At 38.5% G+C, this 72,089-nt stretch overlaps 1 protein-coding gene, 1 long non-coding RNA gene and 1 pseudogene across 2 annotated transcripts; 1 reads left to right on the top strand and 2 right to left on the bottom strand.

The window, feature by feature from the left end:
• Positions 1 to 14,065: 14,065 nt before the first annotated feature.
• LOC143857023 (uncharacterized) lies at positions 14,066 to 14,622 on the top strand (annotated as a pseudogene).
• Positions 14,623 to 16,792: 2,170 nt separating this feature from the next.
• LOC143857310 (protein neprosin-like) lies at positions 16,793 to 26,131 on the bottom strand. Its single transcript, XM_077367730.1, has 7 exons — positions 25,936 to 26,131; positions 24,689 to 24,775; positions 23,768 to 23,992; positions 23,397 to 23,543; positions 22,728 to 22,781; positions 22,503 to 22,643; positions 16,793 to 17,275 (listed from the first exon to the last, which is right to left on the bottom strand). The coding sequence occupies exons 1-7, from the start codon at positions 26,122 to 26,124 to the stop codon at positions 16,925 to 16,927; spliced, it is 1,194 nt and encodes a 397-aa protein (XP_077223845.1). The 5' UTR covers positions 26,125 to 26,131; the 3' UTR covers positions 16,793 to 16,924.
• A 1,906-nt stretch (positions 26,132 to 28,037) lies between these two features.
• On the bottom strand, positions 28,038 to 45,524 carry LOC143857232 (uncharacterized). Its single transcript, XR_013238534.1, has 6 exons — positions 44,637 to 45,524; positions 32,549 to 32,782; positions 32,391 to 32,423; positions 31,822 to 31,910; positions 31,441 to 31,701; positions 28,038 to 29,847 (listed from the first exon to the last, which is right to left on the bottom strand). It is a non-coding gene; the product is annotated as an uncharacterized LOC143857232 (long non-coding RNA).
• Between the last annotated feature and the right edge of the window lie 26,565 nt (positions 45,525 to 72,089).

Genomic DNA, 72,089 nt, shown 5'->3' with positions numbered 1-72,089 from the left:
AAGAGAATATGATTTCATTGCTTGTTGTATTTTGATATCATTTTCCCAGCTTCATTGAATCAGCAGATTTCGTTCTTTTCTTTTCTTCCAATGATGCTTAGCCCTAAGCATAGCAGGGAATTAATTTGTTTCTTCTCTCTGTAATGAGTTTGCGATGAGTACTTCATGGAAATTTTGCAAAATGGATATTGGTCAAAAGCGTTGATATTGACATCCTTAGACTTTGGCATTCGCATAAAGATAATTGTTATCTTCAATTTTTCGTAATTAACCGCGCTTTAACCTTGAAGATCATAGGTGTTAAACAGATCTATTGGTTACATTATGTGATTCATTTCCTTGCCTGTGTGTATTGGTCAATTTCTCATTCCAATTTGTAGAATCTGCATACATTCCATTAATATCATGTTTCCTTGAGCAAAGGAGTGAGGTAATTTTGTATACTCGTTCAAGCGAGGCACCACTTATAGGGATGCTAGTGGTAGCAGATATAATATGAGCCTGTTGCGATAATTGCATCGAAACCTTGTTTGATTGCTTTTAAAAATTGATATTGAGATTGCCAAGTTTAATGAAATCTATGAAATGTTTCGTAATGTAATATTCAATGGGCCTGTTATGAACATTGGGATGAGAGTGTGGCCATTGTTATCACCCATACTTTTATGTTGGTGGCAGCCATCTCCCCTTTTGATAAGAGCAACCTTTCTCCAAATCATGTTGGCGTTAAAAGTGGATTTAATTAAAATTGTTTTAACTCATATGGAAGTTGGTTTGGGAAAATTAGCCCCTGTGAATTGTTTGTGTTGATGTACGATTCAGAATTTACAAATAGCTTGCAGTTGGCATTTTTCACTCTCCATTTTTCATGATTGGAAAGATTTTGAGTACTTGTTATTCAATGTCATGTTCTGTGTAAATTAGTCATCTACTGATATTCATAGCTAGTGTTTTGTATTAGTAAGCTTAACCCATCTACTTGTACATTGATATCGCATTCATGCTCTGTTGAGTAATAAAAGGGTAGGGTATTTAGTTGGAATCCTGAAGAATGATGGTGTTATCCTCTATTTCTCTTTGCAAGAATCTCTTAAGACTAGAAATGCCATTAAAATTTAGCATTATTACAGAGCAAGCTCACTTATGTTAATTAAGTAAGTTTCATTATATCCATTTTTAGTATGAGAATAACAACAGTCTTATTAGTCAATTTCGCCCTCAAATAAAATGAATTACTGTGAACGGGAGACATGTTCAGGGCAATAACCTATTGTTTTCATTTTGTCATAATTCTATAAGTTTGTTTTATTGTGTTTGGAAAAGAACATAGATAAGTTTTTTGTGAATTTAATCAGGTGCTCTCTTGTCATTTAAGTAGAAATTTAAGAATTGTGTTGAACTGTCCTTTGTATAGTTATAAGTCATGATCTGTTGTTCTTTCATATGTCATTCACTTATTTTGTTTTGTTATAGTTTGAACTACTGCATAGCTGCTGCCCTATATTTTATAGGCTTTATAATTGCGATTTGGATTAAGTTAAAGAGCATATATTTGCTGTCTATTATGATATAACTACTGTTCTTATAAGTTGTATACTCTGTAATTGCACTTTGCTTAGCATATGATTTGTTATTATGATTTAAAAGTATCACTTTGATTTTATGCTCCTTTCCGCTTTAGGGCGATGAAGGCACTAGCCCAAGCCCATTATCCTTAGGGGACTTGCACAGTCCAAAAAGGGTGCACCTCTCTTTCTTTGAGTAGACTTGCCTAGTCTTTTAGGCGCCTTTTCAGCATTAGAACCCTTCTCATTGTAAGGGCAATGATAAGGTTACTTGGAGCCCGTCTTTGTGTTTTGTGGCTCACCGTTTTTTTGCACTTGAATCTGCACAAGTTGATGCCCCCTGTTATGCACCAAAATTTATAAAAATCAGAAATATCATTGCATGCATTTGTATAATTGGTTGAAAATTTAAGATTCTTCTTTTATGTTAAGTTTTGAGTTAGGTTCTGAAGATGAATAAACTGTTTAGGTGAGACTATCTTGAAAGCTTATCATACTTATTTTTTATTTTAATAAATTGTTTAATTGAAGAAGAAAATCAGATGACTACTCTATTCGATTTTATCGACATGAGTACTGTTTGATTTCAAGGCGGTTTGTAGAAATATTATATGTGTATGAAATCAGATGATTACTTTGGCATCATCTGATTTCGTTGGAGTCCCCGTATTGGGGTTTGTGGTTGGCTTTGAAGTGTTTAATATCATTTTTTTATTTCATTAGGCTACCCAGCGGCTGGTCTGGGCTAATTAATTTTATTTTAAATAAATTGTTTAATTGAAGAAGGAAATCAGATGATTTGCACTATTCGATGTCCTTGACACGAATATCGTCTGATTTCAAGGCGGTTTGTAGAAATATTATACGTGTAGGAAATCAGATGATTACTTTGGCATCATCTGATTTCATTGGAGTCCCCGTATTGGGGTTTGTGGTTGGCTTTGAAGTGTTTGATATTGTTTTTACTTCATTAGGCTACCTAGCGGCTGGTCTGGGCTAATTAATGTTGTTTATCATGCTATGATTGCTATTATTACAGGTTGTGTACTCTTTAGTTATAAGTCTTTCTTTGCTTAGTACTTGATTTGTTTATATAAGAATTGAATGGAAATTTGAGATTGCCTAGTAGCTCTTTTCTGCTCTCTTGGTGGACTAACGCAGTCTTCTAGACTTCTTTAGATACTAGAACCTGTACTAGGAGGCATATTCTGTCTCATTCGGAAATCCTCCTTCGGAGGCAAGCCTCATTTTTAGCTTAACCTCAGGGAGGTTGCTTTGATTTTGATAAATGGTGTACCCATAGGAGGCATGCCTTGCCTCATTTAGAGAGCCTTTGAATCATTCGTTTGTGTGGTGATGTTATCGGGGGAGTCTTTGACTCATTTGATCTTTATTGATGTTATTAGGGAGTCATTTGTCTTGGCTTTGTAAGTAATTAGCCTTTAGAAGGCCTGCTTGGCCTCATTTGTAGAATCCTCTCTGAGGTTGCACCTCAATTTGTACCTCTGTTAATTAGAGACCAATTTGGTCAATTAGTTGTCTTAGCCTTGCTTACCCCTTGCGAGGGGCGATGAAGGCGCTAGCCCAAGCCCATCCTTAGGGGACTTGCTCAGTCCGAGTAGAGCTCCCCTCCTTTGTATATAGGAGACTTGCCCAGTCTCATCAGAACCCTTCTTTACGTCATTTGTCTCAGAGGCAAGCCTTGTCTCATATAGAGAGTTTCCCCTTTAGGAGGCTTACCTAGCCTCATATTGAGTTGCCTCCTCTTTTAGAGCGAGTCTTTGCTTTGGTAGTGTTATTAGAGAGTCTCCGACTCATTTGTACTCCCTCCCTGGTGTCATTAGTTAGGGGTATTTCCATTCAAGACTAACTCAGTCTTATTGGAGCCTTCCCTGCTTGGGATCTTAGATTGTTTTCTCTGTTCTTGGGGCACTATCTTTCTTGTTGTGGTCCGTCTCTTTGAGACCCTAATTGCTTGTTGTTTGTTCGGGGTTTCCCCTTTAGATTTAGGGCTTTGCCCTAGTTTGTGGTATTACTTGCGTGTTCCCTCTAAGATTGAAAACATTTAAAGGTTCAGAGCATTGGAAAAGCTTTAAAATCCAAAAACATTAGAAATTTGAAACTCAAAAACATCTGAAAAACTCTAAAAATATCAAAAACATTTGGAAAACATTAAAACCTTTAAATCATTTGGAGTGTTTAGTTTTATAGCATATTAGGAGAGTTCGATTTTCGAACTACGTTGGCTTGATCCTCTTGCGAGGTACGTAGTGCAGCTTTGGATTTATATCCCAAGTCCAGCCAAACTTTTATAGATAGCATTTTAAATCTTTTCGAATAAGCAACCTTTAAAACCTTCATTTTCAAAAGATCTTCCTCTAGAGTTAGGAGTTTCTCCTAGATAGAGAGTTTTAAAGTTAGGTTGTGTCTTTTGATAGGTTTGTTTGTTTGCTTGTTGTGTGCTTGTTTTAGAGTTAGGGGTCTGTCCTAGAGTTATAGGAGCGCCTCCGTCCGGTCAGTCGGCGATCCACATCGCCGAGTGATGACTAGAGTAGGATACGCTAGTCCACCCTTGATTTTCCTTAGAAAATGCAGCCTAGTTACACATAGGTTGTAGGAACCACCTGCATTTAGCTTAGGGCTAACTTGCATTTAGTTAGGGCATATAGGGTGTCCTAAAATCCACCATTCACTGGAATTTAAACAATCGTACAAGAAACTATAATAACTGGTCCGGTCTTTTAGATCGAGTCTAAGATAGAGGTTTAGGTGTCTTAGGCATCCTAGCTTAGAATAGGCGCGAAGAACTACGTTGCCTTGATTCTCGTGGAGGCGGGGATACGTAGGCTTCTTTGGATGAATACCAGACCATCCGAGGACTCGGGCTAATAATTTAGAGTCTTAGGATTTGTTGTGTAGTTATTATATGATTTGATATGTTTTCTTACTTTTTGTACTGATCCTATACCTTTAGTTGTAGCTTGCATGTGTTCGCACATTAGAACTTAGACACCTATTAGGTATGTCACTCATAACCTAGCTATGCTTAGGTGACACATCTTTCATTTTATTTTATATGTGTTTATTATTTTTATCCTCAGGAAATGCATGCTTAGGTAGACGACTCCTGAGGATTGTTCCCATTTCACATGATTTTTACCTAAACTTCTTTGGAGTTAATAATAAATGGCATAAGAGACCAAGTGCTTGCACTCGGACGAATCGGGGGTGCTCTCAGACCTTCCCCATTCGTAACCAGGCACGAACCCATATATATTTCTGGTTATCCATTGCACAGAGGATTTGATTTTAGGGTTCCATGGCATATCCATGGATGGCGACTCTGAGTTTATTTTAGGTATGTCTCGGTTTCGAACCTCGGTTCCGGATCAAGACATATCTCTTTCTTTTTATATCGCCACTCGTGCTATGCTATGAGGGTGGCATCCGTTTCGAGAGTTCCTTGGTAGAGCTCTCCTTCACACGTGGATGATCCAGAGAGGATGGTGTGGGGACTAGTTCCTTCACGCCGCCTACCTCGGATCGGGGTCCACATATGTCGATGGTGATTCTTAGCTTTGTTTTTCATAGTTGCGGCATATTATCTCTTGTCATTTATTTCACGAACGCAGCTGTACTTGATGGTATTGCTAAGAAACAACTTGTGAAAATAAATAGGTTGTTGTTATATGTTCCATCTATTTCAGGCCTCTCATAGGGCAGATTCCAAATATGGCAAAGGTAGACTTTGGATAGGGTTAAAGTGGTCATGGTAAGGTAATGTGATGCTTGCTTGATTTGATGAGTGTGTTTATGGGGTAGTAGGATTATGATAAAGTTCACTTTGGTTGGTAAGTATGTGGCTGGCAACGCAAGCGGGGTTTCATTGGTTGTATGCACCCCTCTATTGGTTGCTCAAAAGGGTCTCCATTTGATTCATTATGCAATAAAGCATGTTGAGGAGCTTAATGGACAAATGGCTTTATCGGGAGAAGCTTTAGATGCTCGAGTCGAGAGGGACTTTGAAGGCCTTGCCAATGCGAAGGAGCTGGAAGCTTTCAAACTTTTTTTTTCTGACCAGCTTTGAAGCAGCAACAAGGGTAGCAGCATCTGAATCCTTCTGGCATGCAACGAGGAATTGTCCCGCGTGCTCTGCACTGCAGCAGATATGGTATTATTACTTTCCATATATGAGCCCTGGGGACTTGCCCAGATGGTTGGCATGCGCCATAGAGCGGGCGGCCTTGTGGACACTATCTTTGGCCTAAGTGATCAATCAAATCTCGAGAAGGTAAGCGGTTGTGTTTTCAGAGAGGGCGATGAAGGCGCTAGCCCAAGCCCATCCTTAGGGGACTTGCTCAGTCCAAGTAGCGCTCCCCTCATTTGTATATAGGAGACTTGCCCAGTCTCATCATAATCCTTGTTTTCGTCATTTGTGTCTCAGACACAAGCCTTGTCTCATATAGAGAGTTTCCCCTTTAGGAGGCTTACTTAGCCTTATGTTAGAGTGGCCTCATCATTTAGAGCGAGTCTTTGACTTGGTAGTGTTATTAGAGAGTCTCTGACTCATTTGTACTCCCTCCCTGGTGTTATTAGTTAGGAGTTTCTCCATTAGAGACTAACTCAGTCTTATTAGAGCTTTGCTTGCTTGGGATCTTGGATCGTTTTCTCTCTTCTTGGGACGCTTGTTTGGTTTTTGTGGATCGTCTCTTTGAGACCTTTGTGGCTTGTTTGGGGTTTCCCCCTTTTGCTTTAGAGCTTTGCCCTAGTTTATGGTTATGCTTGTTTGTTCCTTGTAAGAGTGAAATCATTTTAAGATCCAAAAGCTTTTAAAATCCAAAAAACATTAGAAATTTGAAACTCAAAAACATTTGAAAACTTTAAAAATATCAAAAACATTTGAAAAACATTAAAAAACCTTAAATCAGCTAAAGTGTTGAGTTTTACAGCGTATTAGGAAAGTTTGTTTTCGAACTACGTTGGCTTGATCCTCTTCCACGAGTACGTAGTGCAGCTTGGGATACATATCCCAAGTCCAGCCAAACTGTGTAAATAAATCATTTAACCCTTTTAAAAATACCAAAAATCTTCCAAAGCATTGTTTTCGAAAAAATCTTCCTCTAGAATTAGGACTTTATCTTAGATAGAGAGTTTTAGAGTTAGGGTTTTGTCTTTGATTTGTTGTCTGTTTGGATTTGTTGTCTGTTTGTTGTGTGCTTGTTTTAGAGTTAGGGGTTTGTCCTAGAGTTATAGGAGCGCCTCCGTCCGGTCAGTTGGCGATTCACATCGCCGACTGATGACTAGGTCTAAGATGCGCTAGTGATCCCTTTGTTTTTCTTAGGAAATACAGCCTAGTTACACATAGGTTGTAGGAACCACCTGCATTTAGCTAGGGCATATAGGGTGTCCTAAAATTCACAATTCACTGGAATTTAAATAATCGTTCAAGAAGCTTTAATAACTAGTCCGGTCTTTTAGATCGAGTCTAGGATAGAGGATCTAGGTGTCTTAGGCATCATAGTTTAGAATAGGTTTGAAGAACTACGTTGCCTTGATTCTCGTGGAGGCGGGGATACGTAGGCTTCTTTGGATGAACATCAGACCATTTGAAGACTCGGGCTTAATCATTAGAGTCTTAGGATTTGTTATGTTGTGTGTTTTGTTATGTTTTCTTACTTTCTTGTACTGATCCTATGCCTTTAGCTTTAGCATGCATGTGTTTGCACATCATAACTTAGATACCATTTAGGCATGTCACTCGTAACCTAGCAATATTTAGGTGGCACCTCTTTCATTTATTTTTTGTGTGCTTATTATTTCTATTCTCAGGAAATGCATGCTTAGATAGACGACTCCTGAGGATATTTGTTCCCATTTCACATGATTTTTACCCAAACTTCTTCGAAGTTAATGAAAAATGGCATAAGAGACCAAGTGTTCGCACTCGGGCGAATTGGGGGCGCTCTTCGGACCTTCTCCATTCGTCATCAGGCACGGACCTTTTGTATCTCTGGTTATCCATTGCAAACAGAGCATTTGTTTTGGTTCCATGGCGTGTCCATGGATGGCGACTCTGAGTTTATTTTAGGTATGTCTCGGTTTCGAGCCCTGGCTCCGGATCAAGACATATCTCTTTCTTTTTATATCGCCACTCATGCTATGCTGTGAGAGTGGCACCAGTTTCGAGAGTTCCTTGGCAGAGCTCTCCATTCACGTGGATGATCCAGGAAGGTGTGAGGGACACGTTCCCTCGCCTCCATCTTGGATCGGGGTCCACACTGTCACCACGGGTATGTTTTTCTCCTAGAATTCTCTATCGGGTCCCGTCACTACGGATCCTTTTCTCCAAGAGTCGATCAGATCCTGTCGCCACGAACCCCTACGTCTCTCAAAATTCTGAATCGGATCCCTTCACCACGGATCCTTTTCTTCAAGAGTCGATCGGATCCCGTCACCACGGATCCTTTCTTCTTCCAAAATTCTGAACTGGTCTTGTCACCACGGATCCTTTTTTCTAAGTGTTGATAGGATCCCGTCACCACGGATCCTTTTTTCTAAGTGTTGATCGGATCCCGTCACCAAGGATCCGATCAAGGATCCTCTTCTGCAAGAGTCGATCGAATCCCATCACCACGGATCCTTTCTTCTCCCAAAATTCTCAATCGGATCCCGTCACCACAGATTCTTTCTTCTCCCAAAATTTTGAATTGGATTCCATCACTACGGATCCTTTTCTCAAGTACTAGATCGGATTCCGTCACTATAGATCTTTTCTCGAGATTCTTAATCGGATCCCGTCATCACGTATCCTTTTTCCCCAAAAGTCATAATCTAATCCCATCACCATGGATCATTTTCTCCAAATCCTCGATCGGATCCCATCACCACAGATCCCTCCCTCTAATAGAAACCTTGGGGCCTGTCCTAACACAGATCTCGCCTTTTAGCGAACCCTTAAGGCACTAACACTAGATGCCAGAAAGGCATTCCTTTCCTATCAAATTATATGCTGGATGCAAAAAAGGCATTCTCACTCATCAATCTTGCACCAGATTGCATAAAGGAATCCCCTACATCAAGCAAACCACAAATGTCGAAATGACTTCCCCCTATCGTACCTCTCAAGCAAAACATTATGTGGATCAAATGCTCACACAACCAGCACTTTCATGACCTGGATTAACTTCACGCAACAGCCTAGCCTCCCATTAGTCCCTCATGACGGTTAATGTGACGTCCGCCCATGATTCACTTATCAGTGGTACATTTTATAACTTAAAAACCGTCAGCGAGAGGTTTCCACTCAAGGACCTGATTGCAGGACTTCTCGGTAAAGGCCCTGCGCTTGAGGATCTAATGAAGACTTGCAAACCTATCATTAGCCTTCAAGTGATAAAATGTTGTTGTCTCTAGTGGTTTTGGCATTCACGTGCCAAACACCCTCTGCCAAAGAGGGGTGTCTTTAGACACCCTATTTTGTCAAGGTCAAGCTAGTGATAAGTTGTCGTGAAGACATATCCTATAATGAGTCCTAGAGCTTCTCTAGTTTTCAAAGTAAAAATATTTCATTAAAACTAATTTTTCTTTCAAAAAGTTATTTAAAAGCAAAGCCTGTCTTCGCACAGCACCCGCTTTTTACGGGATTACCAAAAAGCCCATTTTTACACGGTACTGAATGAAAAATAACTTTTGGAACAAAGAAGCTGGTTTTCATAAACTAATAATATGTCTCGGAAACCAAGAATCACACTCTGAAACCGAGAATCACTCTCGGGAACAAAGAATCGATTCTAGGAACTAAAAAATCAAATTTTAATAATAAAAAAAAACCTTCCCTGCGTTTACCAGAATCGTAAATTGCGATTTAGAAACCACAACTTGCGATTTTCCCAGAAAAAATTGCGGGTAATCGTAACCTGGGATTTGGTCTGCCGACCTGACATTTGTGTCAGACCAATGATTTCTTGAATTTACCTTATATATAGGGGTTTGGTTTTTAGTTTTGAACAGATCAAAATCAGTTCGGATTTATATCAAAATCAGATCAGATCATCTAGGTTTTTAGTTTTAGGCTTTTGCTTTTTCTTAGAAGATAGTTTCTTTCAAAGTGTCTAGTTCCCTTTTCAAAGAGAGAGTGATACTAGAGAAACTTTTTGGATTTACCCAGAAATTAGTTTATTACCCAATTTCACTCAAAGTTCCTTATAAACCCCGGGCGTCGGCACTCTACCGAAATTTTGAGGATTCATAGCGTCAACCCACTACTATGAGCTCGAGGACGCTGGTACTCTGTCGAAATTCCGAAGGTATTACTATTCCTTGTCTTGGTATATTTAATAGCTTTATGTGTTTCATTTACAAAACTCGGGAACGAGTAGTCATAGGGCTTTGGGATCCTCTGACCGTAAACCCTTAATATAAATCGCCTCATTTTCCTTTTCTAGAGGCTATTTCCTTAAATCCGGTTATTTGTACGCAACACACAATTTGATTAACAGTGAATCATTCTCCTTGGTATTTGTAAGCGACAATGGCGAAATTTGGGACTCGACCCCCTCCCTATGCCCGGAATCCACAGGAAATCTATTTCAATCATTTTAGCATTGTTGTTTATAAACACACTAGATTAAGGAATCCCCCCTCTATTATTAAATAAAAAACCCCTCTTTATTTTTGTAAAGACCGTTATGCAATCCTCACGCATCGTCTGCTATATCAGCTAGCTTGAAACTGCCTCCGCTTCTAGGTGCTCACTTGACTTGTTCAAAAGAGGGCTTACGCCTAAGAAGCAGCCACTTCTAGGTGCTCAATTGACTTATTCAAAGAGGGCTTATGCCTAAGAAGTAGATCTAGGGTTAGTCTCAATCTCGTGAGCATTATCGTTCATCGAAGATTGAATTAAAGGTGGGCCTTTATCTCTCTTTATGTATTCAATAAACAACCAAATGATCTAAATTCCTTATTATTTTTACCCACCTTACCGTTTGAAACCTAACTTGAGAATAAGCTTCATCGTAACAAAAGTTTAGAACTAATATCTACTAAGTTTTCCTGAAACTGCCAAGTCAAGTCAAGAGACCGGGTTTACCTGTGCATGAGGGGTGCCTAATATCTTCCTCAAAATTAACCATATACCTTACCCAGATTTCTGTCAAAACCATGCCTAAAAAGAGTTAATTATGTGTTATAGGCCCTGATGGTAGCTTTGGCCACTGCTCTTCTTAAGCAATTCAGATCTTTATCCCTAGTTCATCAGAAATGCAGACACGGGTCTTAGGCCCTATCCTAGTTGGAACTCTAAGAAACTCTTTTCTGCGGAATTCGGATCTTTATCCCAAGTTCAGAGGAAACACATACATTCACAACCCCCCCCCTCCCCCCTCCCCCCTCCCCACCAAGGGACAACCAAAACAACATAGACACCTCAACGACACACACGACCAAGTGAGACAAGCGAAGGCAACGCGGCGATGCGCCAGGCCCACGCAGTCGTCCGGGATCCACAACTGGCTCACAATATTGCGCAATTGGAAAGCGGTATGTTAGAAATCTAATGGTTTCAGAAATTGTTCAAGGCTATGCTTCATTGCTGGAAAGTGTTATATATGAAGACTTCTTTATACAACATTGCTGAACGTGTGCCATTAGAGGCCATCCAAGCACGGTGACATGGAGATTCCCTATACTTTTGGGTCGGTATGAACAAGGATCCAAGAAATTCACTTCAACAAGACTCTTGTCTTTCTGTGATACTATTAATGCTGGAAGTTGCAGGTTTGCTCTTTCTGAAGCTCTTTGAAGGATGTTAGGCATTCAACATGATTAGGGTTCTATGCCATTAATGCCCACGGATGAGGGCTTGTGGTCTGTCATCCATAGGTGGGCTCTGCCGACTTGTTCTTCCCTTGAGCTTGTCATGTTCTCAAGAATGTTTGTAGATTCATTAGATGGACAGATATGTGACGAGCACTGTTAATGCGGGCATGAATACTTGACTTTATCCAAAGACGGGCATTATTACTCTCATGTACTTTGAGCTTCTTTTGAAGGTGTGGGCGTACCACATTACAAGGTGAATGGTCTATGTGGACACTAAGGTGAGGTGATCCAAGAACAACACCAACTGAAGAGTCAAATAGGTCAGATGTGGGTCAGGTGGTTCTCCTTCACCCCACTCAAGAGCATTGATGAGGAATTGTTAGAGGAATTGGATTCCGACCACCTTGACAGGCAGAGGTTGTGGCCACCGGATGATGAATTCTTTTGGCAATGCATATTCGAGAAGGGTAGAGTAAATGCCACCAACAGAAGGTAAAGAGGAAGCAATGGAGCAACGATAAAATCTATAGGATATGGAAGCGGCAAAGCAAGAAAACAATAGGGAAATTTGTGAAGCCACCTCTGAAGGAGATTGCAAGTTCAAACATGATGGTGCCCATGGAAAGTTTGATGAGAACTCGCGGGCGAGTTCTTTCTCACCCTGAGATGATGATGCAATGCCAACATGGCAGCCATGTCATGCCTAGGTGGCTTTGGTAGATCTCCAAGGTGCATTCCCACAATAATGGTGGAGCCCGTTTTTTAACCTGATTTTTGGACTTCTAAATGGAAACAATTTGGAAAATGATAAACTACAAAGTTGTAGGTCTTTTTGAGATGTTTCCAACAAGTATTTGTTCTCAAAAATTGGATAAGTGGTTAGAGAGATATGACAGTTTTAGTGGACTGTATCTATGGGTTCTCAGGCGAGTCAAAGTTAGTGAGTTCCAACGCACATTTGTTTTAGAGTTTTAGAGTCTGTGGTTTATTTCTTATCATTATCTCTTGTATAGGGGAATACTAGTATATTTTCTTCCTTTGTCTTGAGTGTTTATTCTCTTTAGATACATCTCTTGTGCAGTTTTACTAGTCCATTCACATGCTTAGCTGTAGCATTTACATGTCTATCTTATCTTATTTACTTGCATGTTCACATGCTTAGCTGTAGCATATTTACCTCTTTACTGTCATGCTCATTTATTCATTGACATGCTTAGATGTAGCATTATTTTGCTTATCCTATCATGATTATATGCTTAGTTGTAGCCCTTTACTGCTTACCTTATCATATCTGCTTATCTCATTATATCTGCCATTATCTGCTTAGTTGTAGCTGTGCATGTGGTTGTTTGCCGCTTTCTTAGATGTGATGAGTTATGATTAGATGTGATGTGTGGAGACAGGTAGTAGGGTTATCTGGTATTGGATTAGCACTAGTTTTCTCTGCCTCCTCATGAGTGATGTGAGGATATTCTGATGTACGTACTCAGCATTGTATATATTTCATTTTGAGAGGAGGAGACGGCAGATTCTAGTATTTATTCCAATGTCAGATGATACTGATATCAACCTTCTATAGGACACAGATGCTTTTTCCCTTTGTTTTGTATGATATTGCCCATCCCCGGGTCATGCATGCTTAGATAGGTCGTCTTGGTCTAGGGGATGCCCGTTCCTATTCACATGACTTTTGCCCAAAGTTCTTTGAAATTAATAAAAATGGCATATGAGACCGAGTTCCCTCGGGCGAGTGGGGTGCCTAACACCTTCCCCACTCGTAACCAGGCACGAACCTTTTCTTCTCTTAGTTATCTGTTGCAACATAGTATTTTATGGGTTCTAGGGCCTTAATCCCTAGATGACGACTCTTCTTTAAATGAAGGTACTTCTTGGTTCCGAGTTCTATTCTGAATCAAGAGGTATCACACACACCATGACTCATGCTGTGAGGGCACTACTTTGAGAGAGCCGTAGCGGAGCTCTCCAACTTATGTGAAAGATCGAGAGGCCCCTCTGGCAGCCTCGAGATCGCGGGGTCCACAGGTTAAGTTTTCTTGAAACTGCCAAGTCAAGTCAAGAGACCGGGTTTACCCGTGCATGAGGGGTGCCTAATATCTTTCTCAAATGTAACCATATATCTTACCCAGATTTCTGTCCAAACCATGCCTAAAAAGAGTTAATTATGGGTTCTAGGCCCTGATGGTAGCTTTTGCCACTGCTCTTCTTATGAAATTCGGATCTTTATCCCTAGTTCATCAGAAATACAGAAATGTATCTTAGGCCCTATCCTAGTTGGAACTCTAAGAAACTTTTTTTTGTGGAATTCGGATCTTTATCCCAAGTTCACATTCACACATACATTCACACCCCCCCCCCCCCACCAAGGGACAACCAAAACAAGATAGGCACCTCAACAACACACACGCCCGAGTGAGACAAGAGAAGGCGATGCGGCGATGCGCCAGGCCCAAGCAGCCGTCCGGGATCCACAGTTGGCTCACAATATTGCAACAATTATAAAGGGGTATGTTAGAAATCTAATGGTTTCAGAAACTATTCAAGGCTATGCTTCATTGCTAGAAAATGGTATAAAGGCTTCCTTATACAACATTGCTGAACCTGTGCCATTAGAGGCCATCCAAGCACGGTGACATGGAGATACCTTGTACTTTTGGGTCCATATGAACAAGGATCCAAGAAATTCACTTCAACAAGACTCTTGTCTTTCTGTGATACTATTAAAGCTGGAAATTCCAAGTTTGCGCTTTCTGAAGCTCTTTGAAGGATGTCAGGTATTCAACAACATGATTGGGGTTCTGTGCCATTAATGCCCACAGATGGGGGCTTGTGGTCTGTCATCCATAGGTGGGCTCTGCCGACTCGTTCTTCCCATGAGTTTGTCATGTTCTCAAGAATGTTCGTAGATTCATTAGATGCACAGATATGTGCCAAGCACTGTTAATGCGGGCACTAATACTTGAGTTTATCCAAAGACAGGCATTATTACTCTCATGTACTTTGAGCTTCTTTTGAAGGTGTGGGTGTACCACATTACAAGGCAAATGGTCTATGTGGACACTAAGGCGAGGCAATGCAAGAACAACATCAACTGAAGAGTCGAAGAGGTCGGATGTTCAGATGGTTCTCCTTCACCGCACTCAAGAGCATGGATGAGGAATTGGGAGAGGAGTTGGATTCCGACCACCTTGACAGGCAGAGGTTGTGGCCACCGGATTGATGAATTCTTTTGGCAATGCATATTCGAGAAGGGGCAGAGTAAATGCAACTGACAGAAGGAAAGGAGGAGGCAATGGAGCAACGATAAAATCTATAGGATATGGAAGCGGCAACACAAGAAAGAAATAGGGAAATTTGTGAAGCCATCTCCGAAGGAGATTGCAAGTTTAAACACGATGGTGCCCATGGAAAGTTTGATGAGAACTCTTGGGTGAGTTCTTTCTCACCCGGAGATGATGATGCAGTGCCAACATGGCAGCCATGTCATGACTAAGATGCTTTGGTGGAGTTCCAAGGTGCATTCCCGTAGTAATGATGCAGCCTATTTTTTAACCTGATTTTTGGACTTCTAAATGGAAAAAATTTGGAAAATGATAGACTACAAAGTTGTAGGTCTTTTTGAGATGTTTCCAACAACAAGTATTTGTTCTCCAAAATTGGATAAGTGGTTAGTGAGATATGACAATTTTAGTTGATTGTATCTGTGGGTTCCCAAGCGAGTCAAAGTTATTGAGTTCTAACGCAATTAATGTTATGTTAGTCCCTAAGTTAGTTTGTGGAGGAAGTTGGAGGGATTTTCTTTGGTTTTCTTTTAATTAAAGGGTTAGAAATCATCTTTATACGGGATTCTGGATTTAGATTAAGTTATGTAATTGATGGAATATCATTTGGGTTGAGCATTGCTCCCATTTTCTTCTTCTTCTCTTACTTGTGTTCTTGCGTTCTCTTCATCCTTCTTAAGCACCCGCACCAATCCATTATCCAGGGCTCAAGTTGGGTTAGTATTGAGGCAATGCCATCTCTGGCATGACTAGGAACCTCATGCAACTCGACCGAATTGCACCCCTACTTTCTGGTACTTCATAGCAGAAGGACATGAAGACGTGTGGATGTAAAGCTTGTGAGAAATTGGGAGATTGCTTTACAAATAACTTTCACTTTGGCAACAAGCAATGTTGGTCTCATGGCGTAACCAAACATGGGTCTTATGGGACGAATTGGGTTTTACTATCTGGACCATTGGCTCATGATTGGGTGCGATCTAATTGTCAGATTTGAACCCGCACTAAACAGCCTTGATCAGTGGGTGAAAAGCCATCAATAAGTCTATAGAAAGACTGGAAATCTGTAATTACAAACACAGAAACATAGAATATAAATAGACTGCAACATCCAATACAAAAACTGTGATTTATGGAGCTTCCAGGGGCTTTTTTACTCTGTTCGTTTTGCATTGACTTTCTCGTCCATTCTAGTTTTTTATTTACAGCGGAAACAGATACCAACCTTCTCGTCATGCTTGGCAAATTCAATGGGAATCCGTTAGTTCTACAAAGCACATATTTACCCCAAATTAAATTGTCCAATAAGACGGGTCTAAGTTGTTACATCATTGCTTTAGCATAAAACATGAGCCATTATACTTAACAAAATTCTGTTAATTAATTGCAGGAGTTGTAGGGCATCACTTCTAATAGTGATATAGATAAAGATATAATGCATTTGATTGCTTAGGGGAAATCTACATGTACAAGGTTTGAGATCTACCTAAAGTTTTTTGTTATGAGATGTTACATTCTTTTCATGTATTCTACCGTTTCAAGGTCACTAATTAGGGCATCACTTACGGTTCCCCTCAGTTAGAATATATGACATCTCACCGTCAGATTGGGTTGAAATACCACCGTTGAAAATTTTCACCAATCTTAGATGAATTACAAAGAGAATCTACATGTAGATTTCCCCTCAGTTAGAATATTTTGTCCTAACCAAGTTACTAATTTAATCTAGGTGCCTAATCTAGCAAGGTTACCACCTTTAACCAACTTACCTAATCTACCGCCATGATCATCCAACGGTGCTATTTCAACCCAATCTTACGGTGAGATCTCACATATTCTAACACCCACAAATGAGGAAAAGCCCTAGGTACATTTTCATACCAAAATCAAGCATATCTGATGGTCGGACGCCGACGCCACCCAGGCCAGACTGGTTATCTCTGACCTAAGAATACAGTGATGTGGTATAGTCTGTCTAGCGATCAGTGGCCCTCCAAAATCTATGTTAATTAAATTTTGGATTTGTTTTCCCACTACCAGTGGACCGCCATTTGCTGGACGGAATTTCCTCCTATAACCATATTCCCAGGCGAAGAGATTGAGAGAAAATTTCATCATTTACAGCATGGTATTTATTTCTATCTAGAACGGAGCTGAGCCTCATTCTGAAAGTATTTTTCTTACACATAAGTACACTTATCCATGATACTTAAACTATTTTATTGATATACCCTTACTTATCTAGCAAGTAGGGCCCCCAATATAGAACTCATATTCAGGGCTAGTAGAAAGGACAGACAAAGCATAGCATTTGTCACCGTAGCCATCAGTCTCATTAGGGTCAGGTGTGTGGTAATCTTTGGAATTCAAGAGCTTAACATTGCGAATGTAACATGCCTTTCCATAGCCTTCGTTGCCTGAATGGCCATTTCCCATCATAGGTTGGGGGCTACCTGGTGGACTAAAAGCCTGTCCACCCCATCCAATAAACGTAGAGTTCTCAGCTAAGCTCTGGAAGAGTTGTTGTGGCCAATATCCCACATCTTCGTGCTTCGGTCCCCACATTAGCCACCAACCTCCCCTGGCTAAATCCTATCAGAAAAAAACATTACAATTCAAAAAAGAAACCAGGTGCGTAGGTAAAACAATAATCATAAGAGTAAGGGCGTATATTAATAATCAAAATATGATTAGGGTTAAGGGATCCTCTTCCGATTGGATCCACCTATGTCTTGATCACAAGCAGGGCAGATCCATTTCGGAGTCCATTTTTTATCTTGATATCCGGGTCACACGATCCATTTCGAAGAGTGTGTCCTAGGTCTTGGTTAAGTTGGACATGATAACGGCGTAGGATTTGGGGACAGGAGAGGGGAAAAAACTTGTGAGATAAGAATAGTCATTGAAACGAAATGCGAGAAAATGAAACAGTTGAATGTCGGTTTGAGTAGGTTTTTTAGGGCATGTCTGGTAGCTAGGAATTTTTTTTCATGATAAATCGGTGTATCCAAGTGGTGAGAGTGTCTCCAATCGGTGTCTCTAGGATCTTATTTTTGCCATTCTTTATGTTATATGTGGGATGTTCATTCAGGGCAAGACAAGGAACATGTACATTGACCTATTATGTTTACAAGATCAACTGTTTTGATCTGACAAACAAGTCCTCATATGCACGCTTGTAGGGTAAAAATATTATTTTTAAGCATTAATCATAAAGGTAACCTTCTACGTTATTAGCCCTAGGTTTCAACAGTATAGCCTGAATCCCAGTTTTGATGATTAAAAACCTAAATTGATCAATATGTTAAAGTACTAAAGGCTTTGATATTGTTTAGCTATTGAAGTTGCTCAGATGAGTTATAGAGAGTAAATCCATCTAAAAGGTAGACCATCACACTTGAAAGCACTAAATCAAAGCCAAATTTAAGTTAGAAGCAAGAGCTCACGGAGCTCAAGAGAACTGGAGGAGACCAAATACAAAGCCCAAGGATAAATCTGCAGTCAGCGCAATCAATTGGAAGATCATGATTCATCATTATTTTAGATTGTATTTGAAAGGTTCCCTTAGTATGCATTTCAAGGCGTAACTCAAAACGATTTCAAACCGCCGTAAAGAGAAACTAAAATCATTTCTAAAAATTCCAAAACATTTCACATAAGTTCAAATACATGGTTTTCTTCAATCTTAAAATCATGTTTGAAATGGAAAACAAATTCAGCGAGCTCAACATACGTCTATCTAGTAGCCACAGACGTCTATGGGTCCAGGACAGACGTCTGGTCCTGGTATTTTTTAGAAAATCTCGACAAAGGCTAGTTTTTTAATCAATCTCTTCGCTTCAAAGTCTACCATTTTTGTATCCCCAACAATAATAGTTTGTATTCTTATATAAAGATCAATCTAGGAGAAGGATTTATAGAACTTTGAATACAGTCTCATACTTGCAAAATCGCTTTTTATTTAATACTCTTTCACTTGGTGCCTTGAACCTGCGAAGGGTTCTTCTTAGGCCTTCATTATACTTAGTTACTAAAGAAGAAAGAGGATCTGAAGCAGTGTATCTGCCTTTGAAGAAGGCATATCAATATTTCTCTTCTAAAAGATACGTGAACGGGGGCCGAGGTGAGGGCGGTTTATCATGGCATAAAAAGGCTTGAGAGAGATCGCATGGATATCACTATTGTGGAGGGAGATTCTTTGAATGTGATTAAATGGTTGAAGGGGTTGGTGTCGCCTCCTTGGAGATTTTCTTCTATTTTTGATGAAATAGATGATTTAATTGCGGGCTCATCTATTGTTTTCAATCATGTTCGGCGATCTGCTAATGGGGAGGCGGACTCCTTGGCTAGAAGTGGGGTTAGGGGGTTGGAGTTGGAGTGGTTTGACTTCCTTCCTCCCTGAGTTTTGTCTTTCTTGTTATTGTTGTTTTATTTTCTTCTAATTTTGGTTGAGGCCCACCTCAGTCCCCTTCCTTTTTAATGAATTCATCTTGCCATTTCAAAAAAAAAAAAAAAGATACATGAACGGGACACCAATTGAACCTGTGGTTGTAAAAGATCATGGTCAGAGCTTAGGAAAGACTTGTACGTGCTATACAGGGGGAGTATTTACCATTAACAAAGGCAAATAGTGGAAACGATAGTGGATTTGCTCATGAGTAGGCCTAGTGTGGTATAGGCTGAACCACTATAAACTGGTGCACTCTCCTTTTCCTCCCTATATCTTTGCATCTTCATGTTCTGTTATGTGTCTTTATTTCTTACAGGTTGCTAAAATTTCAGTGCTATCTGATCTTTTCCTTTCAGTTTATTAATTCCTCTATTCATCGTAAATCAAAGTTTTCATAAGGAAATTTAGAAAGCCTTAGGGAAAAGATTTCAAAGAGAACCAATTCACCCCCACCCCCTCTTGGTTGCCTACCTGGGCATTAATTGGTATCAGATCTTTGGGCTCTCGAAATAGAACTTAACCGTTTGAGAGTTAAAAGATAACTCTAAATGGCATCCATCTCTGGAAATATAAAAGATAAATCAATCTTTAGGGTGTACTTTAATGAATGAACTATGGGTACTGGAAAGCGTGTATGAAAAGCTACATGAAATCCTTAGACATTTGAATCTGGAAAATCATTGAAGTGGGTTACACTAAACCCTTTTCATGGAATTCAGATCATTATCCTAAATTCACGGAAAAGAGAGGAAAAACAATCACAGTAATCGAAAATGAGCAAACGCTGACAAACCAACCAGCTAAGCCTACACCTCTAGGTGCGGACGGGGACCCAACCGGAACCCGGATCCCAAGCTTCACAATGAGTTGTTGAGTAATAGAAAATCTTACATTAACTACTTTAGAGTATTTCAGTGTAAATGGTACATCTTAAACACTAAAGACAACTTACACAAATTCAATGATTTAAGGAATTTTCCGAGGGTACTCAACTCATAGTAAAGCCTATAGAATGTTTAACAAAAGGAATTTGGTCGTAGAAGAGTCAGTGGATGTAACCTTTGATAAGTCTGATCAATTAAGTAAGAAAGAGTTACATGAAGATGAAAATGAAGGGAATATGCAAGAAATTTCAAACGAACCAGCTGAAGATCAAATGGAAGATATTGAGCTTGAGGAAGTTGTAGAGAAAGAGGAACCACGTAAGAAAAAGAGGCTACTACATTATCATTCTCAAATAATCATCTTAGGTGAATCATCACAAGGGGTAAAGATCGGATCATATTTTAGGAACATTAGTGCAAACCTGTCTTTTTGTCTGAATTAGAGCAAAAATCCACCCTTAAGGCTGAAAAAATGACTTTTGGAGGACAGCTATGCAAGAAGAGTTAAACCCGTTTGAGAGAAACAATGTCTTCAAGTTAGTTCATAAACCTAGTGATCATCCAGTTAAAGAAACAAAATGGGTTTATATAAATAAACTAAATGAAAATTGCATAATTATGTTAGTTGGCCAAGGGCTCAATCAGGAAGATGGTAATGACTATTATGAGATCTTTGCAGCTGTAACCCGATTGGAAGCTATCATAATGCTTTTGGCATATGCTTGTCATAAAGGATTTAATTTATATTAAATGGATTTCAAAAGTGAATTCCTGAAGGGCTATATAATGAACTGTATGTTGAGCCGCTTCATGGCTTTGAAGACTACACATTTTCAAATTATGTTTTCAAGTTTGACAAGTCACTATATGGTTTAAAGTAAGCTCCTAGAGCTTGGTACAGAAGGCTCAGTACATTTCTAATTGAGAAAGCTTTTGATATAGACCAAAGTAGATAAAAAATTGTTCATTGAGTGGAAAAACGAAGACATCTTGATTGTACAAGTCTATGTAGATGGCACTATTTTTGGATCTACTGATGAAAACTTATGTAATGAATTTTCTCAATTAATGCAAGGTTTAAAATTTCGATTTTGGACCCTGAAATTTCCATCGAAATCCAGTACAACAAAGAAAATAATATTTTATTCAATATTAAATTTCGGTGGAATATTAAATTAATTTAAAAAAACAAGTTTTTTGGGTGAAATTTCGGAAAAATCAAAATTTCTCGTTTTTTGGTGATTTCAGTGTCGGTCTCCACCGAAATCATAAATTTCGGTCGAAATTTAAAATCATGGTTATAAGTCAGAAAAATTACACAAAAAGCGTAATCAAGAAGTGTGGATTAGATATATAGTAGATAATGATGAGGTTGGTATTGCAGTAGATGATAAGAAATATAGGAGAATGATAGGTAGTCTCACCGGATAGCATGTAGGCTAGACATTATGTTTAGTAGCCCCATAGGCCAGCCATAGGTACTCTCACCCATATAACTTGATGCTACTCTCTAGAAGCTTGATGGTGGCCCCATAACAGCAAAATATAGTATTGAATAAAGATAATTTATAAAAAAATTATTTTGGTTGGTTACAAACTAGGCTACATTACAGATATAGAAGCACCCTATTATGATATTGCTTGATATCTTTCTTACTTTCTCAAAACACTACACAACTCCCTAAATTATATCAGTTTCAACCACTTAGAGAACTCTAGACTTCAAAGTAACTCAATGATATTTGATATTCTATCACTATTCTCCTAGTTTTTAGGAACTTCTACAAAAGACAACTGCCTTCCCATACCTTCTAGGAGTTTCTTTAGATTTATAGTTTCCTTTGCTATTTTGTTGATATTTACATAAAAATTTCTAATTATCTCGTCATATCTACCAACGTAGGTGTTTGAGGATATCTGGAATAAGATGCTGGAGTTTCACATCTAATTCATATTCTGCCCAATTCTAGCATTTGGTTCAAAAAAAAAAAAAAAATAGAAGCAAGAGTGGAATTGACATCGGGTTAGCCTTAAAGGGGGTAAATGCCAGAACCTATTTCGCTCCCCAAGAGGTGGTATTCTGATTCTGCCATAGTCGAAATAAAAATTTTATTGAAATTTTTTCAATTAAAATTTTATTTTAATTCTTTCTCAATTCCATTTCTGTAGAAATTACAATCAGAATCGGAAAAGGATGCCGATTCTGATTCCTGATTGTGGTAATCCAGACATACATGTTCAAATTATTATTCTAAGGGATAGGATTACACATGAGATAGAATTTGAGATATAAATACAAGATTAGAATGCTACACTCCCCACTTAGCATCATTTTAGACAATTCCTTTTAATAAAACTAAGAAGGGATAAAGATAATTCCTACTATTTACTCATGTTGGAAGATAACTTTGCTTCTATAGAATGGAACTTTAACTAGTACTTAACATTCTTCAAAAAATGAAATACAGCAATTTTAATTTTTTACCTTTTCCACGGCAATTTCGATTTCGGTCTGTGTTTCATTGTAGACAGAAACTGGCAGAACCATGCCAGGAGCTATCCTTTCGCTAACTTGTACAAAACCTGGGCAGAAAGTGTTGTAGCAACCTGTTTTGTAATTATCATTCTGTTGAACACAACAAAAAAATATTTAAGTTATTTGATTATCTAGGTTAAAAGATGAGCCTAGTTGCAGTCTTTTGAAGCTTACAGTCCATAATGTAAACAATCGCGTTTTGCTGTCGCCGAATAGCCGTGGTTGTGCCTGAGTGATCCATGAACAACTCAATTATATAGAATTCTAAGTTTTAAAAGTGAGTCTAGGCATTTGAAGACTAGATAAAAAATCTAAAATTTAGTATTGTATTACAAATTAAGGCCTCTTTGGATACCACAACAATCAGTCTTTATTTGTAAAGAAAAGAGATTATTTTAAGTTAGTTTTACAAAAAAATGAAACATCATTGCCACCTTAGAAGCCATTAAATATGATAGAAATAATTATAACCATTGTTTGCAATTAAGATCATTTGAAAATGACACTATATGCAAATAAGATTATGTACCAATAATTTTTACGGGTACCAAATGAGACTCTAATATATTCATTTGGACTTAATGGTTGTGTTTTTGGTTGCAAATAGAACACAATCAACTGAGCCCTTCTTTTGGTAATGCATACCCTTGCCTCATAAACACCTTCTCTTACATATAGAAGTCAATTTGATTATAACAAACCTTGAAAAGAAGGATTCTAATATAAAATGGTGTAATTAAATGTTACATATTTGAATGTTTTGGATTGTTTCATTCAACTTAGATACCACACACAATGTTTAAGTAGCTTTAGATCTGGAGGTAAGAGAGAGATACGACTTACCATCCATCCTGCTTGAATATTGTCTTGTTGGTTCGCAACCCAAGTACCAACCAAGCTAGTTTGCTCTGGCGAGACATTTACGCTCCATGTATTGATCAATAAGGTGGTTCCATAATATGTGTCTCCAGTTGCTTTTAAGAATGTATTCTTGAAAACAAATAGATTCCATTACTAAGTTAGTACAAGTTTATGGCCTAAGGCATTCGAGTACAAAGAGAATTAAGAGATGACGAAAGTGAAAAGAGCAGAGGAAGGGTGTGAGAGAGAAGGATAATTCTCAATAAATTTCTAACATTCATTATTTAAGGATCAAATCAAAGTAATGCATCAATCAAAGCTTGATAAGAATCGATTAATGAAACACGACTTACTTGAACTCCACTGGGGGAGTCAGCTGATTCGAGTGGATGGATTTTAGAAGAATAGTTCTGAATATTTGATGGAGATTTTGTCCTAATGAGGTCCTTCTTCCGAATTCTCCGGATGGGAACTGTTCCTGTTGGGCACCCCCCATCCTTGAGCCCAATTTGCAACGATTTCTGTACTGATGAGCCTCCATCCCTGTTCATCTCTTTCCGAACGGACCTGGGTCTCATCTGCGCGCATATAAGAAAACCTTTACATACCTAATTGTTGAAATAGAATGGAAAAGTATCTTAAATTAAGTTTCTCTCCTTGCATATACAGCTAATCTTTACAGAATTATCATCCCCTTTCTATTTGGGTCTAATCTATATATAAGGAAATTTTACACAACTAAATGCTGAAATAGAATGGCAAAGGAGTGATGCAAATATAAGCTTGACCACTTAAGCACTTGACCCTCGACCACTTGACTCTTGGATTTTCCTTTGTCTTGGAACTTGTTACTTGCATGGAGCTTGCCATGTAAACATTGATATTCCTACATTGGAACTCTACTACAATGGGAGCTTGCAAACTTGACTTTGCTATGTTGGAAATCACTCTTTGTGGCATCTAAAAAATCAGGATAAAATCTCACCAAAGAGATCTTTTTAGATTCTTATTATTGTATCTTATATTATTTCTTTTTTCTTTTGGATTCCTCTCCAGCACCAATCAAGTGGAGAGAAATCCTTTATATTCATCATTTACTTGAAATTGATAAATGTAGACCAACTCACAGATGTAAAGCATCAAGTGAGATTTCGCCTAACTCTACTTTGCAATAATTTATAGAGTCCATGGCATTTGGATGAAATATAATTTCCAGACATACACATAACATGAAATAAAAAAAGGTTCACCAAAAAATAAATTAATTATCATACCTGAACTTTGTGATTCTTAAGCAATGGATGATCGAAAGCAGGTTGCTTGTTGATATCAACACAATCAAAAATATCTCCATGTTCTGTCTGCAAAAAATATATATTCTTAAGTCACTTTGACATATGGGGAAATTGCATCTCTAGCTCCGTCTGGTTGCCGGGTTTTTTTTTTTTTTCCTGGGATTTATGTGGGTAAAGGTAGGAGACAAAGGAGGGGACAAGCATTAAATAGAGAAAGATATTATGATGAGTGGAGAGAGAAGGTAGAGAGAGAAAGAGAGACCACCATTTTCAAGACAAGATTTTGCTAATGTCAGCAAGAAAAAGCTGATGTGACCACTAAATATTCTCCCACAAACAGGGGCATGCTACTTCCTCACTATTGTTGACGATTTTACTCTCACTACTCTGGTTTATGTTATGACTCACAAGTCCAAAACTCGTTCTGTCTTGTCAATCCTTCATGAAATGAATAGAAAATTCATTTGATCGAAGGGTAAAACAGATTCGGACTGCTAATGGGAGAGAAATTGATAAACATTATAAAACACAATTAAAAAAAATAAATGAATTCACCTTCTTCAAAGATTCAAACCATTCATTTGTGGGTCCCGATGTAAATAAGCCTTGCCATAGAATCTTCTCCTTAGGATGATCCTAACCCTCAGATCTAATGATGGAGGGCACCGTATAACAAATTGAAGAGTTAGGATCATCATCCTATGGAGATGATTTTGGGGAGTAAAACCGATTAACATCAGGGCAAACAAATGAATGGTCTGGAATTTTTGAACAAGTTGGGCCCCTATGAATTTTTGGATAAATATTGGGCATTGATAAATTCACCCACTGTCAGTCGGCATCCCTCACCATGGAGATGATTTTATGGGCTAAGGCCTATTTACATTGGGGCACAACAAATGAAGGATTTGAATCTTTGAATAAGGTGGGCCAAGTGTTTTTTTTAATAGGTGTTCAAAGACCTAAAAGGCTAAAACATCCACTTGTTTCCCCACAAGGAGTTGTGTTGAGAGATAAAGTGCTGACGGTGCGTACAGTTTATGAGAGAGGAAGTCGTGAGGGCGTGAGGCGTGTTAGTCAGTGGGCAAAAGGTGAAAAGGGGTGAATTTATCCTAGAAGGGGGTGAATTTATAACCACACAGAAAATTATGAATTTCAATAACATCTATAATCTACATTAGTGCCATAAGTAATTAATAAGTCTGTATTTGAAACAACTGATATACCTGAATGCTCTTTATTGCTGGTTTATTGAGAATCTTGAGTTGTTTCTCTATCTCAAATTCATCTTCTTCAGAAAGAATTCTTCCTCCTTCCACATTGTAGCTGCTTAAAACAAAAGCAAATGAAACAGCAACCAGTAATATCATGTAGTTGAAACCCTTACCATGACCTAAACTCTCTCCAAAACCCATGTTTACAACTAACCTTTCTCCTTCGCTTCAATCCATCACACAACCATTCATATATATAAGCCAGGCTCTGTCTAAAGATGGTAATATTGACTCTCTTCAGCCCCGTTTAGGAATCCATGAGTTGTCAGATATGGATGGACTAATTTTTGGGAAACTACCAAAACCACCATATAAGAACGTATCCTCCGTAATCCCCGCAAAAGTTTCCAAAAATAACCAATAGTACATTAATTGCTTTTAATTTGTTTTCTTTTGTCCATTCTACCCTTAGTTAATGTAGATAACTTGGAAATCCCTAAATTCTCTCACTTTATCAGTAACTGGAATACTAAATCGTCTCAAAATCTCTTACAAAGGCAACATCTCTTATGAGATTTTATACTGTGTAAGCCTGTGTAGTCCATTATTTTTTCAAAAATTAGGATGATCCAAACCGTCAATTTGATGGGCAAACTATAGATGATCCATTTGATAGGCACACCGTAGGATGATCCAAACTGTCGATTTGATGAGCCACAATGTAAATAGGCTGTTGACAAAAAATCGCTTCCATAGGATAATCCCAACCCTCTTATCTATAGAGGAACCGCACTTCTATAGATCAGAATGTCGGGATCATTCTATGGAAATGGTTTTTGGGCCACAATCTATTTACATTGTGGCCCATCAAATGGACGGTTAGGATCATCCTATGGTGTGGCCTGTATTTATTACTCTTATGTTGTACCCCATCAAATGAACGGTTTGGATCATCTTAAGGTGTGGCCCGTATAGGTACTTTTGAAAAATAATGGACTAAACGAGCTTGCACCATATAAAGTTTCCAAAGATTTAACGTTGCCTTTAGGGGAGAGATTTTAGGGGTTTCTAAGGGTAATAAAATGAAAGGAAAAATAGGTAAAGGATAAAATTAACAGCAATTTAAGGGACAAAATGGTAACATTGGTAATTATGAAAATTTTGGAGGGTTTCTTCTAGATATATTTGGATTGGGGAGGTTTCTGGTTGTTTTCCCTTTTTTCTCTTCTATTAGGAAGGTGAAAGGCTAATTTTAGTAGGTAATTGATATTCCCACAACCTGGATTCAATAATGGCACTACAACCTTAACTCTACACTTCTATAATTAGTTTTTAAGGGCATATACATATCTATTTAGTATTCTGGGCCCATGCTATGCGTGGATGTAAATTGATGTCCCCAAGCCATCAAAACATGAGGTGTAAAATGATGGGCCCACCCTAATGCATAGGTTTTTATAGAGATGATTGACCCCACAACATTAATAACATAAGGGGTAAAATGGTGGGCTTTACCATATGGTTTGGATAGAGATGGCGGCCCCCACCCTATGCATGAGTTTAGGGGGAGATGGTCGGCCCTCCACATCCAAACATGAGGTGTAAAATGGTGGGCCCCATCCATGCCGGGCGTGACTATAAAATATTGTGCCTCACCTCATCATCTGAGGTGGAAAATAGTGGGCCCATCAGATCAAAGTTTAAAATGGTGGCCCCACCCATGCTATGCTTTGGTAATAAAGTGTGAGGCCCCACTTTATCAAAACAAAACGTAACATGAGCCATGAGGCATAAAGAAAAGGTGTTTTCAGAACAAAACATAACATGAGGCATAAAGAAAAGTTTTTCCAGTAAAATATTTTCATTGGAAAGAGTTGGACTGACCATGGAAAGAAACATGCTTAGTATATACTAGTAAAAGTGCACGTGCATTAAGGCATTTACAACACAATTAGGTATTCATCATTTGTTTTTTAAGAAAACATGCAAACTACCTCAAAAGAAAACCTAGAAAAGATGAATGAAGAAAAGATGAATGAAAAGGCATGCTGTCATTAAAACATCATCGAAATCAAATTCCAACAAACCAAGACTGATGAAATAAAGCTGTGTGGTAGAAGAAAAAAAACACCATCTTATTCAATTTCTTTCTTCGGCTTACATGAAAAAATTCCTAATAGAACCTGCCTGGCACCCAATGCTCTTCGCGGGCTCTCTTTCTCAAGCATATGATGCTTGAGTTACCTACTTACCTCAGAGGCTCGGACAACGGCCCATAATAGTTGAGGGAAGCTCATACAATAAGAGATTTTACAGCACACTTGCACTTCATGTCTCTGATTGGAATGGTTTGGATCATATGATGTGTAGTTTATGTGCTATTTCATCTTCATGGCAGAGCCCACAATTTTAACCACTCCAATCATGCTGATATCATGCAATTAACCCAAACATCGTGTCTCACAAGTCTCTTAGAAAAAACACTCTGATAATGATTCTGCAAAACCCTTTATTTGCACACAATCTACAAAGAAATATATAAGGAATGCAATTCCATTAAAGTAAAACTATGAAATAGATCTAGACATGTTTCGGGTTTTCACCAAAATATATACTTTTCATGTCCAAGTTCACCTTTTGTTCATATTCCCTGCCCATAGATCTAGAGACTTTATAGCCCAAAATCAGTAACTTTAGTAAAAAAAAAGGGAACTCTAACCTGTAAATGCTTCCCAAAGTTCATCGAAAAATAACCTAAAAAAATTGAGAGAGTTGGCTTATTTCCATAAAGACCATTAGATAATCTTTGAAGATGTTTGTTTCATGTGATGGACTCAAATTTACGTTTAGGCGTTGAATTACAGACAGGGCATTAAATTTTTTCATAGTAATCAAAATCACCTCAAAACACGAGTAAATGAGACAAAAGAAGATAGAGTCATGGACTTAAGAACAGTAGAGCAAACAAAAGAAGGTGTGAAAGCTCATGTGTGTAATGTTGTGTGGCTTTCTCTTTAATTGTAGCTGTCATGCCAGAGACAGTCCTTCAACCTACAGAAAATGTTGAAACCAAGAGAAAAGCTACCTACTTCCTTTTCAATGATGGCAAAGTGAAGCTATAATTTCTAATGCAAATGTGTTTGTCTTCTATCCCTACATACCACATTAAATGATAATGAAATATAATGAAGGCCTAATCACATATGAATTCATAGTTACCAACAGTACACACAACTTGCAGATTAATATTTTTCCTGCAAAAAAAAAAACACCTAAAAACTGCGATAAATGAGAACATAAGGTATTAAAGTCCATAAAATAAAGGCACAACTGATTCAATTTAAATGTTGAAGAAGATACAATGAAACAAAATCCAAATGGTAGTAGTTATCTAATAGGATTAAAAAATGAGAACATTCTTGAAGCATTTTCTGCCTTTTCGACATGAGAAATTGAAGAACAAAGACAAAAAAGAAATGTATAAATTATTTAGAAATTTACTCTTTTTGGATTCAATAATCAAAATATAAAACATAAACTAAATGAGAAGGCACATTCTGCTGAAAATGAAGTGCATATCCAGATCTACTTACACCTATTTTATACATGAATTTCACATATTTACAGAAGCAAATAACAACAGTCCTCTATTATGTTGCATAGATCACACACGATATGTGTTGCTGCATGCAAATTGGCAACTCCTCTTCAACCTAGGACGTAGGATCCATGGAATGTCATAAAAGAAAGCAGGAAAAGAAGGAGCATACATCTAGCTATTGCCCCTATCCTTATTTTTGGTCTGACAAACCCATCATCAGTGGCCACCAAGTAAAAGCAAAAGTGACAACCTGCCTAGCATCCACTGCATTGTCAAACAATTGATTGGGAAGTGCAAGATTATGCACAGACTCATCAACTTCCCTGTCAGATTCATAAAAAAACATTGCAAAACTTAGTTACAATGATTGTAACATAGATCCGAAAATCATAAAAAATAAAAAATAAAAAAAAAATCAGCCAGTTTTAAGGCCTGTTGATCAATGTAGAGTCCTCCATATATTGGGATGACTATTTGCAGCCTTGCATACCTCTAATGTGCAGCATATGAGAGTTTATCTAGCAAAAAGAACTTGTAAAGGCTTCCCAAAATCTATCGAAATAGAACCTAAACAAATTTGAGCCAGTAGTCCTAAAAAATCACTTGATTTAGTGTTGTAGATAAGGAATAGAAAAGATCATATGCAATGCATCATATATCATTTTAAAATAAGGTGAAGTTTGACACAAAGATACAAAAATACAACATGATTACATTGATTGGTTTCTGAACAATTAGTAAAAGTGCCAACCAGTTAAATCACATAAAGGGTCTTTACACAAGTAAACATAACATACATAAGAAAACCATAAAGAGCCATTCAGGAATAAACCATTCAGGCTTAACAAAAGAAGATCTCACAGGAAGGCCATAAATTATGATTAGGGAAGGCTACAGTCCGGAAGGAACGAATTGATCTATTTAATGATGTAAAAAACTCTTTTTGGAAATATTGTTGAAGGAAAGTATTGGTCCATTTAATGTGCAGAAACCCTTTACCACTTGAGTGTTTAACATGAACAATTTGTCTCCCAATTTCATCTATGAATTATGTTCATAAAAATCCAGCTATCCTGTTGAAGGGAAGAGAAGTGGACTTGGTTGTCAATGTGTTGTCTAAAATAAGTGGATTCTCCATTTGCATGTCTCAAACTCTCTGTCATTTGTGGAAGCCCACTGTTGTCTCAAGCAGCATGTTTACTGGTTGACATTCACATAAGCCCCTTTGGATAACGAAAAAGGCTCGTGATCTGACAAGTCTCAGTGTCCACTTGGGAAAGCCCAAGGCACAATCAGATGCAAATTTTACCTTACTGTTGGATTCTCAATTTATACACTGACTCAATGAAGATTGCTTGAGGAAACTGTATTCTAGTATTTCTTCTCCTCTCTTATATCTTAATAATTGAATAATTTAGTTTGGATATGTTTTGAAGTGAAAAAACTCTTCTTTCGTTCTAGTGTTGCATTTGGTATTAATGTGTAGCTGTATTTTCTTTTGGGTACATTATTTTGAAAGCCAGACTCAAATCCCAATGAAGTTGTGTCTGGTGTTATGAAACTAACAAAACTCCACATGAGTACCAGTTAACTCAGTTACCAAATAACCAACACCTCAAAGAAACCATAGGCACCCAGTCAGAGATAATTGAAGATAAAAACCAAATTTAGCCCAAGCTACTCTTGCGATCCCACTAACCATGAAAAATACACAAGACCACAAAAATTTAAAAACCCACTTTCCAAAAAAGGAATCATATAAACACAAAACCAACATAGTTTTTCTTCAAGAATTTTGAATTAGTCGAAATATTTTGCAACGAGAGAGATGAGAAGCAAGGAAATTACAAGCAGAGCTTTGCCATGAATAGAATTCATAAACAGTAAAAAACCAATGGATCAACAAGCTTAAGTACCTAAAATCATCAATCTGTGTAACGCTCCCTTTCCCTTGTGGTGCATTGCTTGCCAGGAAGATCATGCAGGTCTACAGACTCACTGCTAGAGAAAGAAGCAGTTCTATTCTGAATAGATGCCCCAGTACGTGTGTGATTCGTGTCGAAGGGCTTCCTCCTAGTAACTTGTGACTCCATGACGGAGTACCAGCAAAGAAGACCACATTTGAAATCCCCATATGCATGGACAATGAACCAAAAGCAGAATCATCTGAATGTAGACTACAAAAGAAGTTTATAAAAAAAAATGAGAAGGCATAAAATAAAAATCAAACAAGTAAAACGGATTTTATGATATTCATAAATACAAAATGACTAAGGAAATCCAAAAATAGTACTTACCGATCGAATGTTTCTCTAATCCACTATAGAAATAGGAGATTACCTTCAGGCAAGTTCGTGAGATTCTCTCCAAGGAAAGTCATGCCTAACTGAAAGAGATAGAGACTGAGAAGTTAAAAACGTAGAGTGTGTTTGTGTATTACCATACTAAAATTCCACCCACAAGAAATGCATATTTTCAGTTAGTAGATTCAACTGAAGATGCAATAAGTGAAATAAGCGGGTCTCGTCTCTCAGATCCATGAAAAAAACAAAATGTTGCCACAAAGAAGTTCTAATATGAAAAACCAGCAAAATCAAACCTCCAATAATATAAAAAATAAAATACACAAATGATAAAAAAAGAACAAAATAAAAACATTCAATCTGTATATCAAAAACCCTATAGGAAAACAGAATTGGAGAAAACAAAAGAGAACACAATGACATGAAGAAAATTTTGGAAAAAAAAGAATACAAAACATTCAATCTATGTATCAAAAAACCTACAGGAAACCAGACATGCAGGAAAAATAAGAGAACACAATGACAAAGAAAATAAATTAAATTAAATAAGGAGAAATCCTAACTTGGATCGCACTGCTGGTAAAATTCTTCAACATCTGCATCAACCATAAACATTCAAAAACCCTAAAAAAAAAACTAAAAGGAAAATGAAAATGAAAAAACCTTAAAATATAAAAAGTAGAAAAACAGCCAGTGGTGAGAGCTTTAATCAAGAAATTACCAAGATTCTTGGTACGATGGTGTTGGCGATGGAGATGAAACCGAGCTCGAGAAGAAGAAATCCAGGCAGAGAGAAGAGGGGGAAGGTTTTGCTAAAAGCCGCATGTAACACGTATTCTATTAGCGGACAAACCAACCGAGACGACAAGCGCAGATGAAAACGCGTGGCATGGTGAAGATTATAGGTGGCAGGATATTTACCGATATCTTTAAGATGCGAAATGGCGAATATACCCTGCCAAAATTGGATAGAGTGGGAAAATTTAAGAAAACAAGGGTATGGAATTTTCTTAAAAGATGGTTGACGAAATTTCGGTGGTTTAGGCTTTTAGAATAGAAAGAATTAATAGATAGATAGATAGATTGTACTACCGAGCCTTGCCGTTAAAAAAAAATTATTTTCCAAAATGGTTGTCCTTATCGAAAACAATCTATAATATATTTTTTTAGGGGCTTGTATGAGGCATTGAGGCGCCATTATACAGACTGAGTTTGGGTTTTATTTAGAAAACTTGGAAAGGGTGTTGTTATTAAAATGGATCCAAAGGTTATTAGCCTAAATTGGATAATATTCCCTTGAAATCCAACCAATGGAACAAGACTATTGATTAGGTGGATTTAAGCCTAGGGGAAATTCCTCCAATTAGCATGTCTTAAAAAAGAATTGTTCGTCAGAGGGAGGAATCTTAGAAGATCTTCATGTATTCATTTCCTCCCTAAAAATTTTTGTTATTAATGGATTTTCCATTGGATGATAGGATAAGTAATTAAGGTGAGATATCGTTTGGGAAATCCTGCCAACTAATTGGGAAGATTGAAAAAGATTTCAGGAGAAGAATAAGAAATGGATTTTGAAATAAGTTACCTCAGTATTTGCTCTTCCTTTTATTGGCTAAGCAAATATAAGATTAGACACGAAGCTTTTTTTTAGGAAGCCAATCAACTCGTTTAACATAAGAGATTTTAGAAATTTTTGGGGGAAAGATTACACGCCAAGCTACCATATAAGAACGAGTGAATCTCATTTCTAATAGGCCATGAGAATTGGGAGATCATATGAGATCTTCTTCAGTTTGCAAGATAAGGTATTTGTGAATTGGGAGGCCTGATTAGAAAGGGGGATTAAGGGTTGAGATTAAGATCACAAGGATATGATTGGCTATGGGTTGGTGACTCATTGTCACCCATAAAGGAAACGTCCATAGTCAGATTTCTATTATGGGTGCTAGTGAATTCATTGGAGTTGAACGTCCACTGTTGGCCTAAGAAGTTCCTACGTTATCTTTTAGTTACTGCCGAGCATAGGTATGAAGAAGGCGTTATTATATAGAATAGAATGACCCAAGTTTAATTAAATTCGTGAGTTCCTTGTGAAAGGAAAATTTTGGGGCCATGTAGTGTTGGTCGTGTTAGAATAGTGCCATAAAAGCTAGTACATTTCGTATATCATTTCACATTGATACTAATAAAGGAATAATTTCTTGACATGTAATAAGTAATATATGATTGAATATGTGTGATGTGCTTGTTATTCGTCACAGATTCGTCCTTAGGTAGCAAAGTAGGAATACCATGCTCAAGGATTCACAGATCCTAAGGAGCAAGGAGATATTATATACGAGTTCTTTGCAGACCTTAACGGTTCCTAGTTGGGGTCGACATTGGGCATCTCCTCCTGTACGGGCTGGGGTCGAGATTGGACATCTCCTCCTGTACACAAACAGCACCAGCCAGCACCAGTCTTGCCAACATGCACGTATCGTAGAGTGGCTTATTTCAGTCACTTGGGTAGTGAACCCTAAGCAAGAAGAGTGAGTGCGACAATAGGGATTGCGCACTGAACACGATCACACTAGAATAGCATGTGGACAGGAGTTTGTAAGGCTATTCTACAGGATATCACCCTTTACATGTCCTTAGACCAGAGGGGTCATATTGGTCTATGGGCCAAGTATAGATTCTTGGTCTATCTAACCATGGTTCACCTATTGGTCATCAGAGGGTAGTACTAGAGTCTTGGACAAACCCACGAGGGCGAGGCTAATAGTGATACCCGACATGGAATTCTCCACCCCAACTACGGGGTTATCAACTACAGTTTCGATCAGAGCAATAGGCCTATAAAATAGCTTGGCCAAGCAGATTTGATAAATGGTTTATCAAATGTTTTATTAAAATATGTATTTGAAATAATTTTGCAAATGCATTTGTGGGCCCTAACTGATTGACTGGAAGGTATACCACGAGTGGGCCCGGAGGGTAGTAGTTGTCCACCCCCATTAGGACTTAACTCAGTAGATGTCGAATGGGAAAAGGACTTGCACATATTAGATGTGATCAGCGGTATGATGATTTCACGGTCATCTTCAAGGTTACGTCTTGATGGATGTAAGCCCAAGGGTACAACTCACCAATGTTTTGATGATCAACAAACTCAAATTGATGGTAGTTTGCTTGGCTTCTCTAGTGTTGTGATTTAGACAGAATATATCAAAGTCAACACTTGAAATAAGAAGAACAAGGGCACAACTTGGAGAAAGTCAAGCCTTGGTGGTTCTCCTACAACTCTTAAAGTTCGTTGAAGAATCAAGGAAATCACAAGCACAAAAGCAAAGATAGAAGACTATCCCAAGTCAAGGAACAACTCATGCGATCGCACAAGAAGATTAGAGATCAAGAAGACTCAAAGTTCCTTATTTCTTAGAATGCATTAGAGTCTTCTTGACATTAAGTAATTGCATGAATTCATGTTTTTAAAATCTTTTCAAAACCATTTCAACAAACTCAAAAAGGTATTTGAAAACATTAGTCAAAAGCCCAAAGACCATGGCCCAAAGCCCTAAAGATTCAAAGTCAAAACCAAGTTTTCAAAACAGGGCCAGTCGACAGGGGTCTCTCGGGCGACCGCGGGATGGATGCTGGAAGCCTAGCATCTACCCAACAAAAGCGGGCCGGTCGACCGAGGCTACCCCGATCAACCGCAAATAGGCTTCTGAAAATCCAGAAATCATCTAGAAAGGTCTTGACTATCGACCGCCCTAGAATCGGCCGACTGCGGATAGGTTTTGAATAAAATATTAAAATGTCCAAAAGGCCCTCGAGGGCAACCGTGACAACCCCAGTCGACCGCGAAGGTTCAAGATTTCAAAATAAAAAAGATCGCCCGATAAGGGCGAGCGACAGTGACACCCCGGTCGACCGCCCCCGTCTGGCAAAATAGTTGTTGGGGCTTGCACGAGTTATTTTTTTTGGCCCGTTTATTACGGCTTTGCCCCCAAACGGTAATATTATTGCTAGGGCTATTAATATTCTATCATAGACCTTCAAAACACCCTTTTGAAATATTTTTTATGAAACCCTAGAGCTTTTAATCTTCAAATCAAAAGGACTCTTCTTCAACCTCTTGAACATTAAATTTGTGCATTTACTTCTTGTCAAGAAGCACTCCATAGAGCATTTAGTTGTAATCATTGGGAGTAATTGTAAGCATTGAGAGTTGTGTATTTGACTTTAAGAGGCTTGAGAGTTTTTCTTCTTTCTTTTATTATATATACCCGAATTGTCCCCTTTCAAAAATTTGTTCCCCTCTAAAAATGAACGGCATTTTTGTCCGTGAGAATTAGACAAAAATTAGGGCTTCTTTAAGAAAGCCTATAAATACACATCTTAGAAGAATTTTACAGCCATTAAGAAACCCTAAACGGTTTTCTACAGCACTAAGAGAGGATTTTCGTGAGAAAGAAAGAGAAGAACAAGTTTTTGAACAAGAAAGTGAAGAATGAGGTAAGAATTATGTTCTTCTTTGGGTTATGTTTTTAGAAACCCTAAAACAAAGATTAGGTGATCTCGAAAAGATAAAAGTGGAGGTTTTGATTTTTGTTTAAGATATGATCAAGGATTGATCTTCGATTCCTTAGGGTTTGCTTTGTTCCAGAATCCGTAATGAATCTAGGATCGGATTGTTTTGACTTTTGGAAGTTTTGCCTCCGAGGGTTAAAGTACAAGTTTAGATAATTTTTTGATAATTATGTGTATCGATTCAGAGCGTGAAATTGGGTTTAATGGATTCTTCTCGTCGATACGAGTCCAACGGATCCAACCACGCACGAATCGGAGTTAAATGAGAAAGATATGGCCTTTTGAAGTTTTCGGGACGAATCTGGAATTCTGCTGGGAAAAACCCAGTCCACGATATTAAGACTTCCGAAGGGGGACCAGTAGAATTTTTTAAATCCAGTCCGCTACCTTAGGACTTCAGAAGCATATCTTAGGACTTCCGAAGGGACGTCCGAACGCTGAAATGTAGTGAAAACTTCGAAAAACCATAACTTCTTCGTTTCTCATCCGTTTTCGACCCTCATGTATTCTACGGACATGCCGGAAACTTGTTCTTTCTGTTAAAAATAGTTTCAAAAAGTTTTGAAGACCCTATAATGATGATAATTCTAGAATACTAAAAAGAACCATAAGATGGGTTACCGTGCCTTTTCCTATTGGACACTAAAGGGTGTCTTGTGTTAGTGAAAGGACATACATGCCTAATAGGACTGAAACTGATGATGAAACTCATGAAAAATGTTCATACTATTGATTGTAGATGATTAAGGTGAATTTGAAAAGGAAAATATATGTCATTGTAGGTACGTAATTTCGTACTACTTTAGTAATATGATTCTCCATTGAATGATATGCCTTTTTGATTTGTAACTCTCTAGTCTCTTTGAATATGTGAACCATGTGATAACCTTAGCCTTTAATTTGGGTTTTGCATGCTTATCCTTTATTGAATACAATCTATTGAAGTTTGTACTCATCGATAGCCTACGGTTTTCGCATTGAATATGCGACCCTTTTGATACAAGAAACTTTTGATCATTGTATACCCAACTATTCTGAAAATCTTATGGAACCAATGTGAACCACAATATTTGAAACTTTGTACATACCTTTCGACTTTGTGTATATGTGGACACCTTTTGTGAGGCTTAGGTATATATGTGAACTATAAGAGCCGCACCAATGGGGGTTTTACGTTGGCTTTTGGGTCCCGTCAGTGGGTGCTAGACGCTGACCCAGTCGACAGGTATATGAACTCAGAAACTAGTTTCGAACCGCGGGCAGTCGAATAACATAACTTTCTTTTTGAGCTAAGCTGATGACCTTTGGGTGATTTCATACCTTTTGATCGCTTTCAGTGATCTCTTAAGACTTTGGAATATGACTTTGTAAGTTTGTTTCTCAGGTATGACTTTTGAATATGACCTTTGGGTGGCTTTGTATCACGCCCCAAACCCCACCCTGGGCATAGGACATGACAGTGCCGTATACTTGCAAAGCAAGCTCTACAAGTATACAAGAATAGCAGAAAATATCAGATCCAAGCATAAAAATAAGCTAAACTTAAATAAATTTAGCAATATCTCTTACAAGTTTCACATAACACTCACTGTCTATATCACAGGAAGAATTCCAGAAACTTCTAATTATATCTAGAATAACGTAGAAGATTCTGGAATGTTCAACAATGTTCTAAGCATCTCTAGAATTATGTAGAGTGCTCTAGAATCTTCTAGACCCTCTAGAATTATGTAGGTTATTCTAGAACCTTCTAGAACTTAGTAGAAGGCTCTAGAAGTGGGAATGTATGAATATTCTAGAAGAGGGTTAGACATTTTGTAAAAGAATATACTTGAAATATTCCTAGAATAATCTAGAGAAAGAAGTATGTAGAAAGGGATCTAGAATGATCCCTTATGGCCTATAAAAGGGGAAGAACCCCTCATTTGTGAACAATCTCAGAAAGTTGTAAGCATTCTTCAACTAATAGAAGCTCTCTTTCTATACTCTTAAGTGTTCTTCTAGCATTCCCCTAGTTGGGTAGAAGGCTGACTTGTGCTAAGCATTGGAGTGCTAAGTGCAAGTGCCGCACGGTTTTAGCTAACGAAATTACTAAGCCCGTGACAAGTGGTATCAAAGCCAAGTTCACGTGGGGACATGATGGAAAGCAAGATGGAAGCCATGGCGAGCCACAAGATTGTTGAAGTGCCGGTTGAGGGGCAACCTAATGTTGCTGCCCTGACCAAGTCCAAGAAGGGTGGTGGTCGGTCGAAGGAGGTGTCGAAGGACCCTATGGCATCGGTGGAGGCACGATTGGCTAAGGTAGAGCTTACCGTGGCTGATGGGAAAGATCAGCTCGAGGATTTGGACCGACGCTTTGAGGAGCTCGAGGAGGGGAACAAAGAGCTTCGGTACCTTGAACTCCATCTCTGACATGCTGAGGGAAGAGATCCAAGGCTTCCAAGACCGAGTTCTCAGTGAGCTTGAGACCATGCGTGGGGAAATAGAGGATGTGAAGGCGGATTGGGCGCTATGCAAAAGAGCAGTGACTAGTGGTGTGGTCACTACCCACTCAACCCCCAAGATTGATGTACCCAAGCCTAAGGGCTACCATGGGTCAAGGAATGCAAGGGAGATTGATAACTTTCTTTGGAGCCTGGAGCAATATTTCGAAGCCATGACCATTGATGACCAAGGTAAAGACAGCTCCGCTTTACCTCCACGATACAGCGGCTTTGTGGTGGCAACGACGACATGCCGATATCGAGAGAGGTACGTGCTCTATCGAATGTTGGGATGATTTCAAGAAGGAAATTAAGAAGCAATTTCACCCCGAGAATGTTGAGTATGAGGCCCGTGGTAAACTTAGACGTCTACCCCATAAGGGGACTATCCGGGACTATGTGAAGGAGTTTTCGGAGCTCTTGCTTGAGATCCCGAATATGTCTGAAAAGGATTCCCTCTTTACCTTCATGGATGGACTCCAACCATGGGCCAAGCAAGAGTTACAACGTCGTGGTGTGTAAGACCTTGCATCGGCTATGGCGATGGCAGAATCCTTAATTGAATTTTCTAGGAGGGGGGATTCCTCTAAACCTAAGGGACCGACCCACAAGGGCAAAGGTAGGGGAGGAGACAAGGGCAACTACGACCATAAAGAAGGTCAGTCAAGGCCACCAAAGAGCAAGGGAAAGTACCACCAGGACAGCAAGGGTGGTGGTGACAAGCATAAGGCCCCATTGGCATGCTTCTTGTGTAGTGGGCCACATCGGGCAATGGATTGTCCAAAGAGGGGGAGACTCACTGCGATCATCCAGGTGGAGGAGGAGAAGCCAACCTAGGAGGAGACGCGCATGGGTTCTCTCCAAATCCTCACTGCAATCAAGGGCAAGGTGGAAGTCCTAAAGACTATTTCTAAGGGACTTATGTATGTAGAAGCTCACGTGGGAGAAAAGTCCAGCCATGCTTTGGTGGACACTAGGGCAAGCCATAACTTTGTTGCTAAGGGTGAAGCAGAGAGATTAGGTCTCAAGGTCTCAAAGGAAAATGGTTGGATCAAGGCAGTTAACTCGGAGGCCAAGCCTATGTCTGGTGTAGCACGCGGAGTGAAGCTGCGCATCGGAGAGTGGCAAGGTGATGTTAACTTCTCTGTGGTTCCTATGGATGATCACTCTATGGTGCTGGGCATGGAGTTCATGGAGAGTGTCAAGGCATTCTCTATCCCCTTCGCTAATTCTATGTGCATCATGGAGGAGGGAACAACATGCATGATTCCTGCAACCAAGGGGTCTAGCAAAGGCCCTAAGATTCTATCAGCAATACAATTCTCCAAAGGTGTAAGGAAGAAAGAAGCCAGTTACCTTGCTACTTTGCGAGAGGTGACAACCCAGGCACTACCTTGCATGGAAGGTATACCAAGGGAGATACAAGCTGCCCTTGAGAAAAACAAGGACATGATGCCCAAGGAGCTTCCTAAGAGACTACCACCTAGGCGGGAGGTAGATCACAAGATAGAGTTGGAACCGGGTGCCAAACCCACTGCCATGGTACCTTACCGCATGGCACCCCGGAGCTAGAGGAGCTTCGGAAACAATTGAGGGAGTTACTTGATGCACGATACATCCAACCCTCCAAGGCTCCTTATGGGGCATCGGTGTTGTTCCAAAAGAAGCATGATGGGTCGCTGCGGTTATGCATAGACTACCGAGCGCTCAACAAGGTGACGGTGAAGAACAAGTACCCCATCCCTCTCATTGCCGATTTGTTCAATTAGCATGGCGGAGCACGGTATTTCACTAAGCTAGACTTGAGATCGGGGTACTACCAAGTGAGGATAGCCGAAGGAGATGAGCCTAAGACCACATGCGTAACAAGGTATGGCTCTTACGAGTTCCTGGTTATGCCTTTTGGCCTCACGAATGCACCAGCCACATTCTGCACTCTCATGAACAATGTCTTCCATCCTTTCCTAGATCGATTCGTTGTTGTCTACTTAGATGACATAGTGGTGTATAGCACCACATTAGATGAGCATGTTGAGCATTTGAAACAAGTCTTCCAAGTATTACGAGAAAACCAACTCTATGTGAAAAAGGAGAAATGCTCATTTGCCCAAGAGGAGGTGACTTTCTTGGGGCACAAGATTGGCGGTGGTAAGCTAAGAATGGATGAAGGCAAAGTGCACGCCATACAAGAGTGGATGCCTCCCACTAAGGTCGCAGAGTTATGCTCACTCCTTGGCTTGGTTAACTACTATAAGCGCTTCATCAAGAGCTACTCGGCAAAGGCAGCTCCATTGACAGATCTCTTGAAGAAAAACCGCCCTTGGGAGTGGACGGCCGCATGCCAACGAGCCGTTGAAACAATGAAAAAGGCTGTCATGGAGGAACCTGTCCTGGCTCTTCCTGACCACACCAAGCCTTATGAAGTACACGCAGATGCGTCAGACTTTGCAATAGGAGGAGTTCTAATGCAAGATGGCCATCCCATTGCGTATGAGAGCCGAAACCTCAACGACGCAAAACGACGGTACACAGTGCAAGAGAAAGAGATGACCGCTGTTGTACATTGCTTGAGAGCATGGCGACATTACTTATTGGGCTCCAAGTTCGCGGTGAAGACGGACAATGTTGCCACAAGTTACTTTCAGTCCCAGAAAAAGCTAAGTCCCAAGCAAGCACGGTGGCAGGACTTCTTAGCAGAATTTGACTACACCCTGGAATACAAGCCAGGGAAAGTGAACTTAGTAGCAGATGCTCTGAGTCGTAAGGCCGAGCTTACTGCATTGAGTCATCCCAATTGCCAACTACTAGATCGGGTAAGGAAGGGTTGCAGCATGACCCGACGGCCAAGACTATCATCGATTATGCGAAAGAAGGGAAGACGCGACGGTTTTGGCTAAAGGGTGATTTGCTCTACACGAAGGGGGACAGGCTCTATGTTCCTAAATGGGGGAATCTCAGGCGAGACATTCTCAAAGAATGTCATGATACCAAGTGGGCTGGACATCCCGGATTGCACCGGACTCTAGCCCTTGTAGATGACATATGCTATTGGCCTCGAATGCGTGATGATGTGGAGGCCTATGTGAAGACTTGTCATGTGTGCCAACAAGACAAAGTGGAGCACCACTCTCCAGCAGGCTTACTTGAACCACTACTAGAGCATCCATGGGCAAGCATCTCTATGGACTTCATCACTAAACTGCCAAAGTCAGAGGGTTGTAGTAGCATCATGGTAGTAGTTGACAGATTCTCCAAGTATGGTGTGTTCATACCAGCTCCAACAGAATGCACAGCAGAAAAAGCGGCTAGGTTATTCCTAAAGAACGTGGTGAAGTATTGGGGAGTTCCTAAATCCATCATCAGCGACCGAGACTCACGCTTCATAGGCCGATTCTGGACAGAACTCTTCAAACTCATGGGAACGGATCTTAAATTCTCTACTAGCTACCACCCCCAAACAGATGGGCAAACCGAGCGGGTGAATGCATTGTTGGAGATGTATTTAAGGCACTATGTGAGAGAAAACCAACGAGATTGGGCCAAGTTGCTGGATGTTGCCCAATTCTCCTATAACTTGCAACAAAGGGAATCAACAAGCCATAGTCCGTTCGAGCTTGCCACAGGACAACAACCTCTAACGCCACAAGCAGTTGCTACGGGTTACGCGGGAAGTAGCCCAACTGCTTATAAAATGGCCAAGGGGTGGCATGAATAAGCAGACATCGCACAGTCCTACTTAGAGAAGGCATCTAAGAAAATGAAGAAGTGGGCTGACAAGAAAAGGCGTGCGGTGGAATACCAAGTGGGTGGCCATGTCTTAGTAAAGGTTTTAGCACACCAAAGGTCACAACAGAACCTGCACAAGGGGTTGGCAAGGAGATATGAAGGTCCTTATAAGATAATTAAGCGCATAGGCAAAGCCGCTTACCAACTCCAATTGCCGCCTGAGCTAAAGATTCAAGGAAGAACATACGACGAGGGCGTCGCCAGATTAAGTGGGGGAGAATTGTCACAGGAAGAATTCCAAAAACTTCTAATTATATCTAGAATAACGTAGAAGATTCTGGAATGTCCTAGAATGTTCTAAGCATCTCTAAAATTATGTAGAGTGCTCTAGAATCTTCTAGACCCTCTAGAATTATGTAGGTTATTCTAGAACCTTCTAGAACTTAGTAGAAGGGTAGAAGGCTCTAGAAGTTGGAATGTATGAATATTCTAGAAGAGGATTAGACATTTTGTAAAAGAATATACTTGAAATATTCCTAGAATAATCTAGAGAAAGAAGTATGTAGAAACGGATATAGAATGATCCCTTATGGCCTATAAAAGGGGAAGAGCCCCTCATTTGTGAACAATCTCAGAAAGTTGTAAGCATTCTTCAACTAATAGAAGCTCTCTTTCTATACTCTTAAGTGTTGTTCTAGCATTCCCCTAGTTGGGTAGAAGGCTGACTTGTGGTAAGCATTGGAGTGCTAAGTGCAAGTGCCTACGGTTTTAGCTAACGAAATTGCTAAGCCCGTGACAGTCTAACTGATCAGCTGAAACTAAAAGATCTCCAAAGTTAAGCCTCGATTTCCTCGTTCGCCTCAAGAGGATCAAACTCTGAAAATGTTATAAACCATAGTCAACTGAAAAGCTCAGTACATAATAAAGCACTACTCTAAGTGTAGGTCTAAGCATGCCAAGGCTCAATAAGGGTCAAACAGAAAGGTCAGAGCTGAATATTGTAAGTCTCAAACAGAAAGAGTGGGTATAACGATAATCGAAAGAGCATATCAAAACAGAATACTGAATGGAGGTGTAGTCAAAACTAAATAGTATCAAACAGTAATCAAAGCTAGTATCAAAATAGAAGTCAAACCAAGAATCAAAACAGAAACCAAAGCCAAAAAGGGTGTCCAGAATATCAGAACAATAGTCAATGCCAAAGGGTGTTCGGAATTCAAAGTTCAGAATGCAAACTCCACTTCGAGATCATCGGCTTAGTCCAAAACGCAAGTTATTTTCACCCTGACTGCCCATGAGTCCAAAAAGCGTTTTATTGCTTACACCGACCGCCCATGGTGTTGGAACTAGTTCCTCAAACTTCAGATACAAGTCAATAGAGCCAGCGTTTTATCCCACTGACAGGCCAAAAGTTCCAGTCTACTATCCCCACGGTGGGTCCAGAAATTGCCAATTGTATTACCCCATATGGCAGGGTCCAGAAATAACCCAAGCCTCTACCAAAGTGTCCACAAACAGAAGGTGAATCCAAAGTCCATAGTAGATAGTTCCAAAGGTCTAGATAACAGATCCAAAGTCCAGAGTCCAAAATAGATATTTTCCAAAGGTTCAGGTGTCGTATCAAAGGTTCGTAACAAACTGGAATAACCAAAGCAATGGTGGTAACAAAAGCAATATGAGTCCAAACAGATGGCATCGAAGAGTTCATAAGGATGAGTGTCAAAGCTCAGCAAAAGGGTTCCATAAGGGTTTCAGAAGTTCACTTTACAGGTAAACTCAACAATATCGTGGCAAAGACAAAAATCAAAGTAATCCATATCGGTACAAAGCCAATGTGTCCATATCAAAACAATATCATAACAAAACTGAAATCAAATGGTATATAGGATAATAAGAATAGCATGCTAGACCCAAGTGATAACTGAAATCGTATAGGTACAAATCGGAAGTACACAAATAATAACATATGTAATCAAAGAGAATGGATTAACTGTTTACCCAAAGTAGTACGTTATTACGTACCTCGATGAAGGGTGTCTTCCTCTAATTCACCATAAGGATTTATTTCCTCGAACCGATGACTCCGGCGCCCACTATGGATGCCGACAATCAGATCACCCTCTGATTCCACTCTTTTCTCTTCTGCTTTCTTTCTTACATAATTTCTTGACTTGAATACTACTGTTGGTATACGGGTTTCTCTTCCAGCTCCATATGGTTTCAAACTAATCAAGAGAGAGAACATACTAGAACTTGAGTTTCCGCAGCTCCAAAAAGGGCACCTACGGCTTCCTCTTCCAATAGAGATTCATAGCCCAATAATTTAACAATTTACATACCATTTGAAGAACATGGCAAAAGTGACGATGATCTACACAAATTAATGCTTTGAAGACACTGATTCATATTGACCTAGCTCACTAAAAAGATCAATGGCAATGCGGGGGGTGCGCATATCAATTCCTATCAAAGATGAATTAACGAATGGATGTGAAAAAGATAGCAAGGCAAGATGGTCAAAACGAGGTATCCCTTTTTCCCAAAAGCCTCTGCAAAACTTTCCTTTATCCGATTGTATACAAGCCCTGGCAATCCAATTTCTTCTAATACTTCATCTAGACTCTAGGAAGGATATGAGGGATTTGCAAGAGCTGACTCTCGACTCTATTTCTAGGCAAGTCAAAAGAAGCACACGTTTCCATCACCCTTTGAGCACATCTCAAAGAGTCCAAGGAGGAAGGGATACATGTCCCTCTCCCTAAAATTAATAAATTTCAAACCATCCTTTCATATTCCCTACGAGTTACACTAACCGCATCGCCGCTTGTTTTGATAATAGAATCTCCTACGAGTTACACTAACCTACTTTGAGAAAAATTAGGAGAATTTCAATGGACGGATACACATCTTGGCCAACACTCCAAGATACCTTCCCTTCTATGCCTCTTCACTTATTGCATAGATTTCAAGGTAGAAAACTTCCCAAAATATATTCTTACTCTTTCTAAACGTTTTAAGGCCATTAATTTAGGCGCTTAGTAGTAATACTAATAATACCTCCACTCTCATTCGTACTGGAAACCCCATTTTGTGTGTTAACGACTTTTAACTCATTGTGATATCAACACCCCTACCAGTGAACTGTAGCCAATGAATGAGTAACCTAGTATTAATGTGTAGACATTAAAGTAGCATATGAATTAGTCTGATTAAAATTAGATGGTGATTAGAAGAGGGGCCCACCTGCTCAAGAAAATGACCAGCTTGGTGGAATCATCCCATTTCCACCGTATTGTGATGGACTCTTGGGGATGTTCATAACTGGAATAGTAAAACACGAATAAGTTATTCTTGGGATTGCTTATCCTACTTTTACAATTTTATCAAGAAATCAATCTTGTCCTTTGTTCTCTACTTTTGTTATTATAATATTTTATCCAAGGACAAAATAAACAACAACCAACACCCCTTAAAAGTTTACTAATGAGATTTAAGTTCAGTTTTGATAATGACACCCATAAGGAAATTTTTTGGTAATAACAACAATAATAATTATGATGATAATAATAGAGATCCCTAATGGTGGGACGGGATATTACACTTTGTACCTTTGATTGCTGTTGGTAATCTTTTGAAACTTTGTGACTTCTCTCTATTGGGATCCTCTTTGATGTGACTCTTTGAAATATGATTTTGAGGACTTTGTTTCTCAGTTATTGTATTTGTACCAAGCACCTCATCTGTAGCTTTTGCTATCTTCGTTTACCTAATGATTATCTTCAGTGATCCTCCGTATATTATGACCCTTTTGTTGTGACACTTTGACCTATGCCTTTATGGACCTTACTCTTTAATATTGAATTTGTGTTATCTATCTCACTTGTGGCTTATATCATTTTATTCTGTCACGAACCTCTCTTTGTAGCATGCTTTTGACCCCACTTTTTTGGTGCGTCATTATGTACTGAGCTTTTCAGCTGACTGTGGTTTAACAATTTTTCAGCTTTTGAATCCTCATGGGAATCTCAGGGAAGTGCAATTGCATCATCAGCTATTGGAGTTTATTAAATCTAGCATTGTGAGTATTTGTGATAGTAAGATTTTGTTCTAAATTTATGTAAGAGAGTATTGTTTAGTTTATGTTAAGAGTGGTTCTGATATTGTTTTGCTAGCCTTGTATGCTTGTAGAGATTGCTTTGCAGGTGTATGGCGCTGCCACGTCCTACGCCCAGGGTGAGGTTTGGGGCATGACATTTATTTTCTTGTATTTGCAAAGAGGAGTTATACCTTCCAAGACGATATGCGAAGAAGGTTAACGTCCTTGGAGGCGGATTGTGCAAAGAGGGTTTGTTCCCTTTAGAGGTGGCATTCATTGTAAAGCTCGGAGAATTGGCGTGTGGAATCTCACAATAGTGGAGGAAAATACCAAGGAAAGACAAAGTACTTGGGTAGTAGAGTAAGTCCTTTGGTGACCGAACCACTATACATTGTTGTGTAGTCTCCTCACTCCTCATCTCTCTCTCTTTGTGGTGTTTGGTAATCTCTTTCATTTACTTGCAATATTATTTGAACAAGGGTTAGAATAACCTAGGTTAATTTCAGACTCCCTTGTGGTTTAAGAAAAATTTTAAATTACCCAATTCACCCCCCTCTTGTTTTGCCCTTTGGGATTTCAATGGAGGCCACTGATCCAATGCGATTGTAGATGTTAACAACAGAGCAAGATCGTAGTGGGGTCCATCATTGGGTTCTACAGGATCGACCGTCGAATCCTTGCAATGATCCCACTCATAACTCGAATGACCCATTTATATCCTTTGGATAAGGGTTCCGCATTTACTAGATTGCACGGACGGACTAGATTCGTTGCATTTTATGCGAAGAAAAAGATTTACGTAATTCCTTTGGTGTATACACATTGTAGGACGCATTTGGAATACCCAAAGAGTTAACTGTTAACTTAGGGATATTTTGGGATCTAGAAAATATTATGGATTGAACTTTTATCCTACTGGATGGGAGGAAATAAGTTTATTTAATTAGAAAAATTAAGTAACAAGTGCTATAAACTCATTTTACTAAAACAATCATACATTTCTAACCTTTTGGCCAAAATGAGTGTGTAAGTACTCATTTCGAAGAAATTTGAAAGATTTACAGCTTCATATTATATGATTTTTTCTAATTCGGCTATTTAATAGTCTAAAACTAGTTTCGAAAATTGTCCAGGAGCTTTGCAGTGGGAAAGTTGAAAATGGGAGATTGTAGGAGATTTTTTAGGGATTGATTTTGATCAAATAAAGCATCCCACGTGCAAAAACGCCCAACTTAGATATGGGGCAACTTTTCTACTTTATATTTTAAATATTTAGTCAAATCTTGTTTCCTATTTGTTGGGATAGAAAATAGGGAAAGAGAAGAGAGAGAGAATAATGGAAAGAAACATGGAGATTTCAATGGAGATTTTTTGGGAGAAAAATTAGCAACACAATATACATAAAGCAATATGTGTTTTTCAAAAAGGTAAAAAGCCCATCTTGGGCAAGTGTAAACGTCCATAAATTTTTGAAAATTCCCACATAATTTGGTTTTCTATTTGGAAAATTAAAGAGAGCTAATTTACTAGTTTTGAGGAGAAAATTTAGGAAACAAATAGAGCACTTTATAAGAATAAAAAGGAAGACATTTTCTGTTGTTCCTAAGGATTGAAAATCACGCCCAAAGTCTTTTGGAAATGCCAAAAAAGTTTTTTCTCTCTTCTTGTTCCAGTCTCTCTCTTCTAGTTCAAGTTTTTGGGTGAAAAACTGTGAAAGCTCCATAAAGAAATTCATATTTCCCATCCAAAGGTGTTGATATGATCAGCATTCTCAATTGAAGAAAAGTGATTCAATTTCCCCTTATGCAATTTTAAGGAATCCATCGGTTTAACTTGCGGGTCCGCAACGATCGGATCGTTAATGGTCGTTCGAGGAGTAGATCAAACAAAGGCTAATATTATGGTCATCCACAAAGGTATTTTTATATCTTATATTTTTATTTGAATCACCATCATATCATCTAGACACTAGGATCCTGGGTTTAAGGGCGAAATTGACGGGAAATTTTTTTTTCTACTCGATTTGTAGTTCCGTTGCGCGTAGCGATTTCACCTGGGGGTTACAACCCTTCCAACTGGTTGTTCCTTTGGGGATGTATACACTCCCTTTTGAATTGGATGGACGGTTCAAATCTAATGGGTTTTTCCAAGAAAGTTTCTGTTCTTATCCCAACTCCTAAAAGGTAATCCTAGTATGAGAAGGTCAAGTCTTTATCTTTCCTTTCTTCTCATCCAATAATAGTTATTTGTAGTGCTCCTCTATTTGTATCCTCCGGAATACAAAGCAAAGAAGAAAAATGGCGGATGGCCTTTGGTTGGATCCCTTTTCCGGTTCTGCTCATTCTTTTCCCCACTTCTAATCAAAGAGAGAGACCACTTCTAATGGGGATTTGTTAAAAATCAAGATATCCTTGTGGTGTTGTTGCGAGGCATAATGGAAACACTTTGTTCGGGTAGGTTGGTGAAGGAGAATTCCAAATTTTGCTGGGCTCAGCCATGGAGACAAGGATTCGGCTCCCAAACAATTGTGGGGTTTGTGGAAATCTTGAAAGACAAATCTCAGGCAATAGGATGTCGAGGAAAGGGACAAGTAGATGGATTGGCGATAAGTTTGGAATGAAAGAAGATCCCTCTTATTTGTGGGTTTTGAACTTGATTATCCAAATTGGAATTTTCAAAAATAAGAAAGAGAGAAGAGAGGAGAAAAGAGCAAAGAAGAGGGAGATTCGATTGTCGGTATCCGTGGTGGGCGGTAGATTTATCAGTTTGATCTGATTGATCCTCAAACCCAAATGTGCGAGGATAGAATTGTTTATTTGATATTCGATAACGCATACCCACTTAAGATTACTTGTGACCTATTTGATTTGAATTCATATCTTCTTAATCATGCCTTCGTTCTATGATCTTACTTGTGAACTTTAGAGTATGGCTCTTTTGAATTTGGTTACCTAAGATTCTAATAAAATTAGTTTTTTGCATGTTCTCTTCTTGAGCTAACGATAGAAATTTGGATACAAATAACACTTGTTAGGGTACAGTTAAACATTGTTTATTTCAATAGTTCGTGTGAAACCTATGAAATTATGAACAACCTTTGATCTTGTGCTATTCGATGGTTATTCAGTAAATCCATGTTACAACCTTTGATTACAACCTTTGATTTTGTATGTTAACCTCATGACTACGAACACTTCATGTGAGGCTTAGATTTAGAACTTTGAATAACCCTTGCCAGTGAGGTTACAAGGTTTTGGCTTATGTGAACATAAGAACTTAGATCCCACCAATGGGGGACATACGTTGGCCCTGTTGACAAGTATATGTAGACACCCCATTTTTACCGAGCCCTAATTGGCTTTGTGTAAATAGATAACCTATCAAACCATTGATTTAGGACTCTAAATTACACCCTAGGCTAGCTTAGGGTCTCATCTAGGTTCCTATGAAATTTCGTCCGAATCCGAGCAAATTTACCTAATAAGACAAAGCAAGTAAGAGGCGTAGTGTAGCGCAATGAGGGGGTGACCTAATTATATCTAAGCTTCACCCCAAAATCCATGTACTTGAGGGGAAATCCAGGTCAACCTAAGGCTCTAGGTGCCCATAACCACATTTTTTGAAACCTTAGAATCTCAGGAATCTCCATGCAAAATCGCAGAAAATTCCGCCAAGAAATTACATTAAAAGACAGAGCAAGTTGGTGCAGTTATCAAGCAGTAGGGGGTGAATTAGCCTGTCAAAATTGCGCATTTGTGCAGATATTAAATAGTTGTGCCGATATCACCACCCCAGTTTTGCCAATAAATAGCACCCTAACCCTTTGTTTTAAATTAATTAGAAAATTTTCCCAAAAATCTAGAGAGAGAAATGAGAGATTTTTGCCTTTTTCTTCCTTCTGATCATCTTCCTCGGCAAGTTCATCGGAGTTCTGGTCAGAATCCCGGCCGATCTCCTTTCTTCTTCTTTAAGTTTCACTGTCTCTATCCTCCCTCTTGTTTTCTTTACATAAAACCTCAAGTTTAGATCTAAAGACCCTAACCCTAACCTGCGATCTCCATTTTCTGATCAAAAATCATCTTCTCCGGCCAGACTTTTACCGGATTCTGGTCATTTTTGCAAGATTCCTTCATCTTTTTCTCTGATTCATTGATAGCTTTAGATCTATCTTCCTTCAAACCCTAGATCTAATCATAGAAATCATAGATCTAACCCTCTCCGGCAATTTTCTCCGGCGGACTCGAACGGAGCTCCAGCCTATTATTCCTTTCAGGTTATCATCATCTTTGCAGGACGCAAGTGATCTTCTCTATTAATTACTATTTTTGGCATCCATCTTAACAAAAGGAGGTTAGATCAGTATCAAATATTCATGCATCATTTTTTATTCTCCTCTTATTTTAGTTAATTCTTGTGTAGATGTTCTTACTATGATCTCTTTTGAATTTTTGCATTTTTTTGTTTCCTCTGAATTGCTTACAATTGTGTTGTTTTGATGAACATTCGTTAGATTTGAGGTGTTAGGTTGTAGATCCATTATCATAATTTTAGGCTTTAAAAGAAATTATATGTTTTTAATCTGTGTTTAAAGGAATTACATTACCTGAGTTTTTTTCATTTATTTTGAAAGAATTCATAAGCCATCATGATAAGCTTACACTATTGTTCTTGTGAATCACTGAGAATTTATCTTGATTAGCCTAGCATTATATATAATTGCCTTATCATTTTCAGTTTATCAGTTTGTTGTTATGGTAAAAATGAGTATTTGGACTTGCATTAAGAGTTTGGAAATGGTTGAAGCATGATCAGCTTAAAGAAACTGGCCTAAGCTACCCTTTCAGAAGCAATGCTAACCCAACCTGGTTTTGATAATCAACAAATCCTAGCATAACTTCTTCATATTATCATGTCTGTTAATCACGTTTGGTCAAATCATTCATGCTTTTATAAGACCTTAAATAGGTCTTATCCCATTTACAGTTTTAGATGTATATGTTTAAGTCATAATCATGTAGAATACAGGGTTTACCTTTTTGGCTTCCTGTACATTATGGTTTTTTATTTTAGATGCATGTATTTGAGCACCATGGAGTCATGACTTGGTATCTTTGTTATAATCTTTCCTAGGGCTTATGGTTCTTCAAATGAGCGATGAAGGCATTTGACCCATCTTTTAGCATTCCTAGCCCATGCCCATCCTTAGGGGACTTACCTAGTCTTGATAGCATTCCCCTCTTTCTTTTAGAAGACTTTCTAAGTCTTTTAAACATGTATATTAGATATTTTGATCTTATCTTTCATAGCATGGGCAATGAGAAAGTCATCTGGAGCCCTTTTAGGAGACAAGCTATGTCTCATGGAGAAAAAGTCAAAACATTTTGGAGACAGGCTTTGTCTCATTATTGAGTTATATATAGGAAACTTACCTAGTCTCATGTCAAAACACCTCTCACTAATTAGAGGCTAGCTTAGCCTTTTAGATAAACACCAAATTTAGGTTAGCTTAGCCTTTTAGATAAGTATCCTTGGAGGTGGGCTCCAAGGATACTTGGAGCCCACCTCTGTGTCTAGGAGACTTGCCCAGTCTCACTAGCACCCTTCTTTATCTCATCTTCTTTTAGGAGACATACCTTGTCTCATTAGCACCCCTCTTAGAGTCACCAGTCTAGGAGTCAGTCCATTAGCATAGGAGTCTGTCCTTAATTAGAGAGTCAGTCTCAGGAGTCAGTCTTATCATCATAGGAAACTAGAATTCTGTCCACCCCTTTCATAAAGTCATAGGGTTCTGTCCAAACCCCTGTAATGTATAAAATGCTATCCAACCCTTTTAGAGTTACGATTTTGTCCTACCTCTCACCAAATCATGGAATTTTGTCCAGCCCCTGCAAAGTATAAAATTCAGTCCAACCTTTGCATCATATAGGAGTTTGTCCTACCCTTATGATGATAGCACTATGTCCTCTTAAGTAAAAAAACACTTGAAAAATCAGAAAATCTTCAAAACATTCTAAATGTCAAGAGTTACTGTGAGAGTAGTTAGGATTTTCTGTTCCGAACTACGTTTATTTGATCCTCTGCCACGAGGTACGTAGGCAGCTTGGGATTATTATCCCAAGTTCAGTCAAACCTTTCAAAATAAACATCTCAAACCTTCCAAAATTACAAAAATTCTTCACAACTTTTTCGAAAAAATCTTCCCCTAGGGTTAGGAGTCTGTCCTAAATATTTAGGGTGTCTTAGGGTTAGGAGTCTGTCCTGGTTATGTTGATGCTTTGTGTGTCTTGTCGTGTGAGTGTCCCTAGAGTTAGGAGGCCTCGAGTCGTGGTCGGTTAGACACTTAGTCGAGCCAATGGCTAGACTAGGAAACACTTAGTTAACCCATGGTTTTGCTTAGGACACACAGCCTAATTACACATAGGATATAGGAACCACCTGCATTAGCTTAAGGCTAACTAACTTGCATTAGTTAGGGCATATAGGGAGTCCTAAAAAGGTACAATTCACTTGAACTTAAGCAATCGTACAAAAAACTTTAAAAACTAGTCAGGTCTAGTTAATCGAGTCTATGATAGCAGTCTTAAATGGTTAGGCATTGTAGTTTAGAATAGGTCACCGAACTACGTTGACTCTGATTCTTCCCGAGGCTGGGATACGTAGAGCAGCCGGGATGGATGGCCATCTTGGTCCGAGTCAAGTATCACATTAGAGCCTAGGGTTTGTCGTGTGTGGAGTCAAGTTGTGATGTGTGTTTTGTTGTGTTTTCTTACTTTCATGTACAGACCTTATACCTTTAGCTGTAGCATGCATGTATTTGTTCATCAGAACTTAGACACCAATTAGGTGTGACACTCATAACCTAGCTATGTTTAAGTGACACTTCTTTCATTTATTTTATGTGTGCTTATTATTCATCTCCGAGACATGCATGATTAGGTAGACGTCTTCTCGGAGATATATGTTCCAATTTCACATGATTTTCTCCCAAAACTCTTCAAAATCAATAAATAAATGGCATAAGAGACCAAGTGCTTGCACTTGGGCGGACGAGGTGCTCTTCGGACTTTCCAAATTCGTCATCAGGCACGAACCTTTTGTATCTTTAGTTATCCGTTGCGACAGAGCATAGCATGGGATCTAGGGCCGACTTCCCTGGATGGCGACTCTTCTTTGTTTAAGGTACGTCTCGAATCCGGGCTAGTCCCCGAATCGAGAGGTATCTCACTTTACATCGCCACTCATGCTGTGAGGGGTACTCTTTCGAGAGTTCCTTGGTAGAACTCTCCATCACGTGGATGATCCAGAGACCTTCTGGGGGCTTGTCCTCTGCCTCTCTCCGGATCGGGGTCCACAGTATATAAATAAGCATCAGGAAAGAGTTTTGACATCGCGGACAATCGGTGCAAAATAACATGTCTTAGAAGCACGATATAACGTGGTGTGTATTATTATTATTAGATGATTAAGCCGATAACCCGGAAGTGAATAAGAACTCTGAACCTTTGACCCATTTGTATAAGAACTTTGAACCTTTGACACCCTTTGTAGAAGAACTTTGAACCGTTGACCCCCTTAGTATAAGAACTTTTTCCTTCGATCCTTTGTATGTCTTCTCTTCTAAACGTCGACCTATGAAAACCTCAGTATGTACACTTTTGACTACCCTTCCATTTAGACATGATTCCTTATAATTTTGTCCTCTATTAAACTATTTAAAATGTATGCAAAACTTCAGAACTTCAACCTGCTTTACTTTCATTTATGTTATCCTTCTTTGAACTCATTTTTGCATGCTTGACCTAACCGAATTGATTCATTGTTATGTACTGGGCTCCAGCTGACTGTATATTTAACATTTTTAGATTTCGATTCTCGCAGCGTTGACAGGGGGAGCAGAAGCGTAGTTTCTATCAGTCATTTACTAATTTCTTTGATTAGTTTTTTATAGCGAGTATGCAACAAGACTTGTTAAAGAACTCTTTTAATTATGTTATGTTTGTTGAAAGTAATTTGTAACTCTAAAGTCTAGAATGTTTTTGAAATGAAGAAAATATCTCAAATGTGTGGTGGAGAGAAATATCATGTATCGGTGGAGAGAAATATCTAGTTTTTAGACTTCTCTGTGTCGATGAATGTCAGTAGACGATGCATATAAATATATTGTTGTATTGAAAATCCAAGGGTGGTCCCGAGTTGGCAACTATGAGGAGTGAAAATTATTAGGTTGCTAGCAAGTTTTAACCTTTTGAAAACTCAAACCTAATTTGGAAGATTAAGTGATCAACAATGAAATTCAAGCTCACAAGTTAAATCTAAAGGTGCAATGCAAATAAAGAGCTAGAGTTCAAGAGAGAGTGCACCCGAGATTTAAAGTGGTTCGGTCCTCAAAACGCGAGGCCTACTCCACTCCACCAACCAAACCCGTTGATCGCTTCACTATGTGATCTTCTTAACTTCGGCGAAGATCAATGCCGATTACAATTCCGACCACCTTTAACCTTGGTGGCAATCTTCACCACGGAGAGTGGGCGACGCTTCTCCGAACACTCGCCCGATACAAAGTTCTTGAATAAGAAAGAAAGAACTAAAAATCCCTCACAAGGGTTTACAACTTTGAATAAGATGTACAACTTTGAGCCTAATGATCCAAATCCTAATCTTAGATGATGAGAGGCATAAACAAGCTTTAATCACTCTTTGGATGTTCAAGTAGAGTTTAAGAGTGTTAGGATTGATGATTGTGAAGTTTAGAATGCCCATATTTATAGAAAAATCCAAATATGACCGTTCAATGGCATAGTGGTAATTCCTGGAAAATTCCCAACGGCTATAATTCTGACCGTTGTAGTGTTCTCGGAGTTCCGAGAAAAAATCTCGGAGTTCCGGGAATACAAACAGAAGTTGGAAAATTTCTACTGGACCATTTCTCGGAGCTCCAACGAATGTCTCGGAGTTCTGAGAAGCCTATCAGCAGCAGATTTTCAACTCTTGTTTCTGGGCTTCCAATATTACACCAACTTGGGATTGCTATGAGGGTTCCAAGGTATTGGAACACCACAAAGACAATCTCTTATATATTTAGGGTGTGTGAGATTAAACTTAATTATGCCTCTTAAAATCTAAAATAAGATTGGATCTTATACATTCTAACATGACTTCGATCTTCAATGCGATTCTTCAAGTCTTCATTCGTCTTGGATCTTCGATGTCTTTGGCCTTCATAATGTGGTCTAATGAGTGCTTCTAGGCCTCAATCCAAGCAATCTTGTCTTAGCACCAATGTGATCTACTACTTAGACAATCAAACACATTAGTGATCATAAATCACTTGTGTATTGGAATCATCAAAATAAGATGGGAATTGCCAAGGTGGGAACCACTGGGCTTACAATCTCCCCCTTTTTTATGATGACAAGCACAAGAGATTTTCCAATTAAAAGCACATATAAAATTCCTTAAACTAGATTTCTCTAGATTTCTCTCCCCCTTTGGCATCTATCAAAAAGATGGGGTAAAAGAAAAATTAAAGGGATAAAATTTACAATTTTAAGCTCTCCCTTTTTCAAGGAAAAAGACAAACATAGAACTCCCCATATTTGGAATTTTTATTCAACATAAGAGGGGATATTTAACTACCCATAAAAAGATATTCAAATTTAAGCATAAGCCCCTAATTTAAGTACATATGAAGAGAATCATATGGGGGCTTTGGGAACCCAAGATTTCTTGGTTCCACCATAATCCCTAATTTTAGATGCGCATTGGAATTGGTAATGTCCATTTATTCCACAATAATGGCATCTAACATGAGGGTTAGATAAACTAGTCCTATCATAAAATGCATGAGTAAGTCTTTGACTAGTCTTCTTCAAGATTATGTCAATAATTTTATCACCATTTAAGAACCCATGGAGACATAATCTTAACCTTTCATTTTCATTATGAAGATGTGTTATTTGATTTAAGGAATCATTAAATTCATCTTCATAAGATTTGGAAGAGCTTGACACATCTTGAAATTGTGCTAATTGGCAATTTTTCTCATCCAAACAACTCTTAAGGGTTTTAATCTCAAGTTTAAAATTTTCAATTTGTGCTTTAGATTTTGATATGGAAGAAGATGATTCATTTTTCAAAATATCAAGTTCATTTTCTACTTTTGAAATAGATTTTTTAAGAACTTTATTTTTTGAAATTTGACAATGCTATCACTACTTGATGAATTATAAGAAGGGTTTGAATTTACCTCATCTTCATGGGTGAGTGCCATGAAGCAAAGATCATCTTTTTTATTTTCTTCCCCTTCGCTTGAACTTTTGCCCGACGTGCTTAACGCATCCCAACCGGCGGCAAGAGCCTTATGCTTCTTCCAATCCTTCTTTCCCTTGTATTTTGAGGAAGATGACTTGAGAAGTGGACACTCTGGTCTTTTGTGCCCCGTCTTCTTGCAATTGTAGCATCTTATAACTCCCTCAACATCGCTTTCTTCTTTCTTCTTCTTTTTATCCTTTTTATGTTTCTTTCTCCATAAGCTTTTAAATTTTCTTAAAGCTTCTTCTTCATCACTATCCGCCTCACTTGAGGATGATGAGTCTGCTTTTACCTTGGAGACCTTTAGAGCTAGAGATCAGCTTTCTTTTTCTTTCTCTTTTAGCTTCTTCTCCTCTTGTCGGCTAGTGAAGAGCATCTCATGGGTGATGAGAGATCCTACAAGCTCTTCCACGGTTAGCGTCTTGAGATCCTTTGATTCTTGTATTGCGGTGACCTTTGGATCCCAATGTGGAGGAAGTGACCTAAGCAACTTACTCACAAGCTCATCAGTAGGATAAGATTTACCAAGATTTGCTAATTTATTGGAAATTTTAGAAAATCGGGTATACATTTCGGAAATAGTTTCATTTTGACCCATTCTAAACATTTCATATTTGCTCTTTAACAAGTTTATTTTGGAATCCTTGACTTGTGATGTTCCCTCATGGGCAACGGCAAGTGTATCCCAAATAACCTTGGCGAAATCAAATAGAGCTACTCGATTAAACTCCTCCGTAGATAGGGCGCAAAACAAAGAATTTATAGCTTTGTAATTTAAATTTGCATGCCTTTTCTCTACGACATTCCATTCTTCAAATGGTTTGGAAGGCAACATGTATCCAATTTCAACAATCTGCCAAAGCTCCACATCTATCGAAAGAAGATAGATGCGCATCCTTGTCTTCCAATGTCCATAGTTGGACCCATCAAAGAAGGGATGTCTAGTTGTGGAATGGCCCTCCGGAAGTCCGGTTCCATTTGAATTTGCCATTTCACAAAATAGAAAGTTGCCAAAGATCTTATGATCTTTCCCTTGTTAAAATTTTTAAAGAAAAATTTACCAAAGATTTTAAGAAAAGAAAATCTTTTTAAGATCTAAGGCTCTGATACCAAGTGAAAATCCAAGGGTGGTCCCGAGTTGGCAACTATGAGGAGTGAAAATTATTAGGTTGCTAGCAAGTTTTAACCTTTTGAAAACTCAAACCTAATTTGGAAGATTAAGTGATCAACAATGAAATTCAAGCTCACAAGTTAAATCTAAAGGTGCAATGCAAATAAAGAGCTAGAGTTCAAGAGAGAGTGCACCCGAGATTTAAAGTGGTTCGGTCCTCAAAACGCGAGGCCTACTCCACTCCACCAACCAAACCCGTTGATCGCTTCACTATGTGATCTTCTTAACTTCGGCGAAGATCAATGCCGATTACAATTCCGACCACCTTTAACCTTGGTGGCAATTTTCACCACGGAGAGTGGGCGACGCTTCTCCGAACACTCGCCCGATACAAAGTTCTTGAATAAGAAAGAAAGAACTAAAAATCCCTCACAAGGGTTTACAACTTTGAATAAGATGTACAACTTTGAGCCTAATGATCCAAATCCTAATCTTAGAGGATGAGAGGCATAAACAAGCTTTAATCACTCTTTGGATGTTCAAGTAGAGTTTAAGAGTGTTAGGATTGATGATTGTGAAGTTTAGAATGCCCATATTTATAGAAAAATCCAAATATGACCGTTCAATGGCATAGTGGTAATTCCTGGAAAATTCCCAACGGCTATAATTCTGACCGTTGTAGTGTTCTCGGAGTTCCGAGAAAAAATCTCGGAGTTCCGGGAATACAAACAGAAGTTGGAAAATTTCTACTGGACCATTTCTCGGAGCTCCGAGGAATGTCTCGGAGTTCCGAGAAGCCTATCAGCAGCAGATTTTCGACTCTTGTTTCTGGGCTTCCAATATTACACCAACTTGGGATTGCTATGAGGGTTCCAAGGTGTTGGAACACCCCAAAGACAATCTCTTATATATTTAGGGTATGTGAGATTAAACTTAATTATGTCTCTTAAAATCTAAAATAAGATTGGATCTTATACATTCTAACATGACTTCGATCTTCAATGCGATTCTTCAAGTCTTCATTCGTCTTGGATCTTCGATGTCTTTGGCCTTCATAATGTGGTCCAATGAGTGCTTCTAGGCCTCAATCCAAGCAATCTTGTCTTAGCACCAATGTGATCTACAACTTAGACAATCAAACACATTAGTGATCATAAATCACTTGTGTATTGGAATCATCAAAATAAGATGGGAATTGCCAAGGTGGGAACCATTGGGCTTACATGTATTCTCCATTTTAATCATTAAGAAATGAAATCAAACTAAAAGCTCCTTGAAAAATACTCCTCTTCTTCCATCTCCAACAGATTCTTGGTATCAGAGCCGAAGTATTTCCCGTTCCGGTGAAGCAACGTTGAAGTAACATCCTTCTTCGTTGATCATAGTAACCAAAGGGGCAAGAAAAGAAGTCCAGTGAAGGCAACTTGCAAAGCACGTTATTCCGTTGAGAAGAAGCAAAATCTCATGGGATTTATTATTGCCATCTTCCTAGCATCATTTATAGCTCCATACCTTTTCTCATTAAATTCTATTTGGTTAGCCTCTCCCAAGTCCAATCAGACTATACCTTTGCTTGGGTGTATGTTCCTTTTATGCTTTGAGCCAAGCTACCATTAAATGCAAACTTTCCCAACGTCAGAAGCTCCTATCCCTTTCCAAGAGAGAAGTAATTTATTTATTGAAGTCTCAGTTATTGCAAGCAGTGCACCCTATATTTTATAAATAAATACCATTTCAGAAGACTTTATTTATTTAAAAAATCAATCTTGTCAGCACTCCATTAGCTATTACAGACTTACTCCCAAAGAAGAACCTTTAACGGCTTGCACTACTTGTCGTTAGGGGTGTAAATGGATATTCGAAAATTTGATTACTGTCGGTATCCGAATCCGTTTAAAGCGAATATTATTCGAATCCGTTTCAAGCCGATATTATCCGAATCCGTTTATGAGATATCCGGCTCTTAGCGGATGCGAATCTGGTAAATGGGTGTAGACACCCCATTTTGACCGTGCCCTAAACCTTCCAATTTTGTGTGAAACCCCATCAAATGAATGAATTAGGGTCCCAAAATTCACCCTAATCTAGGGTAGGATCCCACCATGGTCCCTGTTAAATTTCGTCCCGATCGGAGTGCGTTTGCCTAGCCAACGAACCGAAGAAGTGTCGTAGTGCAAATGCAGAAAGGGGGGTGGATTATCCTGGAGAAGGCCGACCCAGAGCCGAATAGGACACGATCCGAAGGTGCGCCCATCATTTTTTCGCGCAATCGTGCGCTTATCAAAACTAGTTGTGTCGATATCCCTACCCAGATAAACTTATAAATATCAGCTACCCCCTTTATTAAAAGAAAAAAGAGAAAAATTCATTTTCTAGAGAGAAGCTCTCGGTTTTCTAGTAAGAGAAAACAGATCTCACCATTCTTCATCTTCTCCGATCATCTCCGGCCGTTCTCCGGCCAACCTGCGGTCAAAATTCCGGTCATTCCTTCACTAGGATTACTTTATCTTATCCTTTTTCTTTCATTCCTTGCAGCTTTACCTTGAGATTTCAAATCCAAACCCTTGCCCTTTTCTTCTCTTCTCCGGTCAAATTTCAATTAACTTCCAGCCGATCTTTGCTTTCTCCGGCCAATAATCTTTCACCTTGTTCGATTGTTTGGTTACTCTTCTTCCTTTACCTATTTTTCAACTATAAACCCTAGATTTTCTAAGAAATCAATGATTTCAGCTGTAAAGTTTTTTTGGTCCACATCTCCAAGCTTTGAATTCATCGCTTTCACTTTCAATTTAACTCATCTCTAATAGATCTGCTATTGTGAACTTTATCACGTTTCTTCTATCCTCGTCTGCTCCTGTTGTGTCCTCGGAATCTGAAATTGCAGAGCAGCTGGAGATAAAGGTAAAAGGGGAAAAACAAGATATCTGTTTCATCAGAGAGAGAGAGAAAGAGAGAGCCGATCGAAACCCTAGCTTTCCCTATCTCTTCCGGTCATCTTCTACTTCTAGTTCTCAGATCTGCAAAAGGAAAAGCCCTAAGTAACGATAATTTTTCATTGAGGTATTTTTTTCATTTATTTATTTTTTATTATTTATTTTTGAAGAAAAATCTAATTATCTCTAATTTTGCTATATATGTAAATAACTTGATGATTCGAGTGAGTTATTCTATTCTGTGATTTGTGTGTGTATATGTCATGCAAGGTTAAAATCATCATTTTGTCTTGGTGAAATGTAGAATGTTGTATATTTTTTCATAGATCCTGTTCAATATTTTGGCATAGTGATGGTTACATGATTATCTCTGTGTATTTTGATATCTGGAAAATATATTAGTAATTTTGAGGTAGAATAAATTTCTTATAAATAATGCTTTTGTTTGTCATGATGTTTAATGTGGAATTCTTCTCCTTCATATGCAAGTAGCTGAGATGATTCAATGTTTATAATTAGTAATGACAGTGGTTTTTGTGTGATCCAAATATTGGGGTATGGTTCATTTTAAATTGTTGAAATCAGCTCATAACTTTATGGATACCCTAGATCACTCAGAAACTGTATCATACTCTGTATACCGGAAAAAAATGTGATACTAGGGGAATTTATTCTCTGATAGGCTCTGTCAGCTCAAAATCCAAACCCTAAATTTTTCCCTCTCTCGCCCTCTCTCTCTCTCTAGTAAATTAGGGTTTCGCATTCTCAGATTTCAGGAACAACTTTGTGCCTTTAAATTGGTGGAATCTATAGTCCCCAGCATGGTAGTTGGTTTTTTTTTTGAGATTCTTAGATTGATGCTTGCTTCAGAAGGACTCTTGAAAACTATTTTTAATGTGAGTCTTGTGAGGCAGTTCAGATGATGTTCTTGATATGCAAGATCACCTCGTTGGAGCAAGTTAGCTCATAATAAGTACTGAAAGTGAGATATTTTCCTGTCCTTACCAATACAAACCAAGAAGAAGCTTCTGTCAAGAAATCTGGCTCAAGAGCATGCCAGTCCCAAGTTATGTAGACAACAGAAAAAGGTGTCTGACCATGGGCATGTTGTTGAAAAGAAAGTTACAGAGCTGATCACATCTTCTACTAGAAAGCAGAGATTTGTGCAAGTTTCAGCTGGGGTTCTACCAAAGAAATGTAGAGACAGAGAAACCACAAAGAATTTGAATAATAGCTATATCTTGGCGGGAGATGAGTCTCAGAATCTCTACTTGGAATATGATTCAGTTGATGCTGTTCCTATTGGCCACAAGGGATGTAGTGAAAGAACAACTCAATGCGTATTGGAGACAATATTTTCCCCTGCATTTCACATTTCCAAAGATGTTGGAGGCGGCATTCCCAATAGATCTACAGACGTCACTGAGATCTTCAGGAGTGAAGACCAAATAGACTCTCTAGAATGTGGAATGAGAGAATCAGAAGTTGATTCTCTTGTTACTGTAGAAATTTCTGACCCATGTGGAAATGGAAAACAGAAGATATCTAGCAAGAGCATGATAGGGGAATTACCTTCAATATGTGCTAATGATATGAATGTAGATTCAATTGCTATATCTACTGAAGAGTCTGCACTCCCAAATTTTGATGGAGAGGATATAGTTGGGGCAAACAGTTCTTCTGAGGTTTCAGCTATATATCTGGCAATGCAGCATTCAAAGTTGGAGTGTGTTGATGAGCCAAGTGACGATTAAATGTCTACCAATGTATCTGTGGAGGGTGATGAAGGCGCTAGCCGAAGCCCATCCTTAGGGGGACTCACCATATCATAGTAGTTCCACCTTTCTTCTTCTTCTTCCCTCTTCAGGTAGAGAATTGCTTAGACATTTAAACACCAGTAGCCCTTTCATTTGCAAGGGTGATGAAAGCGCTAGCCCAAGCCCATCCTTAGGGGACTTGCACAGTCTGAATAGCACTCCCCTCTTTTTGTTTTAAAACTTGCTCAATCTTTTGGATACCTTTGAAACATTAGGGTCCTTTTCATTGCAAGGGCGATGAAAGAGTCATCTAGAGCCCAACCATTTTAAAGAGACAAGCTATGTCTCGTGCAGAAAAATCAAACCCTATAGGAGACAAGCTTTGTCTCATTGGTCATCAGTTGTCATCTCTCTTTTAGGAGACTAGCCTAGTCTCATTAGCCTCTTTCTCTCATTTTATAGAGCTTTTAATTTTGAGTCTACTCCATTAGCTAGAGAGTCTATCTTTCAGAAAGTCTTTTCCATTAGCATAGGAGTCTGTCCTTAGCTAGAGAGTCAGTCTTTCTTTTAGGAGTCAGTCCTATCATCTTAGGGGTTAGGATTCTATCCAGTCTCTCATCAAATCATGTGTTTTTTTATCCGCTCCTGCAAGGTATAGGATGCTGTCCAACCCTTGCAGAGTTGTTATTCTGTCATTTTCTCCCGCAAAGCATAGGATGTTGTCCAACCTTTGTGGGATATTCAGGAGTTTGTCCTACTCTTATGATGATAGGATTATGTCATCTTGTGTCAAAAACATCAAAAACATCTGAAAAACCAAAAATCTCAAAAATCTCGAGTCATGAAGATAGTAGTTAGGAATTCTATTCCGAACTACGTTGGCTTGATCCCTTCCCGAGGCCGGGATACGTAGTGCAGCTTGGGATCCACATCCCAGGTCCAACCAAACTTTTCAAAATAAACATTTCAAACCTTCAAAAAAAAATACAAAACTTCTTCAAAACCTTTTCAAAAAGATCTTCCCCTAGAGTTAGGATTCTATCATAGCTGTTTAGGGGTGTTTTAGAGTTAGGAGTCTGTCTTGTTTGTGTTGATATGGAGTGTCCTGTCGTGTGAGTGTCCCTAGAGTTAGGAGGCCTCAACTTGATCGGTTAGACATTTAGTCGAACTGATGACTAGACTAGGAAGCATATAGTCAGCCCATGGTTTTCTTTAGGATGCACAGCCTAGTTACACATAGGATGTAGGGCCCACCTGCATTAGCTTAAGACTAACCAACTTGCATTAGTTAGAGCATATAGAGAGTCCTAAAAATTACAATTCACTTAAATTTTAGCAATCGGACAAAAAGCTTTAAAAATCAGTCGAGTCTAGTGGATCGAGTCTAGGATAGCAGTTCTAGACGGTTAGGTATCGTAGTTTAGAATAGGTCATCGAACTACGTTGACTCCGATTCTTCCCGAGGCCGGAATACGTAGAGCAGCTGGGATAGACGGCCATCTTGGTCCGAGTCAAGTTCTGCATTAGAGTTTTAGGATTTGTCTTATCTAGTCATGAATAGAATTGAATTGTGTTGTGTGTTTTGCTGTGTTTTCTTATTTTCATATACAGATCCTATACCTTTAGCTGTAGCATGCATGTGTTTGCACACCAGAACTCAGACACCAATTAGGTATGACACTCATAACCTAGATATTTTTAGGCGACACTTCTTTCATTTATTTTGTGTGTGTTTATTATTCATCTCTGAGACATGCATGATTAGGTAGACGTCTTCTCGGAGATATATGTTCCCATTTCATATGACTTTCGCTCAAAACTCTTCAAAATCAATAACAAATGGCATAAGAGACCAGGTGCTTGCACTTGGGCGGACGAGGTGCTCTTCGGACCTTCCAAATTCGTAACCAGGCACGAACCCTTCTTTTTATATCTCTGGTTATCCGTTGCAACAGAGCATAGTATGGGATCCTTGGCCCACTTCCTTGGATGGCGACTCTTCTTTGTTTAAGGTACACCTCGAATCTGGGCTAGTCCCCGAATCGAGAGGTATCTCACCTTATATCGCCACTCATGCTGTGAGAGGCACTTTCTTTCGAGAGTTCCTTGGTAGAGCTCTCCATTCACGTGGATGATCCTGAGACTGCTCGAGGGGGCGCGTCCCCCGCCTCTCTCGGATCGGGGTCCACAATGGGATATCCGATCCGTTTAACATCCGAATCCGAGAAGTAAATCCTTTTTATTTATTATTAATAATATCATTAGTATTTATTTTTAGTAATGACACACTATCTTTTGTTTCTAAAAGAAAAATGAATTTTCTTTCTAGAAAAAAACAAAAACAAAAAGTGTTTTGGTTAGGAAATGAAGTAATCTCTTATTTTAAGGGCATTCTTGGAGTTTGACACTGCTTCTTTATGAAGCAACAAATGTGGGCGAATGAAAGAGACAAATAGATGATGGTGATTGAAAGAAGATGGCATAGCTTCTAGAGAATTCTAAAGCAAAAAGGCCATCTAGGTCATTGATGGTAAATGGACGGTTCATATCAATTTTTCAACTTAGGGTTATATAAAAACCCAAATTGCAATTAAAAGAGGGGACTTTTAAGGTTTGCAAAGAGAAGCAAGAGAGAGGAGAAAGGAGGAGGCTGAGACACTATCTTCGGCATTCCTTAGTGCCTCCGACCCCACCAAAATCCACCGTCGCCCCTCTCCACCTTCTTACAGCCACCTCCATCACCGTCGGTCACCTCCATCTCTAACCCAATCCCTATCTCCATCCCCATTTATCTTCATCTTCCACCATCAGCACTCCCACTTCCCATGTTCAAAATAGCCCAAACCCATTCCATCATATACAAAAAAAAAAAAAAAAAAACCCTCAAAGACCACTACTAACACCATCATCTATCCCCACCACCTCTCTCTCTCTGCCTTTATTATAAAAGGAAGAAGAGGATCTCATATTTTAGGTTTTAGAGTTATTTAGTGAAGAGAAGGTAGAGGTCGGGTTTTAGGGTTGGGAAAATTCATTCGAGGAGTAAGAAGGAGAAGAAAGATAAAGTACTGGAATAAAATGTTCGAATTTACCGGATAAACAGATACGGATAATATCCGAATTCGAACAATATCCAACGGATACGAATTCGGTAATAGATATTAAATATTCGTCGAATTCGAATTCGAATCCGAATTTGGATAGTGTATACTGTAATCGAATTCGGATATAGCCATATCCGCTCCGAATTCGATCCGTTTACACCCCTACTTGTCGTCACCATCCACCATATTTTTCATTTTATCACCTCCTTCAAAAAATTTATATCTGAAAAGAGAGCATTAAATGTGTTGTCTCTCATTCACCGAAGCCATGTGCAAGTTTCAAGAGAACATTTAATATCTTCCTTGCCATTTATAATTCTATACCTTTCAAAATACTAATATCCTTTGGAACTGAGGTACCCCATTTAAAAACCCTTCTCTTTTGCTACTAAGCATTGCATCTACATCTATCGGCCCCACTTTCTCTTATTCCCAAAATTTAATACCTATCTTTGACTGTGAAAGCTACGATTTTTTGAGTGTTCAAATGAAACACTCTTTATTTCTTAAGATTTATGAGAATTAGTGGAAGAGGGGTTTCAAGAACTAGAGAGCACAGAAGCTCTGGCACTATGGAGTTAGGCAAGGCAGAAGGACTGTAAGGAGAATAAGAAGAAGGATGAAAGGGCGCTACTCTACCTTCAGCAAGGGGTAAGCAAACCCATTTTTCATAGAATTAAGGGCACAACAAAATATACAGATGCTTGGGATCTCTTGATGCATCACTCTATCGAATGCTTAGTTGGCTCACTAATATCTTACAAATACAAGGCCAAACATTGTCTACCCAGTGAGCTCCATTTTTAGGTTCACGAGTGTAAATACCCAAAATACCCCCACTTAAATTTTCGTCCCCCTTGATAAAGAGTGTCGTTTTTGTCCATTCATATTTGACTCCGATTAGGGCTTTCTAATAAAGCCTATAAATAGATTAACTTGTGGCTAAACAAACCCTAAACGGTTGTGCAGCCCTTGAAAAAGAAGAAGAAGGCCGAGGGGATCACAATTTCGAAGTCGAAGCCGCAAACCAAGGTAAGAGAACTATGAAGAATTTGGATAATTAGAAACCCTAAAACAAGGGTTTGATAAGAAAAAGAAGCAAGAATTTTGATTATTATGGGTAAGAAACAAGAACCTCCGGATTGATCTTGAGTTTTCTTGGATTTGATATTGTCCTACGATTCCAACGAACTCAAAGTCGATTAATAGAATCCGAATTTCAAAATTTGAAGTTTGGAGATTCAAATAAGAATCTTTTAACGATTTTTCTTAAATCGTGTGTTTGAATCCGAAGCATGAAATCGGGTTCGGAGGATTCCTCTCGTCAATACGAGTCCATCGGATCCGACCTTGGCAATTTGGACTCCGAACGAAGAAGTTATGAGATGTGAAAATTTGTGAAAATCGGATTTTACCGGGGCAGTCGACTGGCCTCAACCAGTCAACTGGCTCGTGTAAAAACTGTGTTTAAACCGAAATAGTAATAGAGGGGCAGTCGACTGGTCCGACCGGCACTCCAAAATTTTGTATTGAAATTGAAACAGTAGTATCGGGCAATCTACTGGTTAGGACCAGTCGACTAGAGAGCCAAAGCGGCGTTTTGAAATTGAAATAGTAGTTAAAGGCTAGTCGACTGGCCAATCCCAATCGACTGGGACAACCTGAATTTGGACTTTGAATTTGAACTTAGACTTTTTGGCTTTTGGGTTACCTTCTAGGACCCTTATTTTACTTATCCCTTGTTCAGATCAGGATATTGAATCATAATCAGAATTTAGAAAGGAATCTGTGGGACCCGATCCCTCGAGAGGGGAATGGCCCGCGAGCCGCCTTCCTCTCTCTTGGTCTCTCATACCCACGCGAATGGCGTGTACTTTATATTATTGATTTTAATTACCCAACCAAGCAGGCAGCAACCAAGCCATAGGGTGCAAACAAACGTGCAACCCAGTACCCATAAGGGCAGGGGTAAGCCGCCGAGCCTATCAAGGTGTGATTTAATTCATCTTTTCCGTGAACTTGGGATCACTAAAACAACCCGAATTTCACGCAAAAGAGAGTGACATAGTCGCCACCTAGATGAGGGATCTAGGACCCATAATGGACTAGAAATCTAGACTCGTTACCTGGTTACAAGAATGGAAGGTATGGAGAGTTACCATCACATGCACCATTCCTGCCCGATAATCGGTATTCAATTTCAAAAGTTAACTCTTTTGAATTTCTTTTAAATGGCTCATTTAACTCTATATTAATGTGCGAACTACGTGACATGCATCCTAAGATCTAATTTCAATGTATTCCCTAATGTGTATCTTGATTTTCTTAATTTATTTGAATTCAATCTAAGTGAAAGTTCTCCTAAATTCTAATTTCATAGAAAGTCCTAAATGATTTAATTACTTTTAATTTAAGGATTAGTATACAAAACCCCACCACTTATGTGTAGAGCCGACTCAGGCTTGGTATGCCACTCAAGTATCCAAGTTGCCTACGTATCCCAGCCTCACTGGAATTAGAGTCGATCGTAGTTCGGTGCACCTGAACTAAGCTACTTATGCCTAACTCATCTAGGACACCGATCTAAACTGGATTTACCATTTTAACAGTTTAAGAGAAATTATTTAGTTCAAGTTGAAGATTTTATTATCATAGGACTTCATCTAAGGTGCTATATGGTCCTATCTAAGTGCAAGAGACCCCTTAGACTAATGCAGGTGAACCTACATCCTAGGTAACTAGGTTTGTCCTATGAGAAAAGTGAGGTGACTAGTGTAACTAGATCTATGACACTATTGCTATCCATAGCAAACGCCGTGATGAGGCTGGACTCCTAACTCTAGGACTCCCTAAAACTTAGGACACAACGTGACGTAAGTGTTCCTAAGGGGCCCTAAAGGTTCCTACGATAGGAGACTGTAATCTAACGGCTCCTAAGACGCGGATCGAGTTAATTCGATTTGTTGAAGTTAATGATTTTTAATTTTTGAGAATTTTCGATTCCTAAACATCTAAGGAATACCAAAGGCTCTATGGTTCGCAAGTTTTGGCCTTGAATCGCAACCATGGAAGGGAATCGTGCTCTCAACCCTTGTATAATTTAGCACGTAAGTTATAGTATCTTATTGCCTGACATGTTTCTCAGGATTTCTGTAGACAGTAGACCTCGGAGCCAATAACATACTATAATTTACGCACTCCAATTATGCTGGATCGATCGCAATTAGTATACGATTATGGTTATGATCTCGGCAGTTAAATTGTCACGGCATAGCCAATTTACAAAGGCAATTATGAACCCTAAGATTTCTGTTTCAAAAAAGTTAGGGATTGAATTTATGATGAAAAGTTAAGGTTGTTTGGAGATTTTTACTGACTTTTGTATTGAATTGCTATTAAATTGTGATTTAATATCATTAAGACCAGATTGCTAGAATTACACAGTAACCCTAAGCAATCGTACTCCAAATCAGTTGAAACTTTTCCACTAACAAGCTATGGATGATTATGGCTTACTGGAAAATTTTCATGAATTATCATTAAGATTTGATATCAATTTCCTATTTTTCAAAATTCAAATCAGATTATAGATTAACACAGTAATCTATATCATATCAATTTTAAATTACTCCAAAATTTCACAGAATAAATATATAAATGATTAGAGCTTACTGAAAATTTTGCATAAATTATCATTAAGATTTGATATCAATTTCGGATTTTTTAAAATTCAAATCAGATTATATATTAACACAGCAACGTATAGCATATGAATCTCAAATCAACTCAAACTCTTACAGTATAAAGATAATCATGAGCTTAGACTAATGTATGACGTTCGTGGGTTTTTATTATGATTTGATGCCAATTGAAATTCAGATAAAAATTGGATGAAACCAAAGAATTACTTAAAAAGCAAACCTAATGGTATCCTAAAATCAAATTAAAAATTCCAGTAGATATATAATAGATTATAAAAAATTTTATCAAAATTTCAAAGCTAAAAAATTAAATCTCCTCCATAAAATTGGTTTTTAAATATAAGAGATCAATTTGTTTCCTATGCGTTAAAACCCGTTTATTAAAATAAATTGTAGAACCTTATCAAATCTTTGCAAAATCAATTGAAAATATTTCTCTAACATTTCAGTAACCTAAGTTATTGGTTTGTAAAGAAAAATTTTGAGAATTTATTAATTTAATAAGAAAAAAATTATGGCACGAAAAACGAGAAAGTGATTAGAAAACAGTGAAAAACATATATTTTTTTAAATATTTTTCAATGGAAACTTCCATTTATTATTAATCTTTAATTCTGGAAAGTTTCATCAATTTTTAAAACTATTTGGTATTTATTAAAAATGGCCGAAATTTAAAATAATTAATAATCCAATTAAATAAACTCCAAAAAATATGAAATTTTTTGGGTAATCTAAAAAACTTATAAAACTACTGGAAACAAAGTTTCACTAAATTTGGACATGATTTGATATACTTTTGGCTCCATTCATCAAGAAATAACCTTTTTCAGGGTTATTCTTTGAAAAATAGAATGAAAAATTAAACGGCCGAACCGCGGTTGGAAATTAAGTTTCGAGTAGTTTTGTATTTTATATAAAACTCCGAAAATATCAGTTTTTTAAAAAGAACCATGTTTTCAAACACTTACTTTGATAATCTAATTTAAAACCATATTGAATAAAAACAAAATAAAACCATTTTTAAATGGAGGAGAATTAATTTTTGGATCAAATTTTGGATTTTGAAAACTGATAATCTATATTATAACATACTGGAATCCTTACCGTTGATGAGGAATCCTTACCGTTGATCGCGATCCTTGTCTCTAGGGTTGGTGATCCAAGATATACGCTTTGTCCAACCCTTTTATACGCTAAAAAAGATCCAAAGAACACTCCAATAATCCTTGATTGTGTGATGCTTTGGAGAAGAAGAAGGAATTCAAGAATTCATTTTGTGAAGAACACTTGAGAGAGAGATGAATACACTTCAAGAGAGAGGAGGTTTTTTTTTTTTTTTCTTTTCTTGGGAGGAGAGAGAAAAAGGACAAATTTAGATTTTTTTTTTGGATCCTTCATAGGATTGTTTACTTTGATTTATATACAAAAAGCTAGGGTTAAGAGAGAAATAGTAGTTTCCAATGTGAGAGCTCCCTTTTTGGCTTGTTTCCAATTTTCCCCTCTTGCTTTCTTTCTTTCTTGTTTCCAAATTTGATTTGATTCCAATCTTAATTTCTTGTCAATCAAGACATGCTATTCTCATTCCACAATGCTTCTTTGGAAGAAAACATTTTTAAGCAATCATTCATCTTTTCCTTTTTCCTTTTTTTTATTCTTTTTATTTTTCTTTTAACAAATATGATGTCACAATTGTGACATCATCAAGGTTGGGTGCTCAACTCATGTGGGTTAGCCATGTGGGGTGCCCACCATGGTGGTCGACCCATATGGGTGAACCCACATGAGCTCTATCTTTGCGAGCCCCAATGGGTCATTTCACACGGGTTTCAGGTTTTTCCGTAAAAATTCAATAAAATCTTTCTAAATTCAACATTATATATATGGACCCAACCCATTTGACATTTATGGTGCATCCATCACACATGATCGGACCATCTTTTTTGAAAAATAACTTTTCGGACCAAAATGCCCATATTTGACTGTTAGACATCCAAATGCGACCAAAATACCCTCAGATTGGTTAACCCCTACAGGGAAAAATTAAAAATGGAAAGTCTTTGTGGTCAAACTTCAAAAATAGAAACTTTCAAAATTGGGTCCTTTTGGTGAGCAATATTAAACAGGATCATTTGGTATCCCCTGAAAATACCCAAAATGCCCTCAACACTTAGAATTTCCAAATTAAGCGAAACCCCTGAGAAATTCTAAACTTAGCAGGTTTTCCAAAATTCAGGAAATCATTCATAATCTCTCAGACATATTTCGGGGATTAAAAGAATTACACAGGAAAAGACCAAATTACCCCGAGGTACTAGAATTTGGCGAGACTAGGGAAAATCATGAGAAATTCTAAAAATTGCAGATTTCCGAAAATTTATGAACGGATTCAAGATTTCTTAGACACAACTTAGGGACCAAATATGATATATTGGAAATGTCTAAAATACCTCTGAAGTGCAAGA

The sequence above is a fragment of the Tasmannia lanceolata genome, unplaced genomic scaffold, assembly GCF_043159265.1.
Source record: "Tasmannia lanceolata isolate RefF3 unplaced genomic scaffold, GAP_Taslan_0.1 ptg000024l, whole genome shotgun sequence".
Taxonomy (NCBI): Eukaryota; Viridiplantae; Streptophyta; class Magnoliopsida; order Canellales; family Winteraceae; genus Tasmannia; species Tasmannia lanceolata.
Note: the sequence above shows the minus strand (reverse complement) of the source record. Positions and strands in the feature narration are given on the sequence as shown.

What these genes read in the sequence shown, in the direction of transcription:
- LOC143857310 (XM_077367730.1), bottom strand. Translation starts at nt 26,124, where the DNA reads ATGGGTTTTGGAGAGAGTTTAGGTCATGGTAAGGGTTTCAACTACATG. An exon ending in TTAAGAATCACAAAGTTCAG is followed by an intron (nt 23,993 to 24,688) that starts GTATGATAATTA and finishes ATATGCGCGCAG; the next exon opens with ATGAGACCCAGGTCCGTTCG. An exon ending in TCGAAATTGCCGTGGAAAAG is followed by an intron (nt 17,276 to 22,502) that starts GTAAAAAATTAA and finishes TTTTTCTGATAG; the next exon opens with GATTTAGCCAGGGGAGGTTG.